The 72,089-nt window shown below is 43.4% G+C and overlaps 2 protein-coding genes across 2 annotated transcripts in view; both read right to left on the bottom strand.

The window, feature by feature from the left end:
• Positions 1-22,901: 22,901 nt before the first annotated feature.
• LOC118778670 (ras-related protein Rap-1A-like) lies at positions 22,902-58,675 on the bottom strand. The gene is made up of 8 exons (XM_036530290.1): positions 58,604-58,675; positions 32,773-32,861; positions 31,833-31,901; positions 31,645-31,701; positions 31,057-31,197; positions 26,344-26,487; positions 25,993-26,111; positions 22,902-23,639 (listed from the first exon to the last, which is right to left on the bottom strand). Exons 2-7 carry the CDS (start codon positions 32,827-32,829, stop codon positions 26,022-26,024), a joined length of 558 nt encoding a protein of 185 aa, XP_036386183.1. The 5' UTR covers positions 32,830-32,861; positions 58,604-58,675; the 3' UTR covers positions 22,902-23,639; positions 25,993-26,021.
• A 12,564-nt stretch (positions 58,676-71,239) lies between these two features.
• Positions 71,240-72,089, bottom strand: part of timm17a (translocase of inner mitochondrial membrane 17 homolog A (yeast)) — a 4,958-nt gene continuing 4,108 nt past the window's right edge. Inside the window, exon 6 of the mRNA XM_036531732.1 lies at positions 71,240-72,089. This exon is cut by the window's right edge and continues 150 nt beyond it. The gene's annotated coding sequence lies outside the window, so the exon portion shown is untranslated.

The following is a 72,089-nucleotide window of genomic DNA, read 5'->3' as shown; positions in this document are numbered from 1 at the left end:
ACCTGGATTTAGCTGTCTGATATCAGTTTTTTAAGTGTGGGGAATCAGTGTAGGTAACCCAAAGAGAATGAACATTACTCACAGCAGTCCACATGAAGGAGATCTTAATCTGTGGAAATCTATAGTCAGGATCCCTGCAAATGGAATTCAACTACATTTGTCAGAGACAGATCTGCACAGAAGTGTTAAAGATTCCAGTATTACCCCCCCTCCTTACCCCTCTCCCCCAGAAAAAAAAAAGAAAAGTGGTACTGTTACTTCTGCTTGAGAATGACATGCAATGACTTTGCTTTGCAGGGTAACATTTTTGCTCTGATGAATCATGACTATGTGACAAAACAATTTGCAGTTGTTTCATCATGTTCCGGAACTCAGTCTTAATAATTAATACAGAGTTAAGACTCCCTCTGGATTCTTATTTTTGAGAATTTAAAATGCACTGATGTCTCCCTAGTCCTGGGGTGAATGGGTCTTCTGTGGTCTATGAGACTCTTTTAAATTCATTCATGAGAAGTGGAGATCCAGAAATCCAAAAAGTGAAATACATTCTTATTCCCATTCTCAGGAGGATTGTGTGGTAAGTGTGATGGATCTGAAAGGAAATGTGACAGCTGTAGTCCTTTTTAAACCCCACAGATTAGAAGAGGGGGATGAATACACGCCATTATGGAGAATTTCCACATAAATCTGATAGTATTGTTTGTGAGAGTTTCACAAGACACGCGGTTTTGTTCTGTTCCGATCATATTCACTTGGTCAGTTTCACATAATGGTAAAACCTGGTCCACCCTGAAATAAGTAAAACACAGTTCACATACAGTCAAGAATCAGTTATGTGAAGCCATGACCCATCCACTCATAACAAACAGAGGGATTTATCGGAGGAGGTACATGTAGACAGATTCTCATCAGTGGTGTTTTAAGACCGTAATAGCAGAAAATTTAAAAGGCCTAATTAATTTTGCTGAGCAAAAGTAAGACACTGGCTGAAGACTGTTATTTAATGATCATCTGTTTGAACCTCTCTGAGAGGACACAGAAGAATTTTCGTATGTGAAAGAATGTGTGTGATTGTGACTTTGTTATGGATTTGCAGTTGTAATGGAAATTATTTAACACTGCCATTGAAACCAGGGGTCTGTGGACCCAAAGAGTCATGGCTTTGAGAGTTAGTTGTGCAGTCTATGATTCTTTGTAAATAATAAAAATATATTATGCAAGTTCCTTTGTTTTGTTCTGTCCTTAATGGAATTTTATGAATTGCAATTCTTTCATGGAAAGATTTACAGCAAGAAAACATCACACTTTTTTCTCCTTTCTTTGTTTTAATAAAGCTACTGCTCTGTTATTTCTCTCCGAACCCCTTGCTTTTCCAGCAAAGCAAGAGGAGCAGTGATGTCTGAACATTCCAGACGGCGCATTACACCTCCTCCTCTCAGCAAACCTTTGATTCATAAGAATGTTTCACCCATATTAGTCATCGTTAAAGCTGAAAGATGGTGATGTGCTCAGATGCCAGCGAATTCGCAGGCGATCTTTTCTAAGGCACCCTCCGCCTCTCTCCCTCCTTCTCCCTGCTGTGTTTCGGTTGTGTCACTTGCCACATGCGCTTTGGTTCCTCTCATCGGAGTGATGCTGTGAGTCTCTAGCAGCCTTGTTTGAGCACTGCGAGTTGAGGCCAATGTGGCCACTTAAGTAAAAGAGAAAGTAAATCCCTACTGCGGCACATTGCGGAATTCATCCCCGGACATTAATAAATAAACACCCTGGGGTCTGACTCAGGGGGCCTCTGCACAACCACTCCATCACACTTAAAATGGAATGATTTTGCTACTTTTTCCCTTGCTGTTTGCGTGTGTGTGTAATGGCTACAGTTATACAGCCATAACAGGATTGAACCTGGCAGACTCTCTGACCACACAGTACATAACATTCTGTTAAGAACTGATTAGCCCCCTGCAGAAAATTCCCAGATCCCTTGCATGGAGGAGTAATCAAACTTATCGAAGATTCCAGTGGTGACGTTGACGTCTGTGACTGACCTATATACACAATGAGCCCAGTCACACACTTGAAGGGTTCAAGGCACAGTTCATTTTTTATAATTAGTGAATGATATGGAATGAGCTACATGAAGTAAAATAACATCAAACTTCTTCAAACTACTTACTGAACAGACATGCAGCTCAGTTTGCTCATCACTGGGAATTCTGTCGTTTTGAAGTTAAAAGTGTTCTAAATTGCTGTCTCCTAATGAATATTCATGAAGGCTTGGATGCTTCAGTGCCTAACACAGAAATGAGGACAGCACCAGGAACTCCCATTACCTTGACATGGAAGCACAGAGGACAGACATAACATGGAGTTGGATATCTGGTCAATAAAATGAATATCTGTGGCTAGGCAGTGTCATCATGCCTTTCCTTTTCAGACAATGTTTCAGACTGTTTCAGGCATCAAATCATCTCTGTTGACTTTCTGAGAAGGCTATCATCTGTAACTACATCCTGTCCATGGGCTTACTGGATTGTCAGGGGAAAAGGGTAATGTATGTTGATATTTTGGTTGTTCACTCCCTCTCAACACAAAGGGTCAACACACAGAATATCTGTGCTTATTATGAATTCATTAAAAAAGAAAATGTTTTTGCAGGAGTTCATGCTTTTCCCATGGCTGTCTATGAGGGAACAGGCACTAGTCTATACTCCTAGTATGATGGGGTGTCAGTCTGCATGTGTGTTCTTGTTTGTTGATGTATTTCTAGGAATTCTTTCATTTCGGTTCCAACACCGTGTGCTTTATCCCTCCTTCACTCCCTGTGTCAGTCCAACATGCACAGAACATTCTAGTGGCATTGCAGGAATGTGCTGAGGATCACTATAATGAAAGAATATTGTGAGAATGTGGTCGCAGCATTGATTCTGCAACACGGGGACAGGCTTCTGCATAAGACTGTGACTTAGAAAACTCCTGACACTGCTAGATTCATACTCTCTCAGACATGCTGAAAGCGTGCCTTCTCTCTAGTTCAGTGCACTTAACCACACATTGCAATACATTTTTCTTTCTCATGGGACTGACTGTACCCAACATAGCTGTATTTTCAGTCAAGAGAAGAAAACATAATCACAAACAGAGACTACACAGTAAAGTACTCCAACACAGAAGCTCATTCACATACAAAAACACACAACCACACACACACACCATGGCAGCAGGAACATTTTGTAGGCTTATACAAGGTGCCATAATCATGCCAGTGAGCATATCTGAGGAACAGCACGGACCCTAAACATTTGGATGTGGAATTCGATTTTGCAGTCCAGTGCATTTGTCTGCAGTGCACATCGTGCTTTTCACGTGCCCTCGGGGTTGGAACAGGGGGGTCTTCCTGTGCGATTGCGAGGGAGAACTGCAGCTGTCATCTGCTCTCAGCCCCCTAGCTGCCCCCCTCGACCGCCATGGGCTGTTCCCAGGGATAAAAGTAGCCCTCCCTCCCCTGAGCTGACCACTCACTCTTCCCCTTTCCCTGCAGCTGTTGCCACAGCCTTCTCTGAGCCAGGAAGTGGGACGCAATGTAGGAGTCTCACAGCAGAGCACAGCACAGAGACAACTGTGTGTTACTCCCCCATGGCCCCCAGTGCTGAAGCTCAATGCTAAGCAGGAGCCGATGGTAGCGCTGGGAGAGTGAGGCTTCATCGGCCCCAAAATGGGTGAAGCCGCCATACACGGCTTATCGATTTAAACCAATCATGGCGTTCTGCTATGAACAGCCGAACCTTTTGGTTGGTTCTTACGAATGATTGACAGTATATGGTAGTGCCACCCACTATACAGTTGATGAAGTGTTGATCTCCCAGCATGTTGGTTTCCTTTTGTAATGGTGGAAATTCAGAGCCATTAAAGGATTATCTTGTGGGTGGAAGTGGAACTGCAGAGGGTTGAATGGAATTTCAGCCCTCACTCCCATTGTAAAGTTCATCTTCCCACAGTCCCCCATCTCCCCTCCTCCTCCCCAGCTGACTGGAGAATGTGCACAACCCTCACATTTTATATTTACCACCCATGAGAAACTCTGCATTATCGGACACAGTGCAACTTTTGCGCATATTTTCATGCAGAGGAGTGAGGTGTAAGCGTATGCAAAGTGCACAGTCCATTTGCTATGGCACATCAAATGTAAGAGAAACTGGAAAAACTGAGACTTCAAGGATTATGTTCAGATTTAGGGGATAAATACGAGAGTTAAAACTGGGTCAATTTACTTTGGATTTCACAGCTGACTAAAAAAGTTGGCAGCACTTGCATGTTCTCTTGCAAAGTGATCCAGTCATATGCATAACACACAGATTGTGTTTTGGCTTTTTTTTAACTGTTTTGTGTGACACACCTATCAAAATTGCCTCAGGTGTGTGAACACAGGGAATTTTCATTATAGTTTTAGGAACTAAAACAGAACAGCCAATAACAGTGCAAAGGGGAATGTCACCATTTTGTTTTTTGTATTGTTTTGGGTTTTTTTTCTGTTGGAGGGGCCACAGTATTAAATTTGAATGAAATGATGGTTAATGGAGCCAGCTGGGACTCCTCCCTTGGGGGCCACAGCGATACTCCCTTTGGAAGCATGAAACATACTGACACGCTGTGAAATGTGCAGAATTACTGACCCCGCGGTTTCAGTCAGCCTGGAATGAAAGGCAGACACAGGAGGTGTGGCACAGGGGAACAGTATACATTCTGGTGGACTGGAGTCAACAGGTAGGGGTCAGGCGAAAGACTGAGACAAATCCCCCCCCCCCCCCCCCCCCAGAAAAATTCTCCGTCCAGTTACAGAGCTATGCGATGAGGAAGAGGGGAGGACACAGGGATAATTACAGGACTGAGAGGTGGGCATTACTCCTAAAGAAAGGCCTGGGGATGTCTGCTGTGATTGTAGTTTTGAGAGTGTCCCATTTTACATGTGAGAAAGCTTTTGCTTCCACCCCAGCATGGTTTAAGATGGTTCAGCAGTCCTGTTTTTTTCAGATGGGCTAAGGATCTGATGGAATTTCACCACTATATGGAAGAGTTTGAGCCCTACTACTCCCCATCTTCTGTGGATTAAAACCATTAATAAGCCATTACAAACAAGCGTCTGATCTGAAGAAAGCTCCAATGTATTTCTGATGCATACAGTAACAGGTGTTAACAACCCATGAGACATTAATATGGCACATGGAGGAAAACATCCTGATGACACATACACACACATTCATCATGGCACTGACCAAATATAGCATAGAATTTTTCATCAGAACTGGTGAACAGATTGATGAGGTCAGTGACAACTCACAGCTCGCACTCCATGGCGTTATACCAACTGTCTGTGGAAGTATTTCTGCCCAAATAAAGATCAAACGCAGACACTAATGTGCTTGGAGTGTGATAACATTTTAGGAAAGTATGGCTGTGCAATGGAGCTGAGGTCTGTGGCTGTCACAAAGAGCTTATGTAAGTGTCATCCTGATGATGGATCAGGATGCATGACACTGAATGGGTTTGCTTTGCTCCCTTCACAAGGGCCTGAAGATAAAGACAACCAAATCTGAATGTCCAAGAACCTGTTGTGTGAGGCACCTACCATAAAAGCTGCACCCTTAAGGCAGGGGAAAATCCTAAGGAAGCATATTAATTTTTGGTTTAATGCAAGCATGTATGTGTGTGCGTGTTTTATTGCACTCAAACTACACAACCCAGGTGGGACTCCACAATCCCCAGCTCCGGAGGCTGATGCCTTATCCATTAGGCCACTGGGTCAGGCCATAGAAATAGCCAGAAAACTCAATTCTATTGGTAAACCAGAAACTGGTTTTAGGAAGCCTTGATCACAGTTGGGATTGCCTGTTGAGGATGCAGACAAGGTGACTCTGCACAGAGGTGGAAATAAAATACCTGCATATTAAAGTCCTCCTGCCACAAAAGCTCCAAAGCTCCAGAAGGAGAGCTATTGTGCCGTCCCACTGTGCTACATCGTCCTATTTATTAAGTAAATGCACATTAGCTCATTGGCAGCTTTCCCTACTCATCCAGATTAAACCAGATTATAGACAACAAACCCAAATGAAACCTCACTTTTGATTAATCAACAAAGAGAAGCAGATGGGTGATCTTCCAAATAAACAGATGCTTTATTGGTCTCCGCAGTCTGTGTTTTCCAGCCTTGTTCAACTGTTTCAGTGAGAATCGCCCCTTGAGGTTTATATTATTATAATGTCAGTGTGAATGCATCATTAAAGACTAGTAACTTTTGGATCTATGAGTGTGCCACCTTCAGAGACCATCAGTCTCTTTGGGTGTGCATTTTCTTTGACTTGGTTTTATTTCTGTAATCCACCTCCTGCTCCACATGCTTCTACACTTTTATGTATTCTGACTTGCTCTCAGGGGAGGCATTTTAAGATAGGGTTGTAGAGATAAGCCGCAAAACATTTCAGAGGTCTTGACATGAGCTAACATTGAAGGTAGGTCTTGTGCCTTAAGAATAGATAAAGTGCAATAGTAGCTGTGTCATAGCGCTTCTCAGTGATTAATGAAATAAAGGCGTTGTGTGCAAGCAACTGTAATTTTCAGTACTTGCATGAATTGTAACCAGCAGTGAGGGGTCAGGTTTGAAAGTAGCCTGACTAAAAGTGTACCGGATCTCCGGGTCGATTTTATTCCTCTATAATGCTGAGCATCCATGGAGCAGTGGAGCCATGTTCTCCCTTCATGTACCATGTCGCTCTTAGACTTTGTACTGGAATACAGACATCGCAAATTTCCATCTGTTTCTAAACAAACCACTCTGCCACAAATGAGCCAGATGGGTTCCAGATACTGAAATGGAAAAAACGCTGACGGCTTACTTCTGGTCCAATGCAATGCCCTGCAATGACACACAGGCATCCACAGTGACGGGGGAGTCACATCACACTCGGCACGCATTACGTACATCAGCTGCAAGCCAGGGGACTTATTTACACGCAATGTCCTTTGTGATTCATGTGCCCTGAAAATAAGTGACATTTTCTGCCGCTTCGCTTGTGCTGCATCTCATTGCTTCCCAGCTGGAATCTAGGCCAAACGGCCTGGAGGTTGTGACCGTAACATTTAAAGTCCCAGCCCCTGGGTTGAGCTGGAGGGGGTGGAATGAGTGTTGGGGGCACGGGGCAGGGGAATGACAGATCCGATCTTGTCCAGCATGCCCTCAGTCCACGAGGCACAGAACAGAGAACCAAGAGAACCTCTCGTATCCAGGATCATCAGTTCCAGCTCAGAACACCCCCCCCCCCCAAAGGTACAAAGTTCAGATGGAATGAGTGCACAGAACGTCATTTCTGGAGGTCTTCTACTCGAGAAGACCGCGATAAAGTGTACATTTCAGCCATTTTGGAAAGGACCTAGCTTGTCACGTGACATTGACCATAAACACGTCATGATCAACAGTCACTGGGGGTGAGTGCTTACATGGAAACAGAAGCCTCTAAAGAACAATGAAGGAGACACCAAAGTACTGATTATTTAAAGGGGACAAAGCTGTCTAGTCCATCTAGGACTAAGCATCAATCAGAGAATTTCATATAACATTCTTTACATGACCACAACCATTAATATCAATATGGATGGAATCAATGTTTAGTTTATTAAGATCTGATTAAACAACAAGGGCAACACTAGCAATGGAATTTGCTGTGGTTGGTATGAGGGGCAGGGGCTATCATCCTGGATGGTCATGACTGATTTTCAGCCTCTCCAGAATATTTGTTTGTCACAACGCCTGAGGACAACCCCAATTGTACTCCAAAATAACACATGATTTTTATTTGGGGTACTGTTCTAATGTGTGTGGTTCCTCACTAAACTCAACAGCACTGTCATTTAGGGATGGCCAACAGCCTCTGTCAAGACACAAACATTGCGCAGACTGTGGTGGATAAGAGCAACAGAGGACGTAGACAGCTGAACTCTGTCTACTCTTAATACTAACAATAATACCATGAACACAACGGAGGAGCACCCACCCCCACGCCCCAGTCTTCTGCATCGCTACATTTCACAGTTAATTAGAAAATGCAAATGAGATGCAAATTGCTTTCTAAACACAGAGAAAGTGCATATTTCTTCTCTGACATCGTTAGGCCCCACCCCCTGTTTCTTCCTTTGTCTGCTCTTACCCAAGGCAGCGCCTCCTCTCCATTGAAGTCCTCCTCAGAAGAATTCAAACCTGGTAATTATTGCTATTCTTTTTCTTTCCCCCCCTGCTTAATTCCCCTGGAGAAATATATTTTGCTCTGAACAACTGCACTGCAGCTTCACTTTGAGGCTTATTTTTTCAGGATCACACACATCAGAAACAGGCCGTTGCAGTTCAGGGTACAATACACAGACACTGTTGAAGCCAGTGTATTAAACCCTCTGCCTCACACGTGCCTCTTCCTAAAGCTGTTATATTAAAGCATTACATTAAAATGACTGAGGACTGGATTGTATATTCATTGTACACAGACAGTAAGACTGAGACAGAGCATCACAGCTGGAGTCACACAGCCACCCTCTGACTTGGCGTTTGGCTTCTCTCAGTGTCCAGGGAGGGATTCAGATCTGTATAGCAAGGGCTCAGTGACACTGTGGGAAATTCAGGATATTTTTTGAGTGGCATGGGAAGGGGGATAGGGGAAACACCTTTCATCCAATGCTCCACATCCGCCTGGCCTTAGTCTGGAATTCTCACACTCGTCATATTCATTGTCAAATTTACCGTCCTGAGAGTGGCCATTCCCTCACCCTGTTCCAGCCTCGGGTTAGGTCTAACGAAGACGCCGTAACCGCGGTGACAAGATGAAAGGAGACAGCGCTGATAGCCTTGAAGAGGAGGGCTCAGGACCTATGCGGTAGGCAGTAGGCAGCGGTTCACTGTAATGAGAAGAAGTCACTCTTCATCAGCATCAGGCAGCTGTGATTACTGCAAAACCGGCTTCCCCAGGATATATCCCAAATTAAACACGGTACCCCCCTCCCTGCTAACCTTTTTTTGGACTGAATCTAAATTGATCCAAAGCTACTGAGAGTACTCATTAAACGTGTCTTTTATTAGAGTGCTTCTTTGGTAACTAAAGCCAAAGAAATCCTGCATACACAGCCATGGAAAGGCAACACATGTTTGTTCAGTCTCTTTACGCCTTAATGCAATTTTGTTCGATTTGACAAACCGCTGGCATTGTACAAGAATGCACAGCATTATATAGCATTGACAACATTACAAACATGTAGACGCAGAGCTGCATGCCATCCAGTCAACCTTATATTTGCCTACTCAATGTTACCACATCAAAATAATGTGTTATCAAAGGTTTTAGCCTGTTGCCTGCAAAGAAGTAGTATTGATTGCCATTTGAGCTGTGGACAAGGCCACGCAAATGATCTATCATAATATTGGATAAGAGTGTCTGTTAAATGACAATGAAAAATGACAGTATGATCTATGAATACATCAATGAATACATCAATCGTAAAAATAAGGAGACTTGAGAATTTCATCTTTAAAAAGATGCTCACCCATTGGTGTAGGATCCCTTCATCAGCACTCTGCAGGGATCCAGAAGTGAGTCATGTCTGTCCTGGTTCAGAGAGGTGTACATAAGCCGCATCTTCCATTTGGAGAGCCGGCCTGGGCTGTGTCGCAGGGGACCCAGGAGAAAGCACAAAGCACCATGCCAGCTTTCCACCTCCTACATTTAACAGCACTCCTCCTCCAAATCTCTCTGCTTCGTGCTCCGTCCCGGAAAGTTCAACTTGAAGGCAGCCATGAAAAATTAAGAGGGAGACTTTTACTATTCCTTCATCATAACTATCCCTTGTCTCTCTGAGCATGAATATCATAGGCTACTGTGACAGCCTGTGGATCCATAGCCATTTGAATGTTCATTTGGACCTATGCAGATACCAGAACCAGTGCTGTTGAAGTGTGACATGCAATTCCCTTAATTCAATACAGCAGTATGTGTGGGTTTATATTGCTCATGAGGAGTGCTTGCTCACTGCAGGATACACTTGTTGAGCACATGGTTTGTTTTGGTATTAATTAATGGATTTTTAGGACTGATGTTTTTTAAATGGATCTTCAGGCTTAGAACTGAATAATCCTCAGATGAATCTACTTGACTGACATTTGAATTCTATTGACCGGCCTTGTGTTTGTCAGCCATATGAGTTGATTAATGAGGGCTGCATAGAAAGGTAGAAGGACAGGACACACATCACAAACAAGCTGTCTACGGTGGGGGATATCGACCTGTGAGTCTGAGTTGACTTGATGTATTACACTGATATAAATTTTCAAAAAAAAAAAAAAAAAAAAAACAAGGTCTGATTGGTGGCTAATAAAAAAGACTTGCATTGTAAAGTACAGGCTAGAGAAGTAACACTAAGGGTGTCAACCGAAGAAATAACATAAATAATATACTATGAAGCACAGCAATATTCATGACCTCCATATGAACAATTCATATTAGCACCTCATTGAAAACAGAAAATGGGGTCTTTCCTTTGTCTCTGCAGTGTTCCTCATACATTGAATTCATTCCAGTAAAGAGATAACAAAGGAGCACAGCCTCCTAGCTCCAGAAGCACAAGGGAGAGAATGCTGGTGCAATGACAGGTGGCAGTTTGTATCAAAACGGTTCAGTGCATTGGCTTTTGGCCTTTGGATGCCTTGCCAAAGGGACACAGACTGCCAATGAAAGGGGCCTGACAGACTCGACATATGATAGGGTTCATTTGAATGGATCCGCCTGTCAAACAAGAGGCTGAAGCCACGTCATACAAAAGCTGGGTGGGCGGAGTTTGGGAGGGGGGGTCCAATGAAAATCCACTGCGCAGGAAACCATGATAGAGGAAGCCTGTTCCCATCAACCACTGTCTTCCACAGATATTCTGTTTCATAAGCAAAAAGGCAGAATAGGCAGAAAATTTGGTCTCCAAAATTAAATTAAAACTAAAAGTGTTGACATTTGCTGTCTCTTTATGAATATTTATAAAGGGTTGTAGCTGAAGGAACTCCTATGGTAGCAGAGTAATGTGAAAAGGGCAATATGAGCCTTTTATTTCCAAATGGACCATCTTAGGCAATGAAGCAAAAAAGACATAAGGAGCGCACAGCTGAATGTCTGTTAACTAAATAGAATGTATGTGTCCCCACTCCATATTTCATTATTTATCAGTCCTGATGGGGAGGTGTGTATGTTTGTTTTAGTCCCATCTGGAATCAATTAATCAGGGCTGATTTAGCTGTCACTTGAAATATGAATCCCTTGACAGTTACCTGCTTCAAGTCATTTGTAGAAGGTTTGAAGGTATGTTTATTCTACTGAACAGATTACCATAATTATATTTCAATACATAACAAAATTATTTTCTTAGCTTGTAAAGTTCAGCTAAGAATTCAATTAAATCCTCAATCAAGTTTGATTAATTCAGCCCACATGGACCTGAAATACAGTGGTCCACCAGCAAACACACTACCATACCAGGACCATAGGGCTGGACCCAGGCTGAGCTAATTGGTTTTCTGTCAATTAACAAAAAAAACAAAATGAATGAATGAATCCAATGACCATGAATCCAAATGAAATTAGGCTGGGCTTTATCCCAGTCAAACTGTGCCCTGAAAATACAACACAAATGGTACAGCCTCTGGATTACACTGTGAATCAGTCTAATATCTGTTCTGAACCTGATCAACATAGAGGTCATTATAATGGGCCCAGTTAATCTGTGAGGTATTGTAAATGATTATGCAACGGAGTGGTGGCAATCTGCCTTCATGGGAGGCTCACTGCTTGAAATACAGAAAGTGGAAAGTGGAGGATCAGGGAAGGAAAGGCAATGGCCTTCCAGCTCAGTTCTCCCATACTGAAGGTCACCCTGTACGTGGTGTAGCCCTCCCAGCTGCCTGTTTGCCCAGACATTAACACTTGGCCCTCTGCTGCAGCATCAACCCCAGATTTGGAGGGGAGGAAACCACCACCGAGCTGCCCCTCCCACTCCGCCACCCTCGCGAAGCATCACCATCAATGCCCTCACTGTCTCCCTCCAGACGGCCTCTGAAAAGACGCTTTCTTTACACCCAAACCACAGCCATCACCATCCACCCCCTCCGTCCACTAAGACGTGTGTCCGAATCAAATGGCACACGCTGCCCCACTCCCATGCCCCCTCCTGGGGTGAGATCACCATTAAAGGGCTCTGATTGCAGGCAGCTTGTTTGCCCCACTTGCACTGAGAGAAGCCACAGATTCAGACTTTACCAAGGGGAGGGGTGGTGGTGTACAGAGTGGTGTTTTTTGTGAAACACTCTCATGTGGATGTTTATCTGCCTAAGTGAGGTAGAAATAAACAAGAAAAAGAGAGAGAGGATTTGCAAACAGAATAAGGTCAGCATCTCAGGTCAATGGTCACTATGGTTTTAGTGCTGCTAAACACAGCCCTCCCACTTGGCTGTGGCACTCAGAAGGCTCTGGAAATATACTTGGTTAGTAATGCATGTGCCTTGATAGATATTCAGTGCCTGGTGTGTCAGGAATAATCATTATAGTGGACAATAATCCCCCACACACACACCCTGGAGAATTATTTGATCCCTCTGACCCCACCCAGAAAGAAGAGACAGGGAGGCTGCTGACTCTCTGCCACGAAAGAAATGGGACACCATCAGAGAAACGGCTCAAAAACACTGTCCAAAAATCTGACATAACTGCACGCTTTAACTGATCTTAAAATGACAGAAAAATGAGAGTCTAGAGAAAGAAATGAGAAAGACAAGACTTATTGTGTGGTGGTTAAAGATCTAATGTCAAATCCCAAAAGGTAGGCAAGCGCAGAACAGAAATGTCCTTATCCAACAATATGAATAAATCATAAAATCAAAATAAACGAGTAATGTGGTTGCATGAATGTGTAAGAAAGAGATAATATATATTATATTATTCAGATATTATATTATTCATAATATTCAGAGCTGAATAAACACAACCTCTGACCCTGCGCAGGGTCTACTCAGCTCCCATTTCCCTGAACCCTGGATAACAGCTTTAAATAGGCAAGGGCAAAATGGTGTTTGTGACAAAGCTGACCAATGCCCCATACATCCAAAACAGTTTTACCATTACATATCATTTAATATGTGTAATTATTGGAAAGGAGCAACTTGTTTCAGAAAAGGTTTTGTTTCAGACGTTCTAGACAAAAAGCCCCCCTCACTCACTTGGGTACAAACACATTTCTCATTGCCAGTCACAGAAATTGTTTTCATTTAGATGAACTACCTCTGCTGTGTATAATCCTAGTGCTCAGCAAATCACACCTGCACGCAAAGGACAAGACAAACACTCATTTCATCCAGATGAAAATGAGTGGGACTGATTAATTGATTGAGTAAGAGTTTTAACAGATTAATAAACTGAATGCAAAATACTAATTTTTCAACAAATGTTGATGTATATTTACAAATTGGATGTTTTTCACTAATGACAGGAGACATGAGGTTTCATAATCCCCATAATGGTTGAGGCTGCCATTGGCTGAGGATTGTTCCTCCTACATAGGGTTTATGAAGCCTCACTTTCCTATCACTGCTCGCCATTCTCCTATCACTGTTGCTAGCCTTTACAGAAGGGATGTGTCGTTTTCACACAGATGCCCCTCACGTAATTACAGTTACAGTAGGCCTTTCCACATGCATTATTACACATTACATTATTACACATTACATTATTAGCACATTGTAGTGTTAATATACACATTAGCAGATGGTCTTAATGAGAGCAACTCACACAGGTGACACTTTTTTTATTTACAAGTTATCCATTTATACAGCTGGATATTTACTGAGTCAATTGAGGGTTAAGTCACTTGCCCAAGGGTACAGCAGTGGCGAATCTAACCACCAACCTTTCAGTTAGGAGTCCTGTTCTTTACCAAAATGCTACACTGCCATCCTCCATCAGTTATCTCAGTTTAGAGCTTGGTTGTCTCCAGACGTGCTGTCAGGCCAGACAGCGGCGAGGCTAACAGCTCTACAGCCCCAGCCACAGCCCAGAGCCCCTGCTGCAGGGGAGAGGCTAATGGACTGGAGAGGGGCTGTAAATCATTCAGCACACTGGGAGGTTGGGCTCAGACTTTCCAATCAATACCCATCCAGACTTCAATACCCGATCCCCGTGCTGCCATTCCCTAGGTAATGGTTACATTTCCAGAAAACCGATTAAATCCCAAATCACCTGGCCTGGAAAGCAGGGTTTCTGAGCTCTGGTTCTGGAGAATGGCACTCCAGCACAATCCATCCATCCATCTTTAGACCATTCTTGCTCTCAGAGCCGGAGAGACAAACTGGTTAATGCTGGATGGCTGCTTATTGATGTGAGGAACCAAACCTGTAGACACTGCAGCACTGCAGCACTGAACACTCATGAGTATGGCAGCTTCATCTGGAAGGATGTTTAAAGTGCTCGTTAGGCACACCCCTCACGAATCATGTGCTTATGATCCAGGAATGGATCAACACAGAAAGGTAACAAACAGTACAATTTTGAGATGACAAAACGAAAAAAAACAATGCAAGGACTCAATTGTAACGAGAAATTGGATATAAAGTCAATGATCTCTGACAGTTTTGTCTGACAGAAGGCAATGACTACAATAAAATGGACAAGATTTAGAGGTCCTGCAAATCAATTCACCTAACTGAGTTCTTATATCGCTTTTCAACATAAAATAGGCAAGAAGTAGTATTACCATATTGTGACCTAACATACTGTGGACAGCTTTACTTGGTTTAACATTGCTTGCTTGTTAACTTGAACCCAAGGTCTTGGAGGGAGGGTAGTGGTGCATCTTGCCTGCCAAACAGAACATTTTAGGAACATAATTCTGCATAATACATTCTGAAACACGTCTTTAATTCAGAGGGTCAACTGCTGAAGAGATATCACCTCCATCGCTGCTTTTCCTTTAGTGCGGAGGAGAGAGGGAGGAAGGGAGGAAACTGAGGTGGTTCTCAGGCCTACCGGAGCATGGTAGAGTTTAAGGCATTCCATTCATTAGTGTCAGAGACTCACAGGTCAGCACAACAGCGGCGGGGGCTTAGACATGATGCACACGCAAATCTCCCTGCATACCCCCATTTCTTCAATTGATACAGACCACCCCTCTAAGCTGCTAGTCACACACAGAAGACGGACCATGCTCATGACCTTGCACCCACCTCATTCTGAAGGAATGGGTGACTTCAGACATTTTAATGTCTTTGGCTGTTGTTTTCATTAAGGCCATCCCAACATCCCTACTCAGGTACAGGAAGTCAGGAGTATAGGAGGGGAGAGGAAAGGATTGGGGGGAACCAGCTTGCAGGACCTCCAACCAGGTTGTCAGCCAGACTTTTGACTGAGATGAGCCTGCTTCGAAGAAGGGGTCAGGGGTCACCTGGGGGGTCACCTCTCGACAGAAGACAGCTGTCTAAGGGGAAAGTGACAACAGCCTCTCCAAAAGGAAAGGAAGTCAGTCAACCTGTTACTTTAAATACATTTACTGTGTGGTGACTACTGACATCATTAGTAGCAGCACAAAGCACGCTTGGATAGCCTGAACTGGATGACAGCAGTAGCATCATAAAGTCTTGAGTCAGTTGCAGCATTCTATCACTGACATTCTGTCGCTAAAGAAGATGAAACAAGTATACAGAATACTTCTGTGGGACAATGTATTTCATGGGGACCCAGCTCCTTTAGAGGATTGGTACTGACCCTTCTTTCAAGGGTGGCTAGGAGATCACCCTTAAACCTGAATAATAATTAATACTTTTTGTAACAATTACCATGTAAAATGCAAGTTGAGTTGGGAATTCCCTTCAAGTTTTCTTGCACAAAAAGGGAATGGGTATTTGAACATGAACCCCAAGGAAAGTAATCTGCTGGATAATTCAAACACAACTTTGTGAGGTGAACTGCACTTCAAGTCTGATTTAGAAATGCGTGATGTAGCCAACCAAACACGTTCCCTGGGTTTATATTTTCTTAAAAAGCTTTTAAATAAATTGTCTAATGTAATGAAAGGGGACAGACGGTGCAACAGCTTTGTGGAATGAACAGGGGAGAGTTCACAGCAGGGAAAAGGAGTGACTCATAATGAGGTATTGACATTCTGGACGGAAGGGGGTGTTCGTATTGCAAACCACACCCGGTCGATACATTACGTAATGAATATGAGCAGAGAGGGGTTCATCAAAAGGCAATGTGACCCGGTAGGACCCGCAGCAGTCATCTGGGGTAAAGAGCGCACAGGCCGGAGAGCTCTTCAGGGTCAAGCAAAGTGCATTAGTGGCTAACACTGAGCAGCACATTTTCACTGCCAGCGAGTGAAAGAGGTCAGTATGCTGAAGTGAAGACACATACCTCAGAAAAATATTTACCATTCACCAGATATTACTGATTGATGTCACACATCATGTTCCTTGATACTGATAAAGATTCAGTGACTTAACTCACTTACACTCACTTACTCATCTGATTTCTGCATCCAGTTTTCATCTATAAAAAAGGGGACTGTGTAATTTCCCATATCTATCATCTTGCAGGCAATCAGAATCTCCCCTGACATGTAATCTGGTGCGCTGATAATTCCAAGCCTGGCGCTGAACGAGCACAAGGGGGCATGTTTCGTTTCCCCGTGGGGCACATCACCGCTTGTTATTGTTATGGTGCTTTTGCATGCTGGGAGAATCCTGTGGGTTACTAAGACGGTCTGTGCTCAGCAGAACGGCTGTGCTGGCTCCTACAGACACACCATTCAAACACAAGGGGATTGGCCTAACTGCACATCTTGCTTTACGCTTAATATCCTGCTGGAGAGTGGTGTGCTACCTGAGGGAAATTCAGCTATTTCCAATTAGCATTCACAGTCAGTGGGCTGCCCTGGGTTTGAGGTACTGTAAATATTGTGACACTTATGATTTAGTGTCATATCTGCTCTTAGCCTAACCTATTTGTATGCACTTTTGTAAGTGGCTCTGGATAGGAGACTCTGCCAAATGACAACATGTAGAATTTAAATGAATATTGTGAAGGTGAAGACCAGTGAGGTGTAAGTACTTTTTTGCTACAGTGAAATCTCTTCAGTATAATTTCATGGTAAGTGGTTGTACAATGATGACAGTTTCATTTGGGGGTAACAGTCAGTGACTATTGACATTGTTTAGTTTGCCTCTGACACTCTACAGCTCATGGTGTGCTTTTTCAATCTCTTCAGGTTTATAAAATGCTCTGGTTTCAAGGAGGTAGGATGAAATAATGGCTTTGGCACACGTAACGTGACTCAGACGCTTGCAGGTTCAAATCCCAGACAGACCAGAGCTTTTATGCTCTGGGCAACATGTGCTGGTACATGTTTCTCATCACCTGAGCGATGAATCAGATGTGTGGTAAGTCACATGATGTGGGTTAGGTTATTTGGATAAAGAAACGGCTGGCTGCTCATCAAAGAAGAGAACAGCAGAATACAGCCCATGGGCATGTCTAGCAGCTATCAACCTGGAAACAGTTGCAGTTACTTCACACTGACCTAATCTCAGAAAATGGACCTTTCATGTCCTAGCCCATATGTCTGTAACAGTACAGTTACTTTGTAACTTCCCCATTCAACATGCTATAGAAAATTAAACTTGAAATTGGGTTTGATATTGTGGTACATCAAAGAAAAGTTACAGGAACAATTTAGAACAGATATTATAAATAATCATGTATATTTAAAAATGCAACACAAAAATTTCAAAATGGGGACCTAAATAATGTTAGCATAAAGCAGTAGTTGTTGCTTATATGAAACCCAAAAGCTCTCAGCTACACTGAGGGCAGGCACCCAAGCATTAAGAATGCAGTCATCTGCTGTAAATAATGGGAAATTCCCTGTTGGTTCACCTAATCTCCCTCCTCCAACTGTCGATATCAACCCCCACTGCCAGGGTCATGTTCCCCACCATTCTGGAGAACACATCAAGACACACGAGCCACTCCACCCCACAGCGGGGTGTGTACTCTCTAACCAGCTCATAAATTCAGAACAACTTCAGTGAAGAAATACAGCAAATCATCTTTTACAGCAGGGCTTTTCGGCTGTATTTTCATGAGGCCCAGACCTGGACCAAAATCAACAGATTTTTCCAAACCTTATTTCTGCAACCATGTATGAGTACATATGTTGAAACAGAACAGGATTAAGTAATTTACCATACTCCATAGAAAACATCCAGACACAAAACTACTGTGTGCTATCAGTACTACAGGAGTTTGGATCGCTCATCCTAAATTAATGAGTACATTTGTTTGTTTATTCATCATTTCTCAAAGTGTTAACAGGAAACCCATTAGTGACCACACATTTGTACCATGGGCTCATGCTGCAGCTTTACCCAAAAAAATGCCTTGCATCACTCCAAGTGCTCTCGAAAATAAGACAGACACAAGGACACAACACGAGTGGAACTTTCTGACCGGCAAGCCTTCGACCAACATTTGCATATAAAACCCCATACTGAGAATGCAGCATGTTTCAGAGGCCACGTGCACACATACAATGAAGGAACAGGAGACCACAGTGTATGAGCTTCTCCTTCCAGTGACACCACCCCAGAACAGTTTGAGATACGCAGAGGAAAAGGCCTCACTTTTGCCTCACAGCGCCCATCATGCCAAGCGACCAGAAACAATGACCTTTCAGTAATGCAAGACAGCTGGCGAGGACTTGCTATTGCTGGTAATGTGACTGGTGTTTTTGAGGCTATGCGGAAAATTTCCAATAGGGTTTTTTTTTTTAGCTCTGACTTGAGGGGGGGAAACCATCTTAGCCACACTGAAAGAGTGTCTCTGACCCAGATTTGATTCAATAGGATCAGTCATCCAACGAGTATACTGGATCCCCAAGATCTGGTACCATTATCATCAGATGTCTTTATGAGGCTACCTTACATAACATACTATTGTATTCATATGAATGGCTGAATACTGAAGGAATTCGGGATAAGTATCTTGCTCTAGGGTTCAGCAGTAGTGTGACTGTATGTACAGTTGTATGTACTGTGTATACAAGACCAGATCAGCGCTGAACTGATGCATCTTTCTTAAGCCACAACGTTTTGCACTAACAGTAAAACAATATTTTTGTTGCAATCATAGCAATTAAACCAACCACTTATTTCACACCTAAGTCACATCCCTCTCTTTGCAGTATGTTCAACATAACCAATGAATCCTGAATCGAATACATTGAACCGAGCCAAATAAACAGAATACTTACAAGCCACGCTTTTACGATGTAGGGGGATTGTAGGAGGAAATAAAGCAAAAATAATTACTTCACTAGCAGTTTGGAGGGGGAATCTACTATGAAAGTGCTTACACTTGAATGAGGCTCGCGCCAAGCATGGTAATGAAAGGAGATAGAAAAGGCTAACGGTCCTTTGAAATGTCACGTTTAATCGCTGCAGGAAGCGGAGCGTTTTAGCGCGGCGCGTTAATTAATCAGAGCAGACCGGAACGAAACGATAACAGTCTGCTGAGGAGAGTGCCAAAAGTGGACCTGACACAGGGAGCGAACAGCAGGCAGGATTGCAAGGGAAGAAATGACAAACAAGCGTTTCTGTTGTTTTTTTTTTTTAAAGGGATGCGATCAGAGCGTCTTTTAAAAGCCAATAATAAGAACGAGTGGGAAAGAGGCGATTATTGCCTGTGCTAATCGTCTGAAGCAAAGTGAAAAGACGCGTGTGTTTGAGGCAGTAAACTGTTGGAATCCACAAAAACCTGTTCATTAAGATGCTCTCATGATGATAAACAAACAAAAAAACCGGAAATATATCCCAGCTGTTGAAATTTTAAAAGCTACCTTTAGAATGCAGTTCTCGGGGCTTCTTAAAGTAAATGTATATGGACTTATTCATGTTTTTAGTGATGTTTTTGCTCCTACTAATTCTCACATTTGCCTCCAGTCATGTATGTGAGGGTGACATCACAGTCCCCACCTTAATTACTCCCCTTACGTCCAGGTGAGTGAAAGATTTCACATCATCTCTCATGATCATATATAACTTCAAACTAACTAACTTGGCTCTTTAGCCCCCACCTGTTATCCTGCCTGCCTCTAACCTGGAGGGACAGAATGTGTCTGGGTTTTGCTCCACCTGAGCTCTTTGTAACAACTAAATCAATGCCATTTGATGGGTGTCAGTTTCTTGTCCATATCAGAAACTATATGTCAAAGTCTCTGCTGTGCTGCCCTGCAGGAGGGGAACTGAGCTTCCTTAGTCTGCCTCTACACAGCAATGGCCATCTGCAGCCCTCCAGGGACCACAGGACCTGGGGGGTCCTGCCTCTTCTCATTACTTTTCTTCTGAGGTCATTATTTAGGCAGAAATTCACCTCTCCAGCTGTTCCTGGTTTTAGAAAAATCAGATGATTTTAGGGTAACTCATCTGCAGGACGGTGGCTCTCATGGCTTGTGGCTGCCCTCCCCTGCCCTGCAAGAAAACCCTCTGTCCTCTGATGAGACTGCGCCAGCTGCCCTGTCACCGCACTGGGAAATGATTTGTGGAGCGCTATGCTCAAACGAAATGGGAGGGTCTGCTTCCCCTTTACTCTCTGCATTCCAGCCCCAGCTTGTGGCCCGAATGTGGCTTGAACACGCTACAGAAAATACACCACGCCATAGGACCTCAGCGTACTTCTGCGTACGATGGAGGGTCCCTCCCAACCAGAGAGGCCCTGTAAGCTCACAGTGGCTTCCTGGCACCGTGCCCCGGCCACTGGAGGCGGGGGCACCGCTGTCACCCCCAGTATACAGTGACACACTTCAAAGCACCCCAATGGCATCCTTCCATCATGAATATTTAAGTACCCCCTGCCCCAGAGGAGCTGTCTGCAACACTCCCATGTGCCCTCCCCTTCAACACAGAGCAGATCAGAAATCCAAAGCACCAATCAGAAATGCTCAAATCCACTCCTTCGTTTTTTCAATGATAACCCTTCTTTTTTGGCATCTTTTTCCACTTCACCTGCCAAATGTGCATGTGCACATGTGCAGCAATGATACTGCTCCTAGACACAGGGTATTTCCAGGTAAACTGTAGCAAAATAAACTAAGGCAGAACAAAGTAAATCAGGAAAATTACATAAGTATAAAAAAATCAACCATGTCAGAGTAGAGCACAGGAAAGGCTGATATGAGAAACTCTTGTATGTACTGCATTTTTTCCCATTCTGGCCCCAACAGGTTTATACCAGCACTCCATCAATGTTGTGTTGATGCGTTCACTCTAAAAACACGGAATCTAGAACCACTGCACAGGTTTCACAAGATGGGATTCAATCCCTGCAAATTCCACTGACGATGGCATCTAATTAATGGATTTTGAGATTTTTCTTAGGCCAATCACAGAGCACAGGCTCGCACGGCTGAAAGTTTTTGTTTCTGGATCTGCTGTTAAAGAACTCATTGTTATTAATTAGCAAGACCACCCCAGACCTGCCTGCACTGAATTCAAGGTAGAACGTGAGCATTATTTCAGTATTTATCTCCTGTGGTCTATGGATCAAATCACATTACAGTTACACTTGTTAATACTCACTCAAATACAGACTGAAGTTAAAGATTTGGAGGCAGTCAATGCCTTTAATTAGAACACACCAGCTTTCATAAGAGAAAAACAGATGTGTTTCATAGAGAGGTTGTTCAGGACCCAGAGCCAAACTGATCTCCTGCCGTATTCGGAAATTAATGCAGATAAAACACTACCACCCTGTGGCCAAAATGGGGAGTTAACTAGTTTGCAAAAGATTCTGTTAAGCAAGTGCTGAGAAGATTATGCAGTCATTCTAAATTACACTTGGCAATCCATTTATAAAGTGAAGAACTCAGTTCCCAAATTAAGACGGTTTGATCCATCTATGTAAGTGAAGCACAAACTGTTCTACAATTGATAAAAGGCAAAAAAAAAGTCAATGCCAACATTTAGATGCCAAGTGTTTGTTTGTCTGTTTGGCAATGTCTTCTTAAGCCAGACTGAGTTACACTGAGTCTTAGCGTCCAATCTGCATGGTATCTTAAGACAAAAGAGTAAAAAAAAAAAAAAACCATCTCTGAAAACCACACTTACATTATTATGAAATACATTTATTTACTGGATACTGAATAAATACTGAAGAGTTTAAAAAAAGGTAAACCAACCCTTTCACTCATTTCCTGAAACTGCAACTGATTCTACACATGGTAAATATACATTCCTTTCTTGCCTCATATGAGGTACTCGTGAAACCGCAGTAATAGCCATAAAACAACTGTGGGGTTTCCATGTATAGTCACGCAAATACAGGCAAAAATCACATTTGTACGATTAACAGCAATTTTAAAAGGCAGAAATTTTAAAAAATGCAATTGTTCCCCGGGCTGAACACACGCAGTGTCATGTACACAAGTAGATCCACACATACATGGAAACTCCAACTGAAGTACTTAGGTCAGAGGTCCAATGCCCAGCCAGGAGATACTACTATCAACAGAGATTGTGTTTAGAGAAATCAGTGTGACCTGTGATTTTTTTTAATTACTATTATCTCAGATGAGGCAATTACGCACAAATGGGTTCAAACAATAAATACCTAGGCATAAAGCTGCATTTGAACAAGAAGAATAAGAATACAAATGACCAAAATAATGAAAATGTACTAAAATTTAATCATTCATATCATTCAAGCTGGAAAATTATTTTTGACAGGAAAAGACAAGAAGCAATATTAGAGTTGGTTTAGTATAATATATTTGAACTTCAAGACATAGAAATCAATTTTTATTTTTCCCCACTTTCACTATAAAAGACCCATTTTCTAAAGCATCATTATGCAATAGAAATGGAACCGGAATATATTATGGGAAATATGAAAGCTTTATGACTTCAAATACAAAATAAAGTCACTTTAGAAACATGTTATTTGCTGACAAGGAAATCCATTACTGCTGGAAAAACAAAAAAGTACTGAGATTGGTCTACTATTGTTGACACAATTAAAACAGAGAACAGCAAAAGGTTATTTATTTTTAAAAAGGGCATACTTCAACAGTTTCGCTTGCAATATCTATAGTTAGACTGACGTGTGTCCATGCTGTTTGAAGATTTAGGTATTTATACAACTAAAGTCAATTTCCCAATGTCTCTGAACACGCAATTGCAAGGAAGAAATACTGCAGTCTCTCCCTCGTTCCGCTTTTCATTTTCAAAAAAAAAATAATTTAAAAAAAGACTGTGGAGAGGATACTGAGGGGCCATTTCAGTAGGCCAGAGTTCACGACGGTTCCGTCATTAAACAACAGCAAAAATGAATCCAAATAGTTCTCCGGGTTGACTGATATAAAAAGCTGAGAGGAGTCTGAGCGAGATATATTGAAATGTCTTTTTCCACCTTGGTAGGTAACAAATTTGCTTCGCTCTTCTGACATCGTCTTTAATCGTTGATATGGGAGGTGGGGAGGGGGGGGGGGTTGGAATGCTGGCACGTTCCAATGGAGCAACAGTTCTTCATTACAGCATTCTGCAGGCGGAGAAAGGGAATGTGTTACAGCAGGAATATGTAAACGTACAAACATTACAGTGATGAGGACCGACCATTCAGTTCCTCTACTTCCTCTAGGCTCATCAGGAAGCGTATACCAATTACAGTAATGATCATGCTGCTTTCAAATTACATTCTTCTGCATCCACATCAAGTCTGCCCAACGTCCCATTTTTCAAGACACAAAGTCTCAGTTTCCTCATGTTTGTGATCCATATTCTATAGGTTTAGAGAGAAATGACTTACTTTTTCCATTGAATGTAACCTTGGGAAACAGATCCCCCCCCACCGCTATTCACAGGCCAAACCTACATGATCCAAGCTTGTAATCAAACCTACCGCTGCATTAGGCATCACTGGGGCAGTGCTGCCCCCTGCTGGATGCTTTAGACCTTAAGCTTTGAACCTTCAAAAGCTCCCTGTACGACAGAACCAGGACCAAGGTAAAACTAAAACTAGCCAAAACCAAGTGGTTAGGGTTCGCTTTGCGGTTCCATTTAATTCCCATTTACACCACTTCTCCCACCCACTGCAAGGCACAGCCTATCAAAGGGAGATTAAGAGATACCTTTTTTGGTAGACGCTATCAGAACAAAGAAACAACACAGAGCAAAAAATGAAATAGTTATTCTTGGAACTATTTCTATAATTTCTATTCTAAAGTTACTGAGAGTATAAAGTATTTATCTTTGACCTGTTCAGAGATTAGCTGCTAAAATAGATTCTCATATCTTGGCAGGACTGCAAGACTGCGTACTATTGATGTCAATAGAAAGCTGCCTCCACTCTCACTGCCGCTTTCCAGGTCTGCCTTTGCCCAGCAAAGTGGTGAGAGAACACTTTTGCTATTATGGCTGAACTGAAAAGGAGCTAAGCACCCCTTTTTCCTCTGGTAAAACAGTGTTCACAAAGTTTTTCCATAAACAACCAAATGGCTCCCTTACGTTTAGGGCCAGCTAGAGATTTTCAACACCAGCAGGGGCTGCTAAACAGTCTTTCCCTGGCATGTAACACAAGCAACTGTAAAATTTTATTTTTTTTAATCAAAAGGCGATTTACAATTAAATGGAGATGGAGCAGGGTGGAGTCAGGAAGCCTGATTATGTGTTGCTGGTTGAATACTGCTGGTTAAGCACCACAGGTTCACTGCTCCCCTGTAGTTGTACTCCTCATGCCATCCTGGGTGTTGAATGAATAATGTTGGCCTTAGCACATTTAGCAACACCCCAGGCCTCTGAGAAGCACCAATAACACACAACAGAACACATCAGACCCCAGTACTGCCATTCTGGATCTGACTGAGGTAGGAGGACACATTACACTATTCATTTATCCACTGGTTAATCAAGCATGAGTGACACAGTCTACCTTTTACATACTATCTAATTATTCAACTGGGTATTTACTGATGCACTTCTAATTAAGTACCTATAACAGCAATGTAAAAATTCTTTGAAGCCTGGTTCCTGTACTACTCCTGTACATAGGTCACACAGAAGGCTGGAGGAGCAGACAGGCATCTAAATGCAGCCATTAAGCCACCATTAAAAGTGAAATGTGGATGTGACATTGGGTGTAGCATAAACTACCATGTCCATGCAATTATTAACCTGCTCCAATAAAAACAATGCAGACAATCCCTCATTAAGAACATTTATTCTTGCATTTGTCTCAGTAACTCATGGAAAGGCCTGATAGTGTTTTTACTGCGTGTTCTGTGTCTCTGAAACAAACAGCGCGAACAATGAGGTCTCAAGCTGCACACAGTTGCACTGTGCCACCAGCAGATGGGGTAGTTCCTCTCTATTTACAGTCAGGGACACATTTTTTTCACAGAGGTAGCATCACTGTGTCGATCAATACATCAACTGATCAGCTCCTGAAGACTGCAGCTGTTTTTGCAGATAAATATTACACCTGAGGTCACAAAATTCATTGTAGATCACAACTGTGATAGAAAGTTAACTCGTTTAAACCCGGGCAGTTTTTTTTTTACTTGGCCACACCAGGCATACACCACGCCAATGGCCCTTAAAAGGCAGTAATGACCACTGACGTTATTTTTATTGGCATTTATTGGCATTTGGCACTGACCTTGAGTGTGGTGGACCTAGGAGTTCAGTTTCAAATACTTAAGATTTTCTTACCCCCAGGAAAAAAAAAACAACCAAAAATAGAATTTAAGCTCCACTGAGATAGAGATTATTTCTTACAGCACTGCCCTAGGTTTCCTGTTTAAAGATATAGGTGAGCTCAGAAAAGTGCTGTGTCAATGTGCCCAGTTTCTGCAGGCCGGTACTGCGCAGGGCTCAGGTCCTGTCCCTGCACCCACCTGGCTCAGAGCTGCTGCGAGAGGGAGCCTTAGAGAAGAATGCAGGTCGATTTCTTTTTCGCCTTCTTCTTTTCCACTGGCGTTTTCCTATTTATCTGTCTGACCAGGTCGTAGAAGATCTGCAACACAACGCAACATGACATCAGTGACTAGAGAACATGCGCACCAGTGACCGCTTGAAGATGTGCCCACAGAAATAAAACTACCACACTGGACTATATGATGTGCTTGTAACATTGTCCAATGCTGCCTGAAGGGCTGAAGGGCTTTTCAGTCAAATCAAACATGCTGGAAAGAATAATGCTGCACACTTTTGTTAAGTCGGCTGTGTTTCGCCCCTGAAGCGCTTACGTCGAGAACGTTGATCTTGGACTTGGCCGAGGACTCTAAAAAGGCACAGTGGTTCCACTGTCGGGCCAAGTTCTGGCCCTGCTCCTTCCCCACCACACGCTCATCCTCCAGGTCACACTTGTTCCCCACCAGGATCATGGGCACCTGCAGGACGGGGCCACAGAGAGAGAGGGTGAAAGGAGAGATAGAGAGAGAGACAGGAAAAGAGAGAGAGAGGAAAAAGACAGGGAGGGAGAGAAAGAGTTCATAAAAATGGTGAAACTAAATCTATACCTGTGAAAGTAGTCACCTATTTGTCACCAGCACTGTGACATCAGGCAGAATGGCTTGAATGATACTACCTTCAGTTTCACAGTCCAGATGAACCCAACTAGTGGTATACATACGCTCAATATCCCACCTTATCATATTTTTAAAAAGTTAGAAGTATTATTACAACTTGCTTAGACAGCAATGGGAATATTAAAGAATATTAAAATGTTTAAACTACAGCAAGATTAGTCAACAAAGTAAAGTGTTCAATTTTCTTGTCTCCTGAACACACCAAACTTAAAAGATGTCCCTCACAGACACAGCAGACACGGCGTAATGAAACACCCCTTACTGCTGACAGCACCGAGTGGCACCATTTCATGCAACAAAAAAAAAAATATCCAGCTTAATATTTCATATCGCCTCTCTCGCAACCCCACACGGTAAAACACAAAGACTTCTCCTGATTGATCTCTGCATTCATCTCCCTCTGTGGCTGTGACGGAAAGGCCACTGTGCCGGCCTCTTTAAAGACAAACAGATCAGTTCCCAAACCGAGTCCCGGAGACCCCCTCCGCTCCGCACTCCACAGCGCGCAGCGGTGGCCGTCAGTGCGGGAGCTCGCGCCACATTAATAATAACCAGGCCAGTCAGCACTCCTGTCAGGCACTGTCTGCCTGTTTCCATTCCTCAACCGGGAGAGGGGGAAGAACACAGGCACACACATACACCAGGGCAGCCTGATCTGGAGGAAAGGGAGGCGGGAAGAGTGACAGAAATGGACAGGGGGGAGGAAGAGTGAGCAAGACAGTGGGAGGGAGGAAGAGTGACAGAGAGGGCGGGAGGAAGGAATAGTGAGGGAAAAGGTGGGGGGGGGGGGGGGGGAAGAGAGAGAGAGAAGGTAGGAGGGAGGAAGAGTGAAAGAGATGGACATGGGGCAGAAAGAGTGTGGGAGAGGGTGGGAGGAAGGTCAGGAGAAAGTACGTGAAAGTAAGAACATGGGGGGGGGGGGGGGGGGGACAGAAGGGGAGCAGCGATAGGCAGTGGATTCAGACTGGAGAAGGATCTACAGATGGGTGTCAAACAGCATAATTCAGTTGTGGGCTGTCCTGTGATACAGACTCCAAAAACATGGTCACCCATAAAAAATCTTCTCAAACAAGAGTAGGATTTTCTGAGAGAGGCAATTACAACCACATGGTCAGCTATCAGGGAGACACCTGAAGGTTTTTAAAGCACTCATATCAACCTGACACCCACTGATGTTTTAATGGTTTCCACATCTTTCCAGCAGTGTCCAAAGAGCTTAGAATCACTGAACTAGCAGAGCTGTGCCGGCCATTAAGGGAAGGGTAGAAAATGCACGTTCCCCGCAGCCGTAGGATAAAATCAGTTTCCTGCCTGTGTCTGGTTCACAGTCATTTCTATGCTCCAGCTGCTGTGTGGAATGACATGCCAGAGACAGAGAGAGAGAGGGAGAGAGAGCAAGAGATTTGAAGAGTGACAGCGAAAGAAACTGTGGGAGAGAGCGAGATGGCGTGAGTGCATGAGTGTGTGTGCGTGTGCGTGTGTGAGAGACATTTTAACAATCCTTTATTTGGCCATAACAGAGAATTCATAAGAGAGTATCAAAAGAAGTTGGCATTGAAATTCAGGATGAAAAAAGAATGACCAGTCAGATCAAAGATAAAAAACAAGTCCTTTCCCTCTAAGGAGCGGACTGCACCATCAAAAAACCATGATCAAACCGTAGTAGTCATAATCATTCCTAGTCCTGGCTTTGACCAGCAACTGCCGTCCTTGACAAGACAAAATTATTTTTCCATTTTGCCATCCTTGGTTGACCCAGCAGAAAATTAATCAATTGGCATTTCCATTATTTTGTTCTCCACATGGCTAAATAAATACTCTTCTTGAAATACAATCAGATCTCTCACAGCAAGAGAGAGACAGCAAGAGACGAAGGTCTTGATGTTTTGCACGGTATGGTAAGCACAAAGGCACTTCTTATTTACGGAACATCTGAGTTTGTTTAGACTGGTTTACTGGTACATCATTGCTAGCTTGCAAAAGTGCTAAAACCAAAGATGCCTCCGGAGCCAGCATTCACTACAGGGTGACAGCACAGGATCTAATAAAGGGTCAGTAACCACTCACGTGGGCGGGGTGTGGGCAGTGCCCTCTCGTGGGCGGGGCTTAAGGATGTAGCAGCCAGTGCCCTCCCCTGTGGGTGGGGCATGGAAAGGTCAAGGATCAGTACAGCCACCCCAAATTCAAACGATCACCCAATCCTAGACTCTGAGCATAGGCTCTCTGGGGGCAGAGTCAAAACACAGGCAGGTATTTACACTAAAACAGGGAGAAGCCTGTCCCTCAGCATTACTGAGTGGCATCCCAGCAGGCTTGCGCTCACCAGGAGAGAAAAACACCTAGCGCTGTCCCCTGTATCATCAGCGGGATTACCCACAAAGACCATTGTGGAATTAACCTGAAGTTTGCTGGGGGAAAGTTGGTGAGTATGTGAAAGTGAATGCAGGGAGGTTGTCTTGGAAGACATACATTCCACATGAGGAGCATATGGTCCTTTACAAGCTGACTTACACGTTTCACACGTCTAACTGAACACCCTCCCTTGATTTTATCTCCTCATAAAGCCACCCATGGTGCCTCTTGAACCTTTAAGACCTGCGCAGCAGATGCCCTTTTCCGGATCTTTTATTTGATCTGAAACTAACTGTGTAACCCCTGTCTTTTTTCTTTTTTGTTCAGGTTGGAGTAGCCAGCCACAGTAGTTTTCCCCCGGTTTACGAGTGTCAGCCCCTTACTTGCGCAGACCGTCCGGCCGCCTGGAGCTCTGAGCCCTCACCGCAACCGCGCATTCTGTTACGCTGGAGTTAATGGGCCGTGACATTCCCTTCATTCAGTTAGACAGGGGCCTGACTGCGCCACTCCACCGAAACGCGTGCTCAGCAAGCATTACGTCTCGCTCAAACATTTCCCTCCCGGCCTTCGGGCTGCCAAAGCACACCCTGCCGCCCCCTCCTTCTTGTTACCGGGTTCTGCCCACAGGGGCAGTGAATCGTCCCCCAGCCAACAGGTTGGAGGGAAAGCATCTGCCGAACGACCTCCGACAGGAAGCACTTCGGACAGGGCCCACCAATGAGACAGAGGGGGTGGCGGCGAGAGAAAGCAGTTTACCCATCTGTACGAGGTTCATTCCACGCCAAAGAATCCAGCCCAGGAGACCGTCCCTCTCCTCTGTGGAGAACAGCTTAGCTGCAATAACACTCCACGCTCTCACACCAACCCAGGGTCACAGGGAACAGGCACAAGGGAGGAGTCAGAGAACTTTGGCCCGTATACCTCAGCCTGAGTCAAAGTTCAACAGCCAAAGAGCGCCCGGAAAACTGTATATCACTGTCACTTTCCTGACAGCTCTGACACACTGAGAAGCTATGGAAAGCAATGATTGGTTACCTCGTGCAGAGTGGACAGGGTTATCGGGGCTGAGGAGACACCCTCACATTTCAGGTCCAAGGCATCATCAGTTATTCCCCAGACTTTAAAGTCACCTACAAATCAGCCTGACAGTCCCTGACTAGCCAGGACTGGCGATTCTTTGGGATTAATTACAGAAGATGTTCCACTGCTCAGAAGAACAGCACCACTTTCCTGAGTCTGCATGGGGAGCCCAAAATAAACACTCTGCAAGGCAGTAGGAGCGTTTTTGCTCTCATTTCCTCAATCCAGGGTAAATAAAGCATTTCCCTGTAGGATAGGGAACACAGTGCTGGAGGTCTTTTCGAATGCAGTTTCAACAGGGGCTGCTGAAAGACATAATTTAAAATACTAGCCAACCCAGGTACTCCTGTTTGTATTCTGGCTTCTGTGTAAAGGCCCTGTAACTTTCCTTGGATGGATTTTCAGAAGAGTTTGCATTTGCTTTGCTTCCTTTTTGGATAGCAAAGTGCTGGCAGTGCCTTTCCTGCTACAGAGCACACTTCACGCAGATGCTCAAACAGTCCCCAAGCTGCACCACCCTGCTGTCTGATTGGCTCAGCAGGTAAAGCCTGCCAGAGGACACTCAAACAAGATCCTATGCATACAGTGTGGGGAGACAACTGCACACTCTGCTCATGACCAAACGGTACGGCAGACCGCACAAATTTTGAGAGCCAGTGGCCTGCTCATCTATAGTTGGCTGTGTCTGTAGTGGCCTCAGTTTCACTTAAACACCCTCAAATAAGATAACATTTTTTTACCCATAAATCTTTCACATTTACATAGCTGATATTCAGACCGAGTAGAGATGGCGATTTACTCAGATGGTATCAACACAGTAGTCTGGCCCAGTTCAGCTCACCGTCGACCCTAACGCTGACTCTAGATAGGAGGACGTAATGTTGAAACTGATCTAGGACCTATAGGAGAGAACAGGCCTGAGGAGAGGGGGAGACTCACGTCTTCTGTGTCCTTCACTCGCAGGATCTGCTCCCTCAGGTCCTGCAAGTCGTTGAACGTCGACTGCGCTGTGATGGAGTAGACCAGAGCAAAGCCCTGGCCGTTCTTCATGTAGAGGTCCCTCATAGCTGTGAACTGCTCCTAGAGGAGACAGACGGAGAAGGCGCCATTTCAGATCACCTCCCACCTCCTCTCTCCATCCCTAGACCTGCCTTAGATCCCGGAGTCCTAAAAATTCAGTACTCAAAGAGCACTCCTGTGGCAGGCCTGGCTAATCTCTGCAGAAATTGGGGACGTTTGGGTGATGGCAACCTAACAGCACAATGTTACCACACATTACCATTATCAACCCTTTATCATCAGCTGTAAAGTTCAACCAACCTAACATGTTCAAAAAGACTTTCATATATTTTCATATAAACATTCATGGTACTTATTTTTGTTGCTATAATTCTACATCTTATAACATTTAACTTTTCTTGACTCTTATGTTCTTATGTCGCCCAAATGCTGAAGGATGTTGGCCTTTAAAAGGTGAAAGTGAGCGCAGCAGTGGGGTAAGCGCTAGAACGGGTGGGGTCCACTTACTGTCCCTGCTGTGTCCAGGATTTCCAGCATGCATTGCTGCCCGTCTACTTCCACTTGCTGTAGGACAGAGAGAAAGAGATGGGGAGGGGTCATCATTACAGAACAGGTTCTGATGATGGGGGATGTCTGGTTGTGTGACAATCACAAAAGTAGAGGCTCTCCCCTCAGCAGGGGGGATAAACACATACCTTTCTGTAGGAGTCTTCTATTGTGGGGTCATATTTTTCCACAAAAATTCCCTGTACAAACTGGACTGTCTGTAAGAGAGGGGGCAGAGGAGACAGGCGATGAGCTGAGGGCGGGGCTTCATCTCTCGCCACCCCTCACGCCACACATACAGTACCAGTCAAAATTTGTTGTCACTATTTTCCACATTTTAGAATAATAGCAAAGACATCAAAACTATGAAATAACAAAATGGAATTATGCAATGACAAAAATGTTAAACAAATCAAAAATACCTTATATTTTAGATTCTTTGAAGTAGCCAAAAAATATTTATTTTAATTTAATTTTTGGAAAGAAATTCATACATAGACAAATATAAATGGTGAAGTTGATGCCTAAGAAATTAATTTCAAACATTTAAGCATAGGTCTTTGGATCAAAATGTCTTTGAATGCATCTTAATCAGGTGTCCAAAATTCCAGACTGTACGTCTGGTGAGAGAGCAGCTGGCACACTGCGTTGCCATGACACTGAGGCAGCACTGTGTGCTGTGATGACAGCAGACATATTGAGCCACAGTCATACAAAAGGCCCCCCAGTCAGTGCAGACAGGAAGGGAGTAGACCGCCACTGACTGTGTCACTGGAGACTCTCATCCAACATCCAATCAGACGAGGCTTTGACTCACGACTTGACACTCATCTCCGAGACACACACAAAAGCATGTGGATACACAAACAGAAATATAAACACAGGCACAGGCACAGAAAACGCTTTCATTTAGAGGATGGAAGGAAGGAAAAGAAATCCTTTCCAGCGTCTCGGTTTGTGTCAAACGCAACAGTGAGAGACGTGTCCGGGCTCCAGCTGGCATTGCCAGCCCGCCCCATTCCCTGGGCAGGGAAGTGCGGGCATGTGCACGGGCACAACCCACAGTGGGGGGGGGGAGGTGATACTCACCAGAGCGGATTTGCCCACGCCTCCTGAACCTAACACCACTAGCTTGTATTCACGCATGGTGGGGTCACTTCACCAAACAGCCCAGAAGTCTGCAAAGGAAGAGAGAGAGGGAGAGAGGGAGCAAGAGCAAGAAGAAAGAGAGAGAGGGGGAGAAAGAGAGGGACACAGGGAGAGAAAGAGAAGGAAGAAGAGGAAGCATGAGAGAAGAAAAAAAAAGTGGTGGGGAGAGAAGGACAAAGAGAACTGTTAGAATCATTCATTCGGCAGACTGACTGACTGGCTTGAAAATCGCACAGCAATCTTTTCCAACAGCGGGCTTTCGCCCAAGTCCAATCAAGCGTTCGCACATTGATGGGAACACCCTTACGGGGATCAGAGGGGAGGGGGGAGGAGGGCAGGGAGCAGGACGCATGACCTCATAAAACAGAACCATGTGTCTGAGCTGGGTCTGAGGAGGAGGCACATGGGCTGCGACCGGCCAGCTGGAGCTGTGTGCGGCTTGCGTGTCGCGCTGATGTCATCCGCCCTTTCATATCCGAGTCGCGCATTAACGCCTGTCTCGTGTGCAAACCTGGTCTGCATTACAGTTTTTATTTCACATGATTAAAAACACGTAGAGCGGGTCCCAGTGACGTCTGAGTCACATCTGCAGAGTGCAGGGAGAGGGGGGGGGGGGGGGGGTGGGGGGGGAATCCATTCCAGTGTTCACAATTAACGCTAATTAGTGTGCGTGCTCTGCGCAACTGATGTAAGCACTGAACCCTGTTCCATGCTTCAGTTTATTAACTAGGCTGTATTTTATGATACGTTAATGACTGATTCTGGGTCAGTTCAGCTGAAACCCTGGTCTGCCCTGATCAAACGCAGCACGGGGGCAGTGTGCCACCTTGGCCTCTCTGTGAGTGCAATGAGTAAAGTTTGTGAGAGATTATACACAACCGCTTCCTATAGGCGGGACAGCAAATATACAGTAGACTGTATTAAAATAACCATTGAACATATGAAAGTAATAGCCACTTCATAGTACTTGCTGAGGTCCGTAATCGAGTCGATGTGAACCCCAGGGAAAGCTTTAAGCTACGGTATGCTTTAAGTCAACGGTCCTCGAAAAGGACCACAAATATAATAAATGCAAATAAATTATATGAAATGAGTTTCATGGGTCCAAGCAAAACACTTTCCCTGGGTTTTACTTTCTCAGAAAAAACCGCCTTCAGTGCTCAGGTGGTCCTCTCAGGCGCCTCTGCTTAGCACTAGCCTGACGCTGGAGGCCAGAGTTTTCAGGACATGTGGACATAAATAATACATGGACACTAATCTCTGGCTGTAAGAGTTCCCCCTCAGCCGGAGCGAGAGGGGAAATCGATACATATACACACACGTGCACAGCCCGCCCACCCCCCCCCCCCCCCCCCCCGCGGGCGCTTCTATACACGCCCAGAGAGAGATGGATTAACCTGTCGGTTCCATAGCAAGAAGCAACTTAGAGACGTGCACTTTCGGATGTTCAAGCCGCTGGGCTTCCGTAAGCAGCGAATGGAGTGAGGGTTCTGAGGTGCGCTGATCTGGTCGGGCATTAGACTGTCAGCACGTTTTCAGCACTCCTGGAGGACTTGAAAACTGAGGCTTTTTTCCTCAGAAAAAGCACCTTTGTGGTGCAAGAGGCAACAAAGGGAAAAAAGATATTATTTCTGCCCAAAGTCTGTCAAAACTGCAGAGTAAGTTCAGTTATACTGTGCTATATTACTTCTTTGCTCAGCATGGACCTTCATCCACAGTCCCAAATGAAGCCTGCATTTTGCATATCCATTTAATGCAGAAAGATATACTGAAACAGCTGAGGATACAGCAGTGCCCCACCCAGAAATCAAACTTGGCTATGAGTCCAGTCCCCTAAGCAGAACACTGCATGCCATCTTGTATCCAGTATTAGAGCGAACATGAAGAAATGGAAGTGACCACCCGGTTTCACGTGAGAGAAGCAGCCGACTGCTATCACCGCAGCCCAGACCGGGCTGAGACACTTCCGAGAATTCCCATTCCGGGGAACTATGATGGGTGAATGGAAAAAAAAAAACCCTTCCAGCTCATCCCTGCACTCTCTCTCATACACGCGCGCACACACGCACACACAAACACACACACACAAGGCCATATAAGGGCATCTCTGTGTGAGTGAAGCCCTTTCGCCACCTGCCTGCTGCATTAGACAACTTCTCTCGTCTCAAAAACCTCTCTCTAACCTCCTGTTGCTGGAACTAATAAGGACAGGGAGGGCAGGATAGCATTCTCATAAACAGCGTCTCCCTGGGAGTTATACACCCCTGTGGTTAGCTGCTCTACCCCACCCCACATCTTTCCCCCCTTTCTGACACACACACATACACACACACGTCACAGCTTCTTTCAAAATGACATCACCCATTGATTAACCATTTTTGGAGGGCGCGTTTGTGTCTCCATGTAAGGCCGGAGAAACCGGAGGGGAGAAACAGCATTAATATTTAATGATTTCATGGGTTTTAGAGATTTCACAGAGATTCCGCGTTCCGGCCACGGGTTAGATGGAAATAGCTGGGGTGAAACACAGTTCAGCTTTAAACTTGCAAAGTTTCAAGTATCCAAGTAGTGCAAAGTATCCAAAAACACAGCCAACCTCCCTAAGTTTTACCCTCAGAATAAAACATTCGCTTGCATCAACAAACAATTAATGCAATAAACGAATAGGTTTCATTCCAAACGAAGAAGGAGCCGCAGATGAAAATGTGTCTGTTTGTCAAGTTACCACGAAACGGTATGTGCTGATATTATTACAAAGCGTGCCTTCCACTGCATTACAACGGCTGTTTCATCGCTTTCCATCTGAACTCGGCTGGTTTTTGTTGTTTTTTTTTTTTCTTCGAAAGAATGAAATTAATCATTGGGTCTCCACCCAGCACTTTGGGAGCTGAACTGAAGTGGTCCCGCTCCTCATTCCAAAGACATGAAGGGTGTCCCGGGAAAAAGGGGGGGCTCATCCAGGGGTCACACTCCTCAGTGGGAGGCTGTGGGTTGGGGGGGGGGGGGGGCTGAGGTAATGCTGCCGCCCCAAAATATCTGCGCTTTAACCCACTGGCTCCCAAACACGGTGACCTGGCGAAATCTGCCAAACTGAGCAACAATAGCTTTTATTATTTACTTCATTCACGTATTCTTTTAGGCTTACCATCAAACTTTTGTATTCATAATATGATGTTCAAAGGCTTTTAAACTGTGCATACACCCTTCGGTTCATTTAAACTTTACGTGCGAAAACCTTCAGGGATGGGATGGGCGGTCTGAACCTCGGCTGCCATTGTCGTGTAAATGCCAGCTTTAATACGCAGACGTCCCCTGTGCAGAGGTGCTGTGGCACAGAGAGCAGCACTCTGTTAGCTCTGACAAGTTTAGCTGTTTAAGCCATATATACCAAACACATGCTTGCATCTGTCCACTTAAATGACATCCGTGAGGACAAGCAACTTTGCAGTTGTGAGCAAGAGCCATCGCTCACCTTGAAGCAGACGGCGATGGGCCCACAAAATGGAATGCTTTTTATAAACTCTATTAAAATGAAATGCGTAGATCAATAGAGGGTTTGTTCATATGGTTGACTCACTGCAAGGAACAGTCACATGACTGAAAAAGTCATAAACACTGGCCATTGAGCTCTACCAACAGCCTCAGAGCATGACTAACCCTTCAACAGGCTCAAGGTAACACCCTCAGATCACAAGACTTTTTCTACACTACTACGGTCCCGTTTCTCATGATTTGCCCATAAACAGGACAACCTCTCCCTGAATATTCCAACCCACCACACAGACGGACGTTCGTGTCCACATGATGAGCAGTCTGTTTCCCGGGCAGCCAGTTGGTTTGCCACTGACTTTGCAGGGGCGCAGTCTTGCCTTTTTCCTTTACACGAGTGCATATTTATGTGTCGCCCTGAACCTGCAGTCACACACTGAAGAGCCCATGTGCATCTCCCATGGAGAGCCAAGCACAGATCAACAGCAGCATACCATCCGGCAGGACAGAAACTTCAAAGCCAGGCGGGGTCACGTGAACGTGGCCTACCTGCCCACCGCCAGGGTCTACCCGCAGATGCAAGGGGCCAAATGTCAGCGAGACAGAGCATCAGTCCTACTGTCTGACAGAAATCCCTCACGGAGGTCAGCTCTGGGGGTCGCTAGCACTGGGGCCAGCTGTTTACCAGCACGGCCACCCGCTAAGCCAAGTCAAACCTGAAGTTGCAAGATCCACTGCTTCAGCTAGGCTCAGCCAGGCCTACTGGCCAGTAAGCGATCACAAAGGAAGCAGGGTACAACAGCCATTCGAAAACTGGCAGCAGTTGGCAGCTGTTGGTGACCTCAGCACACCAAATGATAAGCACTCTTCCGCTAAGCCTGTGTAATAGTCGTGGAACGTACAAGTGAAAGAGCATTCAGGCTAACCCTGTCCACCCCTGTTCTGTGGCAAAATTGCCCCGTTCTCCTTCTACAGCATCTGAAAGAGAGAATGTCTGCTTTTTTTTTTTTGCTCTGATATGCATCTTCCTGTATCCAAGCACACTGGAGCTTAGAGAGAACTGCTTAGAATCTGGCTAACAGTGTACTCTGACTGGATATTGAATAAAACAAACAACACTTAATCAACACTGAACATACTCACCTTAAAATGCTTCACCCAGAACAGAAATCCAGGAAGACAGAAACTTTTAGAAGCGAGAAACTGCAAGCGTTCACTAACTAGCTTCAAACACCTGAAGAGATGATGTTCATTTATTTAGCGAATTAATGAATTCAAACACAACCACACTCAATGAAGATACAGCTGATCCACCACTGAACTGCCAGATGCCTCATATAAGGTGGACTCAGCAGTGTGCCCTGAATCCAAGAACAGGTACTTGGGTGAACTGAGGTACCAGAATCCATTCTGATGCGGAGCACGGCTGAGGCATGGGAATTCCACATGCTGGTATACAGTTGTGCCACAGTATGAGGTCAGAATTCACCTAATGCGCGCTCAGGGGGGGGGGGGGGGGGGGGGGGGACTTTACTTCAAACATCTAAGGGGCTGTCTATGTGAGAATGAGAGAGGAAAAGTGAGGGGAAGAGTGGGAGAGTGAGCAAGAGAGAGAGATACATAGGAAGAAGGAAAGAAGGAAAGAAGGAAAGCAAAACAGAGATGGACAGAGAAGGAGAGAGGGAGAGAAAGAGGGCATACCACACACAGCTTTTCGGGACGTATCACATGAAAGTGAAACCCACAGGACGACCCCCATCACGGATACGGGGTTGTCCCAGCACATACATTAGCTGAGCTTCAAAAGGAATCGCAGGAAAACATCTGTCATGTCCACCTGTACCAGCCACTATCAACACAACAATACAAACACCACCACCCCCAGCGTCTGAAATGAGAGAGCACTTTCCTCCGGATTTCCTCTCTTTTCCAGCTTTCCAAGGTCAACTCAATTAATAGATTTCTCCCCCGCGGTGGCACAGCGTAAACAGACCTCACACTCAGGGGAGGAGAAACAGAGAAAGTAAGTGAATAAATAAAACAAACATGCTGGTAATTAAATGATTTGAACCGCTGCACTCCCCTCTTATTGATTGGCCTTTGGGTTCCCACGATCCTGCGCCAATACGGAAGAGTTACTGGGTTTCTCTTCTCCTTACAACATGCCCTGATGCAGGGCACTGCAGACAAAGCATTTGGATATACCCTGTACATAAGTCATCCCTTAATACTCTGTGTCAGAGTCTAGCTCTGTGCTCACAGTCTGGGTGCATAAGTCACAGAGTCTGGGCACTTCGGTCACAAAGTCTGGCTTAGGTCAAAGGAGGATTTTTTAAATTTGTTCAGCCCCTTTTAGGAGGTTTTAACTCTGCTGCTTAACCACTGATATCTAAGCTGGGCTCAGATGCCCTCAAACAGTGCCCCCCAACCCCCAAAGAAAAAATGTAATTACTGCCTTTAAATCCTGCCCTGGAGAACTCCGGGATGTATGCTCAACAATGGCTGAAATTCTCAGACACAGGTCAGCCTTCTCCCTGTGTCCCACAGATTTTTCCCTCTCCACCCTGCTGCATACCTGCAGTTCCAGCTGTTTTACCCTGTGGGGCAAATTCCTCCCAGAATTCCTCTGCACAGCTCAGCTTACAACCCCAAATGCCAACAGACTCAAGGAGTGAAATGGTTTTGCAGAGCTACACAGCAGTGCTGTTGGGAAGAGAAGGGCCAAGCTGAAGGTTGCAGAGAGTTCGTTTCAGCCAGGCATTACCTCCCGTCAGCTCCTCAGAAAAATATGTCCTCACGCCTGAGCTGAAGACCCCTGTCAATGTGGATTCTCTACACATTCCTTTCATTTCTCTGATAATGCGGTGAAGATGATTTCGGTGAAGTGGAAACTGCCTGCCTGTCTTATTTACAAAAGCCAACTCACACGGGGGAGCTCCAATCCAAAATGCTAGACAGCCCAGGCGTCCCTCCAAGTAAAGGAATGGTCATCGCAACTAGACCACAAGACCCCATGGACAAACAGACAAGGGTAATTTTCACATGGCCTCTGCCTCCTCCATCCACAACCTAATGGTACACAACACTCATGTGAACCACCACTGCGGTGAGTGTCCACAGAGGGAAACGCGCTTGGTGTGCCTTAGAGGCTCGACAATGACTCTTGTAACTGAATTTGATTCACGTTCAATTTCAGCTGGTTCAATTGATTCTGCACTCAGAAGATTCAGACAGTGACAGACAGCCTTTTTCCTCAGACCGATATACCACTGTAGCTTGTCAACTTTTTTTTTTTTTTTTTTTTTTTTTTTTTTTTTTTTTTTAAAGAAATCGTTGAGGTCACTGGTCGGGTTTGTTCATTTTCCCAGGGCTGCCTCAGACCGCGTGTGACCACTGAAGTCTGGGATATGTTGGGGTCACAGGCGCTGGCAGTGCCCCCAGCCACTGCCCGCCACTGGCATGAACTCCAGCTGTGGGAACAGAGATGCACAACCACGGTGGGACCGTGAGGCGAATGGGGCGGTGCCCCGTGAACCCAGAACCACGTGACACGCGGCTCCACTTTCACTATCAGGACAAAGTCACAACCAGCCATTACCCAGCCCTGATGTAATTACAAGACTGATAACTGACACATCAGAAGTTGCTTTTCGAAAAGAAATGCACAAGAAATTGCCCAGCTGCCAACTCATTGCAACATTGCTGCAGTTGCAGTTGTGTTTGTTTCAAGTAAAAATATGTTGACAGTCCAGTCCTGCAAATGCTGGTATTTTGGGGTCTCTGCTGCTTTCTGGGATCTCAGAGAACAGCCAAACTTTAACAAGAATGAAGTACTCGCCTGGCAACGCATTCAAGGACAGAAACTGAAACCATTGCCTGGAGTCACCTGGCATTATTGCAGATTCAAGGACTGAACTGGATGGAATTGACAGCACATTCCATAGAGAGGGAATAGTGTACCTCAGAGCTCCAACACCCTGAAACACCCTGCATATGGACACACACACACACACACACACACACACACACACACACACACACACTTACTTACAGGACAGATACTGAACACAGCTGCAGTGAGCGCTACTCCAGCCAAGCCCCAAGAAGTGTTTGCACAGCAGGTGTTGTACCCGTTACAGCCAAAGGGACAGGACACCCTTCAGGATCAGGCCACTAAGGAACCAGGAAAAGCCCTTCCCTCCCTCCTATCTGTCCTCTCACCTCTCTCTCTCTGCTACACTGGATAACAGCCACATCTGTTTAACAAGCCTAGGTTTGTTTCAATAATCACTTCAACACAATTAACTGCATCATGCCTTATGCATCAAAGATAATTGCTCACAGTCACAAATTGGGGGGGAAAAAAACATATTGTTCTTTAAAAACACCAATTATGTTCCATTGTAGACTTCAAATTGACAGCGCTTCCTGTGACAATAGAGGACGCATTTTCTAATTTTGTGTATGAGTAATGAGCTGAATTCTTTTTCCCCGTCTTTTCAAATGACTCTGATGTTGGCAGCAATAATTAATATGCTTCCAATGCATCTCTGCAGCCTACTGAAAATATCCCTCTATCTAAAGGAACGTTTGCAAATGGGCATCAAACACTGGCTACAACAACTGCCTATTGTTTCATCCCTCCACTAGATACAGTGGTATTATTCCTTTCAAATAACCAAAGAAATGTGCAAACAAGTGATGGTCTTTGCCAGAAAACAATAGCTATAACACTGAATTACGACAGCAAATTGGATGAAAAAATAACAGTCAATTATGTGTAATTCCATTTAGAATACTTGAGGTCCAAACAGCTGCAAACCAACAGCCTGATTTCAGCAAATCCGTTGCCAAACTGACGTCATTTCATTCTGTGACTTACTTTCACAGCAGAAGGCCTTGACCAGAGCAACATATGTACATTTTTAACATATTATCCAGTTTAAGTATTTTGCTCATGGGTGTAACGGCAGACAACCTGGGAACCGAACCCAGGAGCACAGCTCAGGCTCCATATCCAGTAAATCACTCCTAATTCAGCAGAGGAAGATTTATCACAAGGAATTAATCAAAAATACAGGTCATCACAGTAAACCATATATAATTACTGCAACATGGCCCCTTCAATTCACATGAAATACACATGCACATTGAGGTCAAGGAAGTAAAGGAAAGGAAAATTCTCTTTCTGTGGGTCACTGATTACAAACCTTATGCCTTATTTTTAAGAATGCCTCTTCATTTCTTAGAATAAAAAGGTTTTTCCCCTGACCATAAACCACAAATCAGTTCAAATGCCACTTTGCAACACAACACACCTGAGTGTTAAAGAATGTACACAAAATGGTAAATGTATATGTGAGGGAGAACCTCCACGTTTCCCCCAAAACTGCTGGGTAAATTGTGACTTGATGAATTACATTACATTACTGGCATTTAGCAGACGTTCTTATCCAGAGCAATATACAACAATCACAGGATTTACAATGTTATCCATTTATACAGCTAGATATTTACTGAGGCAATTGGGGGGATAAGTACAGTGCCCAAGGGCACAGCAGCAGTGCCCCCACTGGGAACCAAACCAGCAACTTTGCAGTTATGAGTCCTGCTCCCTAACCTAACTAAGCTACCACTGCCACCGCTGCTATATGCCTAAGGATTGCTGTCTTTCCATTTCCAACCTTGTAAATAACTGAGCTCATGGACCAATTCCATTCCATACAGGGTAACAGTTTAATTGTCAAGTGATAATTGTCTTTGTCTATGTGAACCAGCCCATTGGTTAATGAGCCACACCTGCCATATTAAAGGCCTGTTAAATACAGGTGTGTGGCTGGAGAGCAGAGGTCTTGCGTTTTTCAGCTGACTGTTTGCGGTTTCGTTTGCTGGTTTTTAAAATGTTTTGAACGTTTGCTCGCTTTCTTTCTGTTCTTTTGTGAGAAGTGTTGCTTCTCTTGCAGCTTCTCCACAGTAAGCAAGGTTACAGGTGCCCCAATGTTACAGGCGTCTTCCCAGCAAATACTGTGATGTAACACTATGCAATGTGATCTCATGTAATCATAAGGCTGGGCCATTGTCATTGCTGGTTAAACTGAATATTCATTCCAAATATCCAAACAGTTTGCCTCTATAATGAACATGTGTTGATCGCACACATGGTACAGAGTTGGATACATAACAGCACACTGGCACAAAACAGCCAAGATCCAAAATCCAACAAAACTTGTTAAAACTGCTTTGGGCATGCCAGAAAAAAACTGTAATCTTATCGATTTAGCACATGCGCTGCAGAGAGATGGAATTCCACTTTATCGTCTGTGCGTCCCGTCCCGCTCTGGGCAGAGGGCTATCACCCCTCTCTCCGGGGCCAGCAGGCAGAGCTGTCACTGTGCTTGAGTCAGCACGCTGTCCTGACAGACGGGCTTCCTATCTCCCCCTCACAGAGCCGCCGGTCACACAGACGGGCGCCAACAGGAGCGCAGAAAGCCGGAAACTTCGATCCGTTGGCACGAGGATGGCCGACACCCCTCCCCCACCCCCCACCCCCCCACCACCACCACCACCACCACCACCACCAGCACCCGCCTCCCGGCCCCACCCCCTGGCTCTGCGATGTCTTCCTCCTCACCCATCACCAATTTATGTTCGACTCCCTGGTCTGTGTAACTGCTCATTAAATTAAGAAGAATGGATACTGGATCCCTTTGCCTTAAATCTGTCATTTTATAATCCCCTCCCATACCACCACCTTCACCCACAGATGAGTTACATCTGTCCAATCAGAAACTTTCAGTTCTCTGCCCACTTTTCACCTATCAATACAATGTTTTGTATCCCTACCTACAATATCAGTCAAAAGTTTGGATATACCTACTCATAGAAAGTTTTCTTTATTTTTACCGTTTTTAGACATCAAAACTATGAAACAACACCAACGTAATGATGCAGTGACAAAAAAAGTGTAAAACAAATCAAAACTCTCACATATTAGACTCTTCAAAGTAGTTAAAAATATATTGTAAAATTAAAACTGTTTTGGAAAGAAATCCATACATAGACAAATATAAATAGTGAAGTTGATGTCTAAGAAACAAATTTCAAGCATTTAAGCATAAGATCAAAATGTCTTTGAATGCATGTTTTCCATTATCTCAATCAGGTGCGTCTAAACTTTTGACTGGTACTGTAATGCTTGCTGACAGAGAAGATTCAATGGTTTAACAGTGTTACTCAAAAAGTTTCTGGCAGCATGTACATTCACACGCTGGCCTCATTTGATCAGGTCTTGAGAACTGCACACACGTTCCCAGATTTCTGCAGGATGACATCACAATAACAGGATTGTGATACACTGGGAGTCGCAGGGATGAAAAGGAATCTGCAGTGCTGGACTTGTGCTGGAGAAGACCACAGGGTTGTCCTTCAGCCAGCCTGCTTTTCGTGCAGCAACCTCGCCATGTTTCAGAAGTTTTGACATCAGCCCATTCCTTGGGGAAAAGGTCACAGTGTGCAAAGTGAGCTAGAGCTGGCTTAGTACGGTATGCTTTCACACAGACTTCAGGGTTGAGTGAATGTCCGCTATGTTCATGGTGACACAAAAGAGGATCCTTAGCAATACAGCAGGTCAGTATGGTCAGGCACCAGCAAAAACACTGCACGCACACCACCACTCACACCAAAGGTCACACCCTTTTAAACAAAGGAGTAGAGTAAATGCATCAGTTCCATCTAGAAAGTCCTCCAAATGATTGAGAGCGAGACAAGTAGGGGGGAAAAATGATGAAAATAGAGAAAATAAGACAAAAATCTGCTTAACATTATCAGTGACTCACCTGCCTGAGCTACAAGCCTTGTTCCTACACATCTGGTGCTTAGCTACTAAGACAGGCCCCTTATCTCTAGTAATTTTCTCTCTGATTAGTTTCACTTCTTAATTAGCTGTCATGAAATTGCTTGTAGCGCTGTAAATTCCAGCACAGGCAGAAATACGGGCTGATAACGTATCACAACAAGCAAAGCAGATGCACCGATCCTGCTATCTTACATTAATTAAGCACATAGTATTAAGATGGGATTTTCTTTGCTATAATGTTTATTGTTATTTTAGTAAATAACTCTGAGTTACTCATGAGCAGAAATACTAGAAAGGTAATCCAGAAAACCATAACACTCCAGAAAATAATTTCCAGGAAGACAAAGAATGGCAGCTGATGGTTTGTTGTTTTTATCCCCACCGGTCATACCTTTACACATTTTAATGAAAGTGCTGATGAACCATGAAGATCAAAGAAAAGCAAAGTAAAGCGATTTTACTGAAAGTAATAATTATCAACGACCAAGACTATAATCCCAGGAAAATGTGCTAAAAGGAATATTAAGACAGTGGGGACACCTGTATTTGTGGAAAAAGAAATAGCTTTAAAAAGCTTTAAGCACCAACTCAAAAAAGTGAACTGGAACTCCTGCACTCTAAGCATAGAGGAAAAACTGCAAGAATCATCAGCAAACCAAAAAAGCAAAGAGCAACAAAGACTCACAGGCCACAGTTTCACCTCCAGATGTAAGCCATTGTCTACAAGCAACAGGCAATGCACATGATCAATGACTAAGCCTTCAGGATCAGAAGACAGAACTGCGAAGAACAAACAGCCAGGGAACAGACAATCAATTCCATGGGTTCCTTCGCAAAGAATTCAGTTTTAGAAAATGTTTGCCGACAACTCTAATTATATTGCACTGCATCCATAGGGATTACAAAAGCACTGGATTCTATGGTGAAAAACCACATTATGGCATAAAAAGGTCATTATGCATTTCATTCACATCATACAAAACACAGCTGTCGAGGTGTCCTGCCACCTCATAGTGCATATAGCCCTCAAATTTACCCTATGCCAGCATTTTCCATTACAATCAACGCTGTTATCCACACAGCCTCCACCGTCTCTACACCATTTTCTCCCTTCTGCTGTAATGGGACAGGTCTGCTATGGGTTTGTGAACTAAATTAAATGATGCGACTCCCCCTGCTTCATTCGTCTCATCACTTGCCAATTTTTCCCCTAAAACAACAGACAGGTCCATCAGCGCCTATGGACTAACCCAGAGACTTAAATCACTTGCAATTGCCAAATTCTGGTATGGACACACAAGGTTGAAATCGCAGCAACCATGAACATAATTACTGAAGGCAAATTCTGGGTTGGGAGCCGTGCAACAAAGGCTGACTGTGTGGAATGGCCAGAGACAGGCTCTCCGGAGCCAGATGCTTAAGTCTCCTCTTAAGGAAGGTCCGCCTGCTACGGCCAGGCCGCAGACCCTGCCTCAGGCTCGGGGCCTGCTTCCACAATGTGTCTGTGAGAGACCAATCTGGCAACCACACACACTGCCATATAGGAAATACCAGCCTTCCGCTTCTAAACACTGACTGGAAAATGAATGTCATTGGGGGGGGTGGTGGGAGACTCCTTGCCAACAACCCAACAGAAACATTCCATCCAACCAATACGATGCTGCCTTTTCTCTTCAGGGTCGGAGGCTTGGAAATGTACCATGATCAACCACAGTGTGGCCACAAAAAAGATGTATCCTTGCAACAGAGGTTACTAGCAGATCATAGGTAGAAATTTTAAGTTAAAACATACCCGGGGCACAGGCCTGCACCATTGCTCAAAGTTTTTGCGGACACAAATGTTACCCCATCTACAGCCCACGCAACCACAAGTCAACTCCAATTAAATGCATGGATGGTGGTTTTTTATTAACATTTTCAAAGCCTCAGATTCATTACTGTGTTTTTTGGGACCAAAAGCTAAAGTCCAGGCCACAAAGGCAGGATCAAATGAAGCCACTTTTCTTCCAACTAAACCATTGTTTATGGCCAGCCAGTCTGAACACGGCTTCACACCATAGCGGTTAGCAGTGTAAAAGCCAAGGGATTTTCACTGGGGCTTATCCTGCGGTTAGTCAAGCTAAAGAAAGAAGCAGAAGTCAACGGGTCAGCTTAGCAGGAGGAAAATGAAACAATGTAAGAGGTACACTAGTAACAATGTCCAAATTTAATGGCCTCATGACTGGGATAAGTTTAGCTTCTTGGACCCATATCCGGATACCATGGAAAGCTGCTTTAACGTTGCCACTGGCATCACAAAATAGAAACAATTACACTGGTAGGTTGATTCCCCCACAACAAGGCCTATCCCAGAAGTCCAAGCCCAAACTTCCACCAAAAATCAGGGTGCAATGATCCAGTGTGTGGTTTGCCAAAATGAAAGCCCCACAGGTCATCAGCGGACAGAGTGACCTCATCACGAGGGCTCTGCCAAGCTCCACCCACTCACATCCTGTCAGCCCCAGCTGTGAGCGGTGAGGGAATACCCCGCACTCTCGGCCTTCGGACAGCAGAAAGTGGACAGGATCCAAGCTTTCTCAATTGAGCGTCCTAGAACGAACAGCAAATGCCTGTCCAAAAAGAACTGGAAACACCAAAACAACCCAGTATGAGAGGGGGCTTTAGTTCAGACACTGTGTGGTGTACTTAACATCATTTGCTAACTCTACTTAGTGTCCTGAAGTGCAAACAGAATGGCTTGGAAGTCAAATTTTAAGAATTGGAATTTTCCCTCGACTGGAGAATAGCCCAATTCACAAATCACTGGGGGGAGTCTGAATTACTGACGCCTTTAACTAGACAAGCTGGGCTAGACAGGCCGACATCCGAGTCCACACACAGCAGCGGTGGAGATATCGGCGTCCTCAGCCGCGCTGACGAGCCGGGGGATTCCCCCGCATACGACAGCAGGAGGCTGAAATGCACACTCAACAGAAAACCGTACTCTCTTCTCTAATCTCAGAATCAATCTGACACTGCGCATTACACTGTATTTCCAACTGCCACTTGCCAAGTCCAACCATGGCAGATCCTCTTTCTCAGCAGCCTTCACCCTGCAGGACTACAGCTCTCTCTCCCATAACAACCAATCTCTCTCATTAGAGATTCACAAACAGCAGGGCAAAGGAAGCTTTTGGAAAAAAATTAATTATCAAAAGTAGGCATGAGTGCTGGCCCTTGCTAAACTGATATATTTCTTGTGATATAAATCTCAGTTCAGTTCAGAGAAATATTTTACTGCCCAAAAATCATAAGGAGATAGGACAGAAGTGACTAAGATGAGAATAATATCACACTATTATTATCAGCCCACAGTCTGCCCCCGTACAGGCTAAAGAAGGCGTCTGCCTGGTTTCCGTCCTTAAAGACCCTCTCCTAACTCCCACCTCCAAACACCACGGACATCAAGGAGAGATCCCCACCCATGCCCCTCTGCTAAAACTCCCCTCCCCCACAGGTCTTCCCCCTCGAACTCAGCTTCCATTTCTGCTGCTTAGCATCTTTTCTCAACAGTTCAGAGCAGTCAGCAACAGTGGTGGTGGTTTTGGTGACTCACAGAGAAAGAGTTATGGTAATTTTTTTTTTTTTTTTTTCTGTTTTCGGTAAGTAATCACCACATTCATCTGGAAACATTCCACTGAAGAACTAGAGTGGTGCTTTCCCCACAAATCAGCATTTGTAGTTTCCATCACTGGAGGCATGGAGGATTTACATCATTCAAAAGGCAGGGTATTTTAAAACTCTGATTTTGAGATTAGAGATGTTGCCAGCTAGCCTCATTATTCCTTTGCCTGAATCCACAGCGCTTATGTTCTGAATACTAAGTGCAAAGACAGAACCAAAAAACAGAGTGTGAACATGATAAAATAAATAAAACTGGGGTCCTTTCCCCCCCCCCCCCCCCCCCCCCCTCACAAAGAATTCACAGTGTCCATAGTCTATAAAATGCTTCTTGTGAAAAAGGGAATCCACGCCCCCCCCGGTTAAGAATCTGAGCAGCGATCCGATGAGACAGGAGCTAATCTTCGGAAGGGGGGGTGGATAACCTAACCGCCAGCGATGAGAAGGCAGGGAGGACTTGAGGGGAACACTATTGCAGAAGCAGTGGAAAGTGCTGATGGTCAATCTAAATATAAAAAAATAATCAGCATCCACTCTTAGCAGCACCGCACATTCAAAAGATTACACATCTCCATGGTCACTGCTCTTTTTTTTTTTTTTAACTACTCACGCATTTCTGGAACAGGAACTAAAAATAATATCTGAAGATCTTCAGCTACAGTGCTCCAGGGATGCTAAGGTAGTGGGTTGGTCTAAGCTTGGAGGCAGTGGAGGGATTTCAGTGGAGGGATTCACATTACATTATAATATTGTCGTTTAGAAGACACTCTTATCCAGAGTGACTTACACAGGTTTACAGTTTTTACATGATATCCGTTTATACAGCTGAATATTTACTGAGGCAATTCTGGGTTAAGTTCCTTGCCCAATGGTAGTGCAGCAGTGCCCCAGAGGAGAACTGAACCAGCAACCTTTCAGTTACAAGCCCTGCTCCTTACCACTATGCTACACTGCAGCCTGAGACAGTGAACAACAAAGAGAAACTTGAGCCACCATCTAAACTGCAAAAAACAAAATGTCCTTTCCCTCATTTTTTGCTTCCCATTTCCCTTTGATGACGTGAAAGGCCAGCGCTGTGAAACCTGCCATTCAGAGCACGCGCCTCATCACTGGTAATTTGACAGCATCCCAGATAAGCGCAGTGATTCTATGCTGACAGAGCCAGCTAAAACAGAAAGACAGACACGCAGTCTCGAGCCAAAAGCGTTGTGCATTTCAATGTCTATGCTTTCAGGAATTGAGGGGGGAGGGGGAGCTTACACGAGAGAACCTTGCCAAATGTCAACCGTTCAGTTGAGCAGACGGCTAAAGCTTTCGTTTGCATATTCTAAAGCACTGCCTTCTTTGCAGTTTGCTTAGATTGGATAAATAAATTCAAAAAGGACAAGTACAGTGTGAACCACTCATTCAGGGCTCACTCGAGTTAGACGAGTTAAAAGCGAATGAGAGATTTAAGTGGGATCATACACTTTCATGTACAAGTTAGCCACACAGCCAGTGATTTATTAGCTGAAAAGTAACTTTTCTAATTTCTCTTCAACACTGTGGTGACCTTACTCTTAGTACACTCACTAACAATATCAAGTGAAAGTAGTAATTATGGCAGCTGGTCAACTACAGATAGGCGTGGCAGAGAACATACCTTTATTTGAACTACCCTGATCCTGTTTGATTATTTTGCACAATTAACAAGTATAAACAATAAATTAAAACAATCTCAGATCTCTGTCAGAATCAAACTCAAATGTAACCCAGTCTCCTTGTTTTAATTAATGCTGTTTACTGTGGGGATCAGAAAGCCAATGCCACCACATTAGACATAATTAACTAAAAACAAGAATCAGCTGCTGATGGGTTATCCTTCCTAAAACTGGCGAGTTTCTTACGTATGACAAAGCAGTTCAGATTTCTCATCATCTTAAAGGTACTTTAAAGCACTTGACCTCCCCTATATTTGTAGCTCACCGGATGTCACTGCCTCCATTTTAAGAGTAAAACTTTCAAATAAAATAAAAATAATCAACCGCCACTGGAACTGTAAACAGACCCGCTTCTGGTGAAGGTAAGGTGGGAGAGAGTATTTATAGTAAAGGAGCTATTCTCCTGACCTAGGAAGGTCTCTGACACTTAAGTAACCAACATGACCTGATGGCGATTTTCAAGAACGCCATTTACTGATGCGAAACACTGTTATGAGGTCTAACTATACACACATGCTAAATAACTGGTAAGGTTACTTGTAAGGTAAGCTACCAATCAGGAACCAGTTAATGATGCTTTATTCCACTCTGTGTACCATGGCCTAAAAGACATCAGGATTGCCAAATTTCTTTGGAAGGACCCTAACTTATCATACTAGTCTCTCCCTCCTGGCCTCTGTAGAGCACTGTATTTTTAGATAAGAACTTAACAGATGGAATGGTTGAGGATATCTACAATTTAGGCATTAGTCTCAGGTCAGTATCACTATCAAGATATAACACAGCCAGAGGTGTAGCTCAAATATAACCACTTCAGAATGCTTCCAGTGAAGTAATCTTCCACCATGTGTCACACACAGATAGGAAACCGCAGGGAGGACATGAACGAAGGGCTTCTATGTTTGTGGATGTATGCAAGTTGCTCATGGCGAATGGAAACAGAAGGCGTGTTTCGGGGCCGGGGTAGTTTTACGAGGCCGGGCCGTTTACAGGGCCAACCCCCTCCTCGGTCCTTTCAGCCCCGTTGTGTCTCCATTAGGAGAGTAAAGACCCCGGTAGGACCCACTGGCCTCTGGTATTGACGTAATCATTCTTCGATGCGACATCAACATAAACACCGAGTAGGTGCGAAAAACAAACTAGAAATGGCGCTTCTCGACGTCTTGTTGCGTTAACGTCATCGCCCGCCTACAGCATATCCAATCAGCGTTGAGTCAACACCACGCCCCACTCAGCACTTTTTCGAGGCCGCGCTAAGTACCTACCCCAAGGCAGGGTCTTGCCTCACCCCGTAAAGGTTCCTGAAAACTCTCGTTGCGTTCCCGTAAAACTACCCCGGCCCCGTTCCAATGGAAACACACCTTCTGTTTCCATCCCCCATGAGCGACTTGCATACATCCACAAACATAGAAGTCTGACAGCATTAGAGACGAAAAACAAAAGCTACAGATTCTTTTTCTGGACTGTCACGAAAGGGTTAAAATACAGTGATTATATTCTGGTCTACCCTCTTCAACCATGGATGAGAGCGCTGCATCTCTGTGAGCAACACTTGCCAGCACAAGTGCCAAATTTTAAAGACTATCTACAGTAGTTTAAGTCTCACTGCAGTACTGCCTGACATACTGCTACTACAAACCTCCCAAAGCTATGTATGGTTATACAAACCACTACTACTATCCCAACAGCACAACTTCATAAGATTCATACACCTCAGGTTCTTCATCTGTTTTGAAAACTTTTTAAAAATGTCCAGGATCAATTCAGTTTATACTAGGGTGATTTGACCCATCTTTGTTGCTGTTATCAAAGTGAAACACAACACACTGTCCTTTCAGGCACTAAAAAGTGTGAAGAGGAATCCAAGTCCATGTAAGGAGCTCTCCTGCCTCCCTCTCTTTCTCTCTCACCTCCACCCAGCTCTTTGAGTCACTGTTTGAATGTGATGTAGGGCTGGGCGGTATATAGACTTTTTAAGGTATATCGATATATTTTTAAATGAAATATAGGATGAGACAATACAGTTCATATCAATATAGTCTGATGTTGCGTTACATAACCCGTTTCTTCTGTAAAGTTGTGCCGGTGTTTGCATTTCTCCTCTCTCTCACACTCTCCGCGCAACCCCACCCCCACTCTCCCTCTGCGTGCAAACCCGGTGTGCTGTCGATTTGTCCTACCTTATCGAAATGTACTACCGTAGTGTAGATTGATAGTCGTATCTATCGATCTTTGCTACCCTATTGGAAAATACTACCGCAAGTAGGTTGTGCTACCTTAGAAGCCAAAAAAGGTTGGTAATTCTTTTTTTACCTTATCAGAAAATGGTTCTAAGCTAATTACATTACTGTTTTCATTAATTCATCCAACAGCAATTTCAAAAATGCTGTCAAGTAAATTTTAATAATATGCATAGCCTACTTACAATTTATCCATCACATAAATTGTATGTATTTCAACAGTCTAGTTTACATGCTGACATGTAAATTTGTAGTCTAGTTTGTCCATCAACACACTCTAATCAATACCAACATAAAACTTGAAGTAGCATATTTTGATATACCTAACCTTATCAGAAAAGACTACCAGCATATAACTTTAGAATGTTCTGATAGTCTGAATTACCTTATCAGAGAGTGCTACCAACATAAACCTACAGGTAGCTTATTTCGATAGTCTGAAATACTTTATCAAAAAGTGCTACCAACATAAACCTATTTTTATTTAATATAGGCTATTTAATATATTTTTTATTTACATGTTGATATATTGTGCAGCTGTATATTTTCAAATAGGGGAGGCCTGTTGTTATTTTTGTTCTGTTTACATTTTTATTGTTATTTGCACAGCTGTGTGTTTTGCTAAGCAGGAGACATCAAGGGACAGGTACCACTTTTTAAAGGCTCTTCACCTGATTACAGGCACTGTGATAAATGAGTGACTTTCAAAAGCCAGAGTCAGTGAAGGCTGAGGAAAACAGCTGATGCACGCCGGGGGTCTCCTCCACACGCGAGTGAGCTTCCTGAAAATGTAACAGCCATGCAAAAGATTAGGCCTGTCCTTGAACATCACACCACACGTCCACTTATCTCCGCTCACCACTGCTTTCAGGGTTTGTGGGAAAATAAGAGGTGGCTCATTGGATAGCCGTGGCCTCGCTTTTCTGCTGAGTCTGCTGCTAGAGGGGGAGGGGGGGTTCAAGCTACACAAAGCAATATGAATCCATCTGTTTGTTTAGTCAGAGGAACTGAGAACCCCCCCCCCCCCCCCCCCAAATGCAGATTTTCCCTCTTCTGGCCAGTTACACAGATCAACATGAGCCATCACCACCAAACCCAAAAACTCAAAAAAACAAAAAGAAACTTGGGAAATGTTTAGATCCACAGCAAAGTCAGAAAGCCATTCTCACACCCACCGCATCAGCAAAATGAGATCCTAATTACTATCACTGTGTGTGAGTGTGTGTGTGTGTGTGTGTGTGTGTGTGTGTGTGTGTGTGTGTGTGTGTGTGTGTGTGGAGTGGACAGATCAGCTGTGACGGGAGTAATTACTCCCTCTTCCTGCTGATTGTCACCTTGGAGTGCCAGCCACCGCCCAGCCGGAGCATTCACAGAGCACACAGCAACATGGATAGTGCACTAGTCCGGGCCTTAGGGGCTGTATACCAGCTATTAGAAACACAGACCACTTCAGCATCAAAACTGACTAATGGACCTCTGGATGACAGTCTAGTGACCAGGTAATGCAGGGCATCTCTTTACTGTGCTCCCTCTGCTAGAAATAGTAACACGGATAATCATGCAACACCACACGGACACAAGAAGAAACTAAATGATGATGAAATACAGTATTCTAGCCAAAACTCCAAAACTCTGTAACACTCAAATACTGCGAAATGAATTAAAATGTACTACTCTCACCTTGTGTAGTCAAGGTGCAAGTTTAAACATGGTATAGTCGAAAAAAAGATCACTGTAAACTCAGCTAATAGCCCAAATAATAACGCTTATGTGGGATAATGTTTTATTTACGCGTCAATGCGTTCTGACATTTTTTTCTTCTGACAAGTAAAATTTATTCTAATGAAGCCGTTCTGTCTAAATGTGTTTAAGCGTAAACAAGAAATTATTATTTGGGCCATCGCTGAGAGTGTCATGATCCTTTATTTTGAATATCCAGTGACAGACTGTCAATGCTGCCATTTCAATGTCTCAAACGCTGAGCTATAAAATGGCAACAAGTGTGGAAATGTGTCTAACCGTCCTCCACCACCACCATCACCACAATGCACCACAGAGTTGCTTCAGTCTATTTAAAGAGAACTGGGTGCCTGAATTCCTCATCAGAACAGATCTATTCCATTTCTGCATGCTGGCATGCTAAACTGATCAAAGCTGTTCTTTGGACTTTTTTGCAGTGAGTTTCCACACTTGCTTTCTAAAGAAGTGCACATCCAGAAAAAGCATCTTCTACCTTATATCCTAGAACAACTTAGATTCACTTTCTGAAGGGCCTGGCTAGAACTCCCTTTGCTTGGCTTTTATCTGTACGAGGTTGTCACACTGTTGCACGAACTTTGAGACACAGACCGCTCACAAGTGAGACATGATTAGGCTACACGAGCAGAACTGCACAAGGCCCACTAACTGCAGCCACTTCAGCTGCCAGGATTAACAGGTACAGCAGGAGCTACAGAGGGCCTGGGGTGCTCCGTTATTCGGCAGCTAAAGTTGATTTGGCAGCCAAGCAATCTAATAACGGACCCTTATTGATTCCCCTGCCCAGGTTTGAGCTGACAAACTCAATTATGTCCGCCAAGGGGATAACGACCACAAGGTCATTAACGACTTGGCTGCGGTCGAGCGAGGTCATAACTGTCGCCTCTCTCTCTCTCTCTCTCTCTCTCTCGCTCTCCCTCCCTAGAATAGGCTTCGCAAGACAGATTTTTTCTCCCCACGTGCTTTGACATCAGCTTCTTTGGAGCATTCTTCCGTCTGCTGTTCAGCAGCGCCGATGGAACAGCCGCCGACGGCGAAATCATTCGACACCTGCCCTCTCAGTGGAAAGACTCCTCACTGCACGGGCCTCCAGCACTCCTCTGGCATGTTTACCTTTTGAGCGGTATTAATAATTCAGTGTTTTACAATGCATAAGCCCCGCAGAGATAAACACCGAGCCTCCTAGATTAGCCCCTAGGGATGGCGGGAGCTCGGCTCTCACGGGCAGGAGCAGCGTTCTGAAGCGCTGGGCTCGTACCGGCAACAAGGCACCCCGCACCACTTCACCCGTCCGCAGAACTATGCGTCAACACGCTGAGAGGAGTCCACACCTACAACCAAAGAAGGAGCTATCCAAACTTCTGAAGCACGAACAACTGTGCATCCCTGTGCCAATCTTCCACCATTACTGACTACAGGAACTGCTGGCCTACAGTATATTGTTCAATACACAGTACTTAATTTTACCTACATTAGAAGTAAAACATTGGTGATTAGGAAAAGCTGTTTGGTCAGCATGTACTTCCAAGAAAAATCCTGAGCATCAAGTCCCAGTATTTTATCCATCAACGATTTTGCACCCTACTTTATTTTTACAGTGTTTTTTTCCAGTGAAAACATTCATTTCCACAGTGTTTCTTTTATTTTCTTTCAGAGTGGATGTAGCATGTTAATCATTGCCTTAACTGGCCACCTTTACCTTTACACTGACCGGGCTGACAGAGAAGCTGTTAAGCAGGGCAGCAGGTGTTCAGAACCAGAAGGAAAATAAAAATCAAAGCACCCGACCCGCTTTGACACTGAGGCAGACCACTCAGAATGCACAAAACCCTTCACAAGCTCAGAGCCCAAGAAGCCCACAGGGCATCAAACAGACCATTGTCTTGCTCTCTTTCTCTCTCTCTCTCTACATCACGGTGGTTTCAGCAAACAAAAAAGATCGCCTGAAAATCATGACTAAACATTTTAGAAACAGACGCGGGAACTTGGGTGGGGGGGGGGGGGGGGGGCAACACCCACAAAGTGACAGTGCAAGCCCATGCTGCCTTCATAAAGGATAAAGGAAGAGAGACAAAGTCCACAGAAAAGTGCACTCCTGCCACTCTCCCTCAACGTCAGGCCATCCTGCACCAGCTGCTGTGCACCACATCCACCTCACATCCCATCCCTGAGTCTTAAATTTGTTAACCGGGGCCATTTGTCATTTTAATTACTTCAGTGGGGACTCACAGCTTGTGCTACTTCAATAGGTCAGTTTCGACTCACTACTCCTCTTCAGTAGCTAAATTAAGTCAGTAACACAAAACCAGCAAGCGTTCCACCTCCCAACATCTGCCCATACCTGAGAAGCATTCAGAAGTCAGAAAGAATATTCCACAAAAGAGTCTGATAGAAGGTGGAGTCCTGTGAATGAAGACGCAGAGAATGTGCAACAAGCTCTGGACGTCACCTCTTATAACCCGCTCTGTAAAATGTTTTTGTAGTGCTCTGCTTACTGATAGCAGGCCAATCAACTTCTCTACCCGCTTTGACTCAGAGTACACTCCAGAACAGTGAATGGGCATTCTCTGTGCAGAGAATGTGTTTAAAAGACCGATCAAATGTCATTAAACCATCAACCTAATTAGAGTGAGTGAGAAGAGGGCAGTCTTTTCATCCATCTTAAAACAGACCACCACATCTGTGCACTATAAGACCAAGCCGCTAATAACGGTGATAAAGGGCTTAGTAAATTCAATCAAAAGAACAATCCCCCTTATTACTGTGGTGCTGTGTTCGCTGAAACGCCTGAAAACTGACAGGGAGGCTCAGCCACCACGTTTCAGAAATAACCCGGTCCTATGAGAGAGTGAGTGGAAAACAGATACGGGCCCTAATCTTTACTGACGACAATCACGGTGAAAAGACAGCGATAACTGCAGTGGAGCGATAAGCTCGTTCAATATAGACAAGTCACACACAACAGGGAAATGGGTTATGGAGATAAGACCACTATGCTCAACACCTGAAGACATGGGACAGTTAAAATGCAGCCAACAGGCCCTGCATAATCAACAGACCTGTGAATTCTGTGGAGAGATTTCAGACCCCCCCTCCCATTGGTTATCAAAGAACATGCATGAGACTATCTGTACAAAAAATATTACAGACCACAACACAGAACACCATGAAATGGTAAAATTAGGTCACTACAAGCCAGTCCTTTCACAAGAGGGCAATAACAGCGGTATACAACCATTAGGCTTTCCAGCCCGGTTAATGTAGGTAAAGAAAAACGGGATGCTGTCTTGTTTGCGGATGTCACTTTGCCACATAATCACAAAAGTCCAGAAAACAACCCTCAAGAGAAAAGGTCAGTGTGTTATTTTGGTTTTATTCTGTCGAGAAATCAAGTTCTGATTAACACAGCTTCAGACAACACTATAGTCTACTTCAGATCACAGAACCATCTTATAAGGTGACGTAACTTAACTGTGATAAAGGTTCCCTGAGATGAACCTCGTGTGCGTAACGATTAAGCTGCACTAGGTGTGGTCCTTGGTGCGTTTTTCCTGATAAACTATCACCCTGTTACAGAAAACAATGCTGAAAACTTGCTCTCAGTCGATATGTGTTTCTTTGAGACATTGGAAGTTTTGTTCGAAAGCTCCGGCTTGCGGAAAGTGCGTTTGGAACTTAAGGAACCACTTTCGGCCATGCACTGACATTGATGCAAATATACAAGCACTTCCAGCTACTTCTGAATACCTCTGCTTGACATAAAATGAGGCTCAAGATTTTTGTTCCGTATTATCTACCCTTAGATAGCACAGCTTTTAATAAAACGGGCACATTTTAAAATTTGCCAAAACTTTAAGGACCTGAGTAACTGCGCACAATTAATCCAATTTCTTACTTAACTGATGTTCCACAACGTGGTCCAAAACCAAAAATGCAGAGTATTAAGAAAAACTGGTGCGTACTAATTCTTTCCAACAACACTCAGATTGGAAGCTAGAATGTTGGTATTCGATAGCTAGGCGGTTGGCTACGGTGTTAGAGAAATTCTGTCTAATCGACACAAAAGTGGAAAATAAGCACTGAAATACCGGGTCAAAGCCAAAGTTGCCACCATGCAACGAGCTGGCATGCCAGCTAACGTGGTATATTAGCAACAGCCCTGAGTTAAACTGAACATGCAACTCCTCTACAAAACGAACAACTAGACTCTCGCTAACTAGCCATCAAGCCCCTGCCAAATCTGACAGTATCTTGCGAGCTAATTTCTTGTGTGGATTCGGGTGCCGCTCAGCACCGCGCTACCGCAGTGCCCTCTCTCACATGAACATTTCTGATAGGGCGGGTTACTGCAACAAATGTAGCTAGACTAATAGCTAACTATAAACTTATCACCGCAACAAGGCGACATGTCTGGTTTTAACTAGTCAGCTACCGAAGACAAACTGAAAACAAACTGTGTATGTGTCGCTTTCTGGGTGCTTAGCTGGAGAGATAATCACACTCCATAGAGACACTCACTAATATTGCTATATTAGCCTGCTAGCTTGCTAACAAATGCACGCGCTCAATTACAATTCGCCCCGACAGGGTCTGCGATTTAGATAGCTAAGCTGAGCCTAGACAGCTGGAGTGCTAAACGAAGACATAAATATGTGGTCTTTGTTTTGCATTCAGTCAAGCCCTCAGCAAGGCGTGGAGTCAGCATGTATTTGTTGCGGTTGTTTTCTCCTTCACGGTATGGCAAATGATCTCTCTCCGCCATATTCCACTTTCCGAGATGTGTTGCTAGCTAGCTAGCTGGCTACCTCCCTTCCGCCCGGCCTGGATTCAAAAGGAGTCACACACTAGTAAAGCTAGCTAGCTAGCTAGCTAGCTAGAGAGTGCAAATTACTCATCTATGCAGTTACAGCAGATGGATGGGGTTCTCTTTGCTAAGCCACAGTCCCTCAAATGCCCAGACCAAGATCGGTGAGCTCCGGGATCCAACAACTTAAACCCCCTCGCATGCCCACGCCGCGACTCCTTTTGACAGTCACGATCACTGGATAAAGTTCGCCTGTGCTACTCACCGTCTCTCGCTCTCACCGCCGCTCCTCCAGTGTCTACCGATCAACTCCAGTCTGCGCTGTGGACGTCATCTCCCAGCCTATCTCGCTCGGAGCTCTTAAACAGGCAACGCCACATTTCGCTGAATCGAGGGGGTGCGCCGTTGTAGTCCTTTGGAGCAGAGAAGCACATCACCACAGAAAAAATGTAATCTTGTTCTCGCCTTATCTTAATTTAAACCTGATTTTGTTTACCATTGGTTCTTGACTAAAATACGGATGTATTAGCTGATCATTTTCAGTTCTGCATCCTAAGATCGTTATGATGCTGCATATGGAGGGTGTACGGCATGCGAATGCACACTGGAGAGCTCAGTTATTATTTCTTTCCTTGTTTTCTGTTTGGCCCCTGTGATAATCATCTGTTTCTACGTATTGATAAATTAATTCAGAATATTCAAATGCAGTATTGCCATAACCGAATACTTAAAAATTAATCAATCCATTACTGTAAAGTTAAAGTAAAATTTGTAAATGATCATAAATAGCCTACACACATCTTGAGCATTTTTGGGGTTGGGTGGGGGGTGATGCAGGTGAGTGTTCTTTATTATTATTATTATTATTATTATTATTTTGATTTAAATAAAAAGCACTGGAGTGCAGTTTGACATCAGATTCATGCACCGTTGGGTCCGAGTATTTGACTGCATATGTGACTGGAGAGGGTTTTCCTGTGTTTCTTCCACAGGCGTTGTTACAGGAAGATATCAACAAAGTGACCTGCAATGCATTATTAGCTGCAAGTACAAATCAACACATTATAAACACAGATTATGGAGTAATGGAATTCATAGTAACTACTGCCTGAATACGCTTCTTTGAGTTTCTTAACTAATATTCCATTACATTACTAACAATGAATGTAGAGTCAGTTGAAAATACAAAACATTGTGTTTGTTATAAAACTCCAACTGTATATGTACTCTAACCATTGCTCCATTTTCTAACAATAAAACACTTAAATAAATCAGGTTGTGAATAAACCAGGTTGTGAATTCCTTAAATTACTTAAATTCTAAAAAAAAAAATACTGATCACATTGGCCCTAATATTTGTTCAGATAATGCATTTAAAATTCACAGATGACAAGACAATTCAATATTGTGATGGAGAAGCTTGTGATGGAGCTGAAGTAGCCAGCTTGCTAAAATACCCAGAGTTAAAGGACATTCTATTCATACTGATGCATCTGCAAAATGTCTGAATGCTATTGGAACCAGCCATCATGTTGATTTTGATTAATTTAGTTATGAAGTCTCTTTTGTGATATATGACTTTCATGACATATGACATGGATATGCATAACCAAATATTTCAGATGTTCAGAAACATACTGAAATATCGTAAGGTTTAGCCCTCATAATAGTGTCAGCTACATTTACTCACAGAGAAATGAAACAGTAGATTCAAGAACCTCAAGAGGGATGAAGGTGTGCAGTCAATTGGTATTGAGGTCTATGGTGTGGTTGTAGGTCCATATTATGTAATGTGTAACAGAAAACTATGCACCACTAACAGCCAGTGCAGCCTGTAAAATCAATCATTTTAAACTAACTATGGTCACATTGCAGTGATAATCATGTTAAAATTTGTTCAAGTTAACATCACACATGTCTAAGTGAATGAACGTGATCACTGGTAAAGATCAGGTATTTCAACCAATGAAAGTTAGATATATGGCTAATGAAATAGTCTGTACTGAATATAGTTCATACAACTTGGCAGGTCCAATGGTAAAACAAAGTGAGTGTGTCAGTCAGCTAGTTAGATATATATGCTTTGCAGACGGGCTTTAATTTAATGGTGGTTTTTCATGGTTAACACACTAGTTAAGCTAACATTATTCCCAGAAAATCACTCAGTGTGAGCACACTTCATGTAAGTTGGCAGATATAGTTGGAAAAATGTAAAGTTTTTTTTTTAACAATTTGCTATTTACAGGACATACAGGATCCTTATGTGAGCGTGCTACATTAGATATAGTATTTAGTGTTGAAGTGGCTGGTATGAATAGTAATTTTGGGTGATTCATGCATAATAGGTGGAAAAAAAGAGTTTAGTGTTTCTAATAATATAAGATCAAAATAAGACTTTTTTTGTTTCCTTAAAGGCACAGGCTGGCTGTGTTGTTTGTTCCTACAAGGGACTCTTAGAGTATTTTGCCAAAGAGATGTTGCCCTTTTAAGTAGCCAGAGGAAGTTCCTCCCAAGTGCCTGAGGACAGCAAGATCCATTCAGTCCTGTGGCATACCTGTGACCTATTTCCATTTATGTCTTCGAGAGACCTACCAAAGTTTACACCAAAGTGGTTGGAAGTCTTCTGCCTTGTTGATGGTGGCAATAGCCAGACTATGGCCCAGAGCTGTTTATTTTACTAAGAAAAGCCACATCCAGTGTACATCTCATCAGTTCCTCAAGGACCCTTTCTAAGAAATGCTGCCTGATTTATTAGTGTGGGTGGTGCGTTGCTCCAGCATCTCCAGCCGTGTTGTATTGTTGGGTCAATCAATTTCAACCACTGTGCGATGTCAAATCAGAGTGAACAGACCATGCTGCAAGGCTGAAAGGCATGTTTGTAATGCCTGGCTCAGGAAGAACAGAAAGTAAAGCAAAGAAAGCAAAGACAAATGTCTAATGCAGTGAACCTTCAGATAACATAACACAAATGTTAAACATCAGTAGTATGCCAGGATTGCTGAAGTTTCAAACAAGGAAGGTAAAAGCAGAAAGAATACAAAGGCCATCCAGTTGGATGTGTTTAACATTGTTGGAACCCCCATGTGCTGTTCTTGTGGGTGTGAAAGGACACAGGTAATTAGATAAGCAGAATGACCCAGCACCTGAGGGCAGGTGTGAAGCTGAATTTGGTGGGACAATAAGGGCAGCCACGATACACAATACTGAGGCAGACAATTCAGTACCCAAATCTCAGACCAGTCATATCTGGCACCGCAGAGCTCTCACACACAACACTGTAAGAGCACATAATTGGTCCCAGTCCACTTCACTCCATTTTGTCCATAATCAGGTCCAAATGAACTATAATAGAGCCTCCATCCAATTTGCAAATGGACCAGAATCTGCTGTTGGGAGCTATTTTAAACCCCCAGCAACACAACACAGTTCTAATAGACAGAACGGCCTTCAACAAAGGATGTCCCATCTTGTTACCCTTCAAAGCCAGAACAGACGTTTGTACTTTGATATTAATCATCAGTGTTACTGCTGTTACTTTTCGTGAAAAATACAACAAACATCCATGCTGTGGTAAGTTTTAAGGCCAGATTCAAACAAAACCTTGATCCACCTGTTCATAAAAAAACCCCCGACATACTCTATTTTTGATCACATTAAGAAAGTCTGGGGACTACAGTGAAATTACACAAACTTTTTAAGCCAGAGTTGAGACACAGAAAAGCAGTTGAGCAAGTCAAGTTAATTGAGTTCTTTTTTTTTAAATCTGATTGGAGAGTGGGGGGGGGTACTTCTTTTATTAACAACCTGTTCATTCATTCAATGAATCATATTGAAAACAAAGAACACTTTCCAAGCCGAGTCATCTGTGTAATCACAAATGCGTCTCAGAGTGTTTGTCTGCTCATCTTGCTGTCATCTCAAAAGGGCACGTAAAACGTAAAGCGAACAGAAGGGCATCTGGGTAGTATGGGAAACAGTATAATTTATCTCCCATTTTGTCAGCATATTATACTGTGATGCCAACAGGAAACTGTTATTGTTGCTGTTATAAGCCATGCCTGTTTGTCATGCTGGTGATTACAAACCATAAAACTGAGTGTGAGTGAGATTGAAACTGTGTTTAAAAAGCATGAATGACCATTTTAAGGCAACTTTACAACAGTGTCCTTCCTGTGTCATCACAGCAAAAGCTGGGGTGGAGGATGAGTCATGATCAGGTCAAAATGAGTTATAACAGAGGCTCCATCCACCCTCACTCTTAATTATGCTGAAGTCCTAGGAGAGATTTACAAACAACTTTGGCACAACAGGATGAGAGTTCTCAGAAAACCACATCATCTGCTGTTCAAAAATTAAGCATACAAATCCCAATTTGAACTCCATGTTCCTGGTACACAATTACAATTGGCTTTGTTTGGAAAGGAGCCAGACCCCTCCCCTATCACTTTGGCCTGAAAAAACTAACTGGAGTCCCTTTGACTGTGAGATAGATGTACAGCATAACTGTTTTCCAATGATAGTGGTAGATCATCAATATCTTGCTAGTTGCCCTCAGAAAAAAATGCAAGTAGGTAAAAGTTTAAAAATAAATAAATAAATAAAAATGTCATAGCGCGTTAATGCTAAAGCAATGACAGCTAGATGGAAAACTTTCAATGGCATGATGGCCTTCCAAGCTATTTAGCTATCAAACTTCGATAGCCAGTAATATCTCTTTTGTGCTGGAAGTCGCTCTGGATAAGAGCGTCTGCTAAATGCATGTAATATAATGTAATCTTACAATCAAGCAGTGCAACAAAGATCTATGGCCTGAACAAACCAAGCAGATCTGGGCAGCAGCACCAGGCTTCCTCATTAGGCAGACTCTCCCCCTGACCAGCTGACTCACTGTTCAAATATAGCACAGGAAACTGATGCAGTAGAGACAAAAGGAAACTTCTGACTTCTGAGAGACAGGCCCAAAAGAAAACCATGTCCACTTGAGTCATAAAGACCATCCCATGATGGAGAGTCCCTAATGCCACTAAAATCCTACTGCTTTCAACTTGACCAATACTGACAGACATTTCTGAGTTCTCCCTGTGGGGAGTTGGAGTTATTTATACACAACAAAATAAATGTCTCTGAGACTGAATGAGGATCCATTTTTTTTTGGATCTAAATATGGTTTGCCATTTTGCATAGCTAAGTACTTTTTTCTTGCAGGCATACTCAAGGTTGTCGTTTTGCTTTTGATATTTGGGAGTGAGTATGTCTTCAGCCAATTTATTAGAAACATTTGTGTGCCAGTTTGTTCCTCATTGGTGTGATAGTTTTGGAATGCTGGCATGTAGAAACTGTTTCTACGTGCCAGTGAAAAATAATGATATTTCATTTATTAGTTACAAAGCTCCTGGATGCTAGTGGTGATGATGTTGACACCATTGAGCTTGGTGCTGATATTCATGTATGCTGATTCATTTTTTAAAATCTGTGCAATTTAGGGAGTTTAAAGCCATTCTGTTTCCAAATGGCATTGTTGTTTTCCTTAAAGAAACACAAAATAAAGATTTCTCTTCAATGAACAAGCAAAACAGTTATTTATGTAATCTAATATTAAATTTGAATTACATAACCTCAAATGAATCAAAGCAATAAAGCCTTTCTTAGCAGAAAGAACATAGCAGGCACACTCTTCACCTTCCAGATGAAGTCATTGCAATATTAAACATTTTTTTGTATTTTAAAATTGCATTTTAATTTTAATGTCTCCAGTGTTTTTTTTTGTTTGTTTGTTTGTTTTTTTTACTTCATCAAGGCTCCTGGGGTTTCTAAATATGTGGGTGCAGATAATGCTTTACAAATGAATTGAGTGAGTCAAATTATGTTGATGTTGGTAGATCGCTCCTGACATACCTCAGTAAAAGCAGTTTAAGGTGCATTTGGGGCATCATAAGACATGAGTATACCATATAGTCAATATTGAATAGTCTAATAAACCAAGTCAATATATCTCACATTTATGCATTTCAGTTTAATCTTTCAAATAACTATTCCATCTTTCAGGTAACAGAATTATGAATTTGCAGATGAACCCAAAGGAAAGGATTTTTTGGGCGTAGTAAATGTACACCAATTCATTGACTCTTTCAAGGCTTGACCATAATCACTTGGTACATCCAACCAGACACCTTCTCTGGATTTTATTTTCCAATAGAACAACCCCAGACGCCTTTTGATTAGCATTCACAGGGCTCATTCAGAACCTCAGTGCTACGACAAACCACATGCACAAAGCCTACAACAGTCTGTCAGTCATCATTTGCTCATTAAAACTGAGTGGTCTTCGTAACAGCTCATTGAAAGTGACATGCTCTCAAAAGGCCCTGATTGCTATTACCACACATTATTCACTTTCTCTGATGACTGACATGTAGTGGAAAAGGTCCAGAAAAATATTCAAATAGTAGGCATCACCAACACACCAACCCCTCCCCATCCCCCCAGCAAAGTTTTCCCAGAAATAATCACGAGGGATACTTCCAGTATGCTAAGATGAGCTGCATGCTTAAATGAAATGACACCAGTCAAGCTGAGACCGAGAAAGCTGGTGACAAAAACGGTGTTGTGACCCAGTGACCCTCTGAATATGAATGGAAGGGGATCCCCGTCTCTTGGGCTGACTGCAGGGGTAAACATGAGGGACAGTCTTCAAGAAGAAGAGCCTGGCTTTCCACAGTGACTTGCAGGTCAAAGGCCAGAGTGAAACTGTGAACATTCCCCTGGTCGCAGAGGAGTATTATGGGACTTTTCAGGTGACAGAAAAGGCCACAATGAGGGCAATATTTCTGTAACACTAATGTTGTGAGCCACCTTTAGACTGGCAGTTATCCTGCTAAGTTGTGTCAAATCATTATGCCTCAACCATATACTGGTCAGACGCCGTAATTGACCCTTGAACTATGTGTCTACAGGTTACACGCAAATCCAGGATACAACTCAAGAGATAAATATCTCCTCTCTCCAGTCAGCCATTGATAATATTGTGAACAGGTCGGTGCTACCCAGTTAAAGGTAGACACCGTCAAGGCTACTCATTGTCTGTGGCATTTGTCAAGTGGAAGTTGGCGAACACGCAGACTTCCACTTGACTCAGCTGTGGCTAGCCGCAGGTAAGGCTGATCTACAGCCAGAGGGGTGGTGGAGTTCTATAGCAATGCAGCATGACTTTTGCTAACACTGACAACAAGCAGGAAGTGGATTCTTGTGGTGGTCGTTGCAGAATCAGAACAAGAGCTGTGAGTCAGCCCTGGTTCCTGCAGAGTGTAGCAGAGATGGTCGGAAAGGTAACCACACAGGCCAGGGCTGATATGACCAGGTACTATGGTCTGGAAAACTGCCAAGTCCAGCATCAGCTTTGATCACTACTAATGATGTGAGACAACAAGGATGTCAAATCGAAACACTGGTACCAAGACATATGTGTAATAGTGAAATCAAATGGGGACTCCATGAATCACACATACAACAAAAATTCCATGTCTCTGTCACTGGCCAACGGCTGTTGATGTATTAGATGCAGGTGTGCTGCCAAGTAAGAGTGATGTGACTTTTATTGCGGTTCAAAAAAACATTACCCCCTCCTGATCAAAAGGGATAGACGTGTGGTTCGACTTCGTCACTTATTTTGACATCTAGCCCCCTCTAGTGGTTAAAAAGTGAAAGTGTTTTTTCAGTTGCGTGGCATGTTAATTGGTTGTCCTTCATTCAGTGTTGTTTTTTTTGTTTTTTTGTTTTTTTGACAGGAAAGCGACTGCTGTTCATTCCTAGGGTAAATGAATAACTGAACAAATTATAAATTAAATCTTATGTTTTCAAAATTCATTTTAGTTACAGACTTCATCACCATTTACATAAGAAAGATGTATTTTGATTACATTGAAGAGTAGCCATCCTCCTGCCTGAGCCCTGTTCCTGTACTCCTGCAAACACACATGACTTCCACAGCCTTGGCTGTGATTCATGTCACTGGTAATAGCTTAGGACTCCACATGAGTCAAAACCCACCTGACATGTAATCTCTGAAAGTACATACTGCCACCTAAAATGCTAGAGCGGGGAACAGAAAATAGAAAGAGCTGGACTCGATGCCCTAAACCTGCTGCTTACAGACAAGTGAAAGACTGAATGAGCAGCTTAAAATTCAGGTGGGCTTTTTCAGGTATTAATCACTGTACTCTGGGCCAGAGGGTTATAGAAATGACAATAATTGTATCCTTAAGCAGGCTTCTTTACTTAAGGTGCTCCACAAAGTATGATAAACAGCCATAATAATAATAATACATTTGTGTTATACAGTGCTTTAAGATGTTTTACACAATCACATCTGGAAGAAAAAAAATGAATATTTTTATGAAAAGAAATAAAATTACAACAGACAGTAAATAGTACGGAAACAAACGAAAGATCCATAATAGGTAAAAACAGAGGTGATAATAAGATGTAGGCAAACATAGGGACACAAGGCCACTATGATAAGGGGGTCGGGGTAGAGACGAGTCAGAATGAGGGGGGTGGTTGAGGGGATGGGGGTCAAGAGCATTACTGAGAATGTGAGGAGGCTTAGTTACGGACCAGGGTGAGATATAGGGTTTTAGCGCTGTCCTGAATATGGTTATGTAACGTAACTCTGCCTCTCCCATCAGTGAGCTGTCAGCAAGGATTGAATTTGCCCAGCCAGTTGAAGGTTGTCCACTTCCTGCCAAGCTTCAGCAGGCTGCATGGTGGAGTAGAGGTGAGAGGAGTCCTCCTCAGGAAGGCTGACATCATCATTATCATGCGCATGCTCAGTTTCTGTTTCTTCCTGGTAAGAGAGAGGGAGAGAAAGAGGGAGGGGAAGAGGGAGACATGAGGATGTAGATGGACAGCACCACTAAGCAGCGCCTCAGGGAAATTACAATGGTGAGGGTCAGAGTCAGGGTTGGGCAAGCTGTGCTGCACTGCCATCCAGGCTTGGGACAGTGTTTTTAGGGTGAGCTGGCAGCATATATGTTGGTTTATGGTGCAGCAGGTTGGACTGTGGGTATGACTGTAGACTCCCAAGCATGACTTTGTTTATGGCAAAGGTCGCAGTGGAAGAGCATTTGCTGATCATTAAATTCACACGAAATATAACTAAAATGACACATACTGACTTTTTTCTCCACATTTTTTAACCCTTTATTTAAATGCTTCTTGCCTCCAAAAATTTAACTTTCCCTTAATAACATATAGTTGTTACAATTTACACAGGAGCACAAGTTTACAGTAGCCAATGATAACAGACAACTGAAACAGAAACTGGATTTAACTAATCACTAACTTAGAACAAATTATGCACACAATAATTTGTACAATATTGTAAACTGTATTTTTGTCAACACCATCAATAGGCCTATTGTCATTTGTATTAGTGAAAAATGTTAGAATTTTAGAATTCAAGAAAAGTTATTTCCTTTTAATGTGCCCCCCCCCCTTCCATTATCTGTTGCATGAATAGGAATTATTAAGAAAAGTCCATTGTTCTTCCTCCTGTGTTTAGTACATTAAGATAAGTCATTCTTTTTTGTAGCAATGGTTTCATTGTATAATAAATGAAATATAGCAATAAGTCTCAAGACTACATCTCACAGTCCACCAGAGTACAATAACAACATGATACTCCTGAGCAAACAGCAAAAATGTAGCAAACTAGCGACATAAATCTAAGATTCTTGGCTTGAACTTGTAGCTCTATCTTTTACCTTCTATTTGTAGCACGTTTTTGCCTAGGTAGTATAGCAGTACTTTATTGTCCCAGTGATTGTATTCAATATATGTAACCTTAGATCAGATTAGCTCTGGCCCGCTACACTGAGCTTGTGCTCAGCTTCAGCACTGTCTGCATTGTATGGCCTGTACACATCTTCCCCTTGTGCCTGTTTGCCCACTATATGCATTTTTGTATGTCGCTTTGGATAAAAGCGTCTGCTAAAAGAATAAATGTAAATGTAAATAATGCAAAAACCTGCATAAATTGATCATCTTGTTTGGATTTGGTTGATTCACTACTGCAGTGGAAAGTCTATGCATAAGAAGTGAGCAGATAAAATCACTTACCCGTCTGATTGTAATAGGAGCCATTGTGACTGTGGGCTTGACTGTTTTGGTAAAACAGCAAGGGCTTAAGTAATGTCAACAAATAACAATATGCAATCAATTCAAACAAACACACACAGGAGAACTAATAGTATGACAGATTCATTTCATGGGATAACAGTGTAGATGTTTCAAAAGTCTATGGCCACTGCTCTGCAATGCAGCACTTTGCTTGTTTCATAAAGAACTTCATGGTCAGAGAGCAAATCATGTGACCACTCCTTCCATCCTAGTCCAGCATAAAACCCACAACCCACACCCATGCGCCCTGGCACCACAGTACTTCACAGGTGTTAAATTTTGCCTCATTTGTCAGTCTAGTTACAGGAAAGAGGTGACATTTACCATTGCATTGACCACAAGAACTTAAGCAGAAATTGAAGAACAAATACAAAAATGAATGTGCTGCCCTTCACTTCACCCAACTAATGTGCAATCTTTGGACATTTAAACCTGCAGACAACTAAACGTGTCAGTTAAATCATCCACCTAACTCAACTTAAATGTTTAATTAAAAAAAACAAAGAATATGGACACAAATGCTCCATCAGTAATGAGTTCAGTAATTAGTGTACATTTGAGGCACTAGCATTCTCAATTGCAGTACTATTACTTAAACACTAACAAACGCAAAGTCTTTCTGAGTGATTACTTTTATCTCGTGGTGAAGCATTTCTATCCTGGTGTGAGTAGTCTCTTCAAGGATGGCAATGCCCCCTGCCCCAGGTTACTGAATGGTTTGATGAGCATGAAAATGATGTAAACCATATGCCATGGCCATTCTAGTCACCTGAACCCAAGTGAACACTTACAGGAGATTCTGGAGTAGTTCCTGAGACAGCCTTTTCCACCACCATCAACAAAACAAAAAAATTTCTTGTAGAAGAATGGTGTTGCATCCCTCCAGGTGAGTTTCAGACTCTTGTGGAAGGTGCATTGAACCAGTTTTGTTGAGGCCTAACATTTTATTAACAAACCTAATGTTGGTGTCTTCTTTATTTTCCTGAAGTGTAGTATGATCAATATGTTGCATTGCAATGCACTGAATGGCAGGGTGAGCATTGACTAGCAGGTGGGGGTTAAAGGCAGGTGCCTGAATTTGGAGTAGAGGTAGGTAACTAGGGCCACTGTGAGAACAGAAAACTATTTTGTATAGATGGACATAAATGGAAAGCAAGAAGAGTAAAGAGAGGAAAACTAAGAAAAGAAAGACAAGGTGTGTAAGGAGAGATTCTGTACAATGATAATCTACAGACATTCAGGATAAGAGAGAGAATAACAGTAGTAAAGAGAGAAAGAGGTACACAGGGCCTCCATTCTGAAAGAATAAAGCAGCTCCAATCAAGGTTATTGATTGATACTTTTGGTATGAATCACATCAGGCAGTGACATAGTTATGATGGAAGCAGATGTAGGAGCTCGCTAAAAGACTGGCACAAAGGAATCTATGACACTGAGACAAAAAGAAGGAAATGACATTCTAAAATGAGCATGTAGAGGTTTAAGAAAGTTCCATACCTTTACTGACAGTCACATGTATTTTCGAGTATATGTCTTGGAACCATTTAGCCACACCTCAGTAATAAACTCCAGAGTCTGACAGTGTCAGATTTCTGATGGTCACAGTGAAGGTGAGTTCTGCACTTGACAGCACATTTGGTCTTTCAGCTCTAACAATGACATCTGCACCTGAACAGGTACAGACACCAGTACTTGGTGGAGTGTCGATAATCTTTTTTATGTGGACACTCAATATCCATATTTTTTCCTTCTATTCCATGCTCTCCTCTTACACCTTTCAGTACCACAGCAGGCAGCACGATAAATCAGAACAAACAGTAACAGTAAAGAATCATTCTGAGGCAGTAAAAAAAAGAAACAGCTATGAAGACAAGTATTCAACTAAAACAGCTGTGAGGCCAAACTCACATGACAGTATGGAAAATATGTGCAGAGGGCATTATCTTCAATGTTGCTCAAATGTTGGTTCATTTTCAGAGACACCCTCTTCGATCATGATGCAGCATTCTACTGCATCAGTTCACAATGCTGCAAAGGAGCAAACTCTGCAGAATAGGAGCTTTAAAAATACATCAGTTATGCAATAGATGATTTTATCTAGTGGGCTTTTCATATCAAGAAGAAATTACATGTTTCCCATCAATAGGGCTAGATTTTATTGAGGCAATTCAGGGTCACCACAAGGGAACTGAACCTGCAACTTTCGGGTCACAAGCCCTGAAACTTACCACAACATCACACTGCTGCCAGGTACGGGTGTGTGGTACTGGACATATCACACAACTTTTTGCTCAGTCCGCATATTTGAAGATTTGCAAATTCAGTACTGTATTTGTTCAGCTTTAGTTCTACAAATGATTCTGCCATGAGAACAACATGGACAATATGAAAGCTTCAGGACATCTATGACACATCATGGATTTTACAGTGAAACATTTTTTTCTATCAGCTCTTTGAAAGCTCATTCCAGGTGTCACACCCCCTGTAGTAAATTGCAAGAGTGGCACACAACTTCTCCCAAACCCCCAAACGCATTAAAATTCCCCAACTTGGTCTTCCCGCTACGAGAAAACCACTTCATACTGTCATAATCCAAATGAGCACAAGAATGGAACACGTCAACTGATGAAACATGCCTTTAAGTTAAATAACCGATCAAACAGTAGCTCTGATACTACGCAACACAAGTAAAAAATAATCAAAAAACAAAATGGAGATTTGAGCATTTTTTACTAAATACATTTTATTTATATATTTCAATCTGTCATACAGATCTTAGTAGTCACAATCTTTGAACAAAGCTTGCACTATTATAGCTGAAGTTAATCCATAGGTTTGTATTCTAAATTGTAAATCCATTGTAAATCCTTCCATTTCCTGCAGCAGCCTTAGTTTCTTCATAACTCCTAACAGTTTTGAGATATTCACATGTAGAAATGTGTCTGACACAAGGTTCTCCAGCTGATCTTTATCTGCCACTTAAAAAAATAAATAAATTGCTACTGATAAATGAGTGCTGTGGTACGTGGGATATGCAATGTATGCCTTCCCTCAATAAATAAAAAAATCTGCATTAATGTGTCATTTTAAATCATGACAACAAGAACAAGAAATACAACATTAAGGCAAGCAATCAGTACATGCAAACCACTAGGGAAATGTACATCCACAATACACTTACAATACAGGTTCTGAACGGGCCTGTCATGGACAGGCTGGGTCCCTGTCAGTTTGAGTTGGGTAGTTGTTCCACTTATCTGGACCAGTTCCGACAGTGCCAAGTATAAGTGATAGTGAGGAACTCCACACAAGTGGGCCACCCATGACATTAACGCATCATACTGAATCTGCAGGACGCCAGGCACCTAATACATCCCAAACTGCCTTTCTAAAAAACCTTCCATTTTTGTGTCTCCCACCAGCATTTTCGAATCAGCGAGGAGTGAACTGTATGCAAAATGCAAAGCTGAAATTGGCTAGGCAAGTGCTGCCAATGGTTGGGGAAACAGCAGAGTGCAGTCCTTCTGTTGGTTTCCCAACCTGGAATACGTCCTTGTGATTTTAAACGTTCTTTA

Source organism: Megalops cyprinoides, chromosome 6 (genome assembly GCF_013368585.1).
Source record: "Megalops cyprinoides isolate fMegCyp1 chromosome 6, fMegCyp1.pri, whole genome shotgun sequence".
NCBI classification, from domain to species: Eukaryota; Metazoa; Chordata; class Actinopteri; order Elopiformes; family Megalopidae; genus Megalops; species Megalops cyprinoides.
This window is presented reverse-complemented; position numbering and strand designations above follow the sequence as displayed.

Coding starts and splice junctions, on each gene's coding strand:
- LOC118778670 (XM_036530290.1), bottom strand. CDS start 32,829: ATGCGTGAATACAAGCTAGTGGTGTTAGGTTCAGGAGGCGTGGGCAAA. Junction 31,702..31,832: donor TAGAAGACTCCTACAGAAAG/GTATGTGTTTAT, acceptor TCTGTCCTACAG/CAAGTGGAAGTAGACGGGCA. Junction 31,198..31,644: donor TCCTGGACACAGCAGGGACA/GTAAGTGGACCC, acceptor TGTCTCCTCTAG/GAGCAGTTCACAGCTATGAG.